Genomic DNA, 72,089 nt, shown 5'->3' on the forward strand with positions numbered 1-72,089 from the left:
CTGTGGGAGGGTTCAGCTTCACATCATGAAGCAAACAGAGGATGAGTAACTGATATAAAACGGAAAGGCACTTTACTTGTGTCTTTTGTCTTTAGGATGGCAGATGAGGGATAATATTCCTCCACTGACAGGGTAAGGCTGGAGTTGGGCAGACTATTGTAAAGCACTACAGATTTTTTTTGTTGTTGTTGTCAAAAAGGTCATCAACAACAGAAATGTAGATTTCCTTCCAGCAGGAAGTATTTATTTTTAAAGCCCAACTTTCTATCCATTTCAGCATTTCTTTAAATGGAACTGTTAGTCCTGTTGATGTGACCTAAATCAGCAATGTCCTGCATAAGAAAGAGAAATAACTCACAGTCCCCAGTGCCTCAGAAACACTTGACTGGATTGACAGAGTGAGAGTCTGTTTCCAGAGAGTCTCCTATAAAAATAGCTGGTAGTCGTTTTCACAAGTTTGAATTGTCTGGGTTTGGGGGGTTTTGTGGGGTCCTTGGGGGGTATGGGATTTTTGAATAATTTTATTTTTAAGGCAAATCTCCCCAAACATTAATTGTGCCAGCAGTGTTTTAGCACCTCCCTTAAAGTGATTCCCAGAGTAGTTTGGGGAGTAAAGCTTAATTTGTTTAAGTCTTTGCATGTGCTGAATAGGGTGAGAGCTGGAAGAACTCCTAAGACTTTTCCAGACCTTTGGAGCTTTTTTGAAAACAAGTAAGTTGCTTGTCTGCTCAAGCTTTATGACTAAATTCTCTCCCCAAGGTTACTGCAAGGAACAGAGACCTTAACACGTCTGCATTTACAGATGGGTTCTGAACAGCATAAGCTTTGAAGAATGGGACTTCGCTTGCTCTTGCTGTTGCTCCTTTTCTCCATAAATATATATATACACACGATTATATATAAAATCCCTCTCAGCCCCATTGTATGCAATCAGTGGCTATTGCATCAGCGAGTGTTACAGATCCCATTTTTCCCAGGGCAGGGAGGGCCCTTAGTGTGCACAAAGGCACAATGCAGGGAAGATTAATATCAGCTTCTGCTTTGCCATTCCAAGCCCCTGCTAACTGTAAATAATATTCTAGCAAAGATCTTGATGCATCATGATGTATTGTGTTGCAGTGATGATGCTGCTTGTTATGTCTTTAGCAGTGATTTATCATGCTCTGCAATGACACAAATCATGGATGGCTCATGACACTTCAGGATGTATGATCTCTTAGCGGTGGCAGTGATGAATCCTGTGCTTAGATCATAACATTTTGAAACCTGGGATGTGGAGCTGATCCTTTGCTTTTTACTTCTAGAAGCTACCTAAAGCAATGAAACCCTCTCTTTGTTAGCAATATGTCAAGTAACGCATCTCCCCTTTTCACAACATCTTGATGTGGTTAATTCTGGCTAAGGCTCCAAGGGTTATCAGACAACTCCGAATTACTCACTCCTTTTGCTTTTCCCCTACTACCTCCTAACCTTTAATGTCCTCCTCCTGCATTCTGGTCCCAGGGACATATTTTGAAATTCTGCTGCATGTATAATGAGTATAAAATGTTCCTCTAGGAGCTGGAGAAAGCTCAGATGTTTGGGTACAGTAGGCCCATTCCGACACAACAAGCCTACGCTCAAGCTGTGATCCCAACAGAGAAGAAAGCGTTTCAGGTCTGAGCTGCTCTCATCCAGTGAGCTACTGCCATATCAGCTCTGCTCCGAGGAAGTGGAAGTACTTGCTTTTATTTATTTTTATCCTGTGGCATCAAAACGCCCCTGGGTAACAGAGGACCAAATGGGGAGGGGGGATGATGAAGGTTCTTACTCTTCACTGCTGGGTTCCTGGTCTGAGACAATGTGCATTTCTTTTAGGCAACATGTAGATTATTGTGAGAATACAGGTTTGCTGGTTGGTAAAATAGACATGAATGTCAAAGGAACAAAAAACAAAAAACAAAAACAAAAAAACACCAAAAAAAAGAAAAGGAAGAGAAGAAGAAAAAAAAAAAAAAAAAGAAAATTCCAAACAGATGACGGGAGGCCAAATGCTGCCCTTAGTGATGAGCACCTTAAGCACCTGGCAAGCTGCTCTGGCTGTAGTAGAGGGGCCCTGCAGGCTGCTTTCACCTTGGACACAGCTGGAAACCTGGGGCCTGGGATCACTCCAGCAGCCAATGCTGCCCGCTGGGCTCAGACTGAACTGAAGGGGCCCCTCCTGCCCTCGGCTCCTGTTGCTCTTCTCACCCCAGAAGCGACAAAGAAATCGGCACGCCAGCCCAGGGAGAGCTTGGGCAGGCAGCTGGTCAGACAAAAAGCCGGGGCTGTAAGGCAGCGATGCTGTCCTGCAGTCAGAGAAGTGCTGGAGCCCTAAGCCCCCCGTTTCTCGTGGGGCTGACGGCTGCACAGTGGGGCTGTGTGCGCTCCCGGCACTCTGGTACCCGGGCAAGAGCTGGGGCATCTGCTGTGAAGGCTGCAGGAAACTCAAGCAGGGCACCCTGTGGCCCTCGGCTTCACTCTCAAAGCCTGGAGGCTCCAAGATGGCTCTTGGTCACCACTGGATGGAGCAAAAGAGGTGGGCGAAGACAGCCGAGGAAGCCTCCCGGGATGCTGGGCTGGCTGGCTGCCTGCCCTGGCCGCGGCCCCGGCTCGGCTTCCAGGGAAGCTGTTAATAACTCGGAGCCTGCTCTCCCCTCTGCTCGCGGGGCCGGGGCCCCCCGGGTGCCCCCCGCCGCTCGCTGCCCGGCCTGCTGGCTCGGCAGCCCCGCTCTGCCACAGCTGCTGCCGCCGGCCGCCAGCTCTCCAGGTGCTCCACCGGCTGGAGACACCCCCGCGGCCAAGAAGGCCTCGGCGGAGGGACCAGCGCCGGCACCCGGCACGCTCGCTGTGCCCGAGCAGCAGACTGGCTCAGGCAGGGCTGGGGCCGGCTCCACAGCCGGCACCACCGCCCCGCAACTTCCCCCGGCCGCGGGAGCCGGGCACGGTGTTGTTCCCTGAGCCCCGGGCACGGTGTTGTTCCCTGAGCCCCGGGCACGGTGTTGCTCCCTGAGCCGCGGTCCGGGCAGCTGGAGGAGCGCAGGGGAGCTCGTCCTGAAGGCCACGTTCGACGGTAGCACCCAGAGAAAGATGATTCCCTATGGTTTCAGTGTAGTGCTAAAGCCTGGGGGGTGACTCCCGCTCTCCAGATTGGGAAGGGCAGGTGTTGCAGGCAGCAGCAGCACCCCGGGGAACCAAAGGTGAGGGAGTGGGAGGTGGGGACACCAGCCCAGAGTGAGGTCTGTGCACTGGATTTCGGGGCTTCGCCACTCCATCTCTGCGGGACAAGAGCAACCTGATTGCTTCTTCAAAGCTGACACACCATGTTCGTATCAAATCTCAGAGAACTGATTTTTTTTCCTGTTTCTTCCATCAAAGAAGTTGTAAGCCAGTCAATTAATGTAAGAACTCATTTCACAGGAGAACAGGGAACAGGGCTCTACTTAAGAAAGGAGCTTTTTTTTTTTTTTTTTTTTTGGTAAAACTTAGCAAAACAAGAGCTGTAATTATCAGCCTGAGACAGCCAAGCATCATGGAAAATTTTACCTCAAATGGTGAATGTTCAGCCAAGTCAGAATATAACAAAGGAAGATTTTAGAACAGAAAATCTCGGGCAATGCTGCTTACAGTCCTCAATACTCATTAGTGCCTGTGTTTTCTGTAATGCTGTAATTCATTCTATAATATCATGCCATGATTATGATACTGCTTCAGTAGGCAGTGCTGTGCTCTAAGAAGAGAGTTATACTCAGCATGAAGCAAATGTGTCATAAGACTTTTTAGGCCACATACACAGGTATAAAAACACATAGCAGCTTTTCAAACCAAAGCCTTCCTTATTACTAGTCTTAAATATTTATTTGCTCTAGAGAAGGAAACATCTCCCAGTGGTGTGCAAAGGTGAGAGAAACCATTTGAGATGCACCTTGTCATGGTAGCACATTTCTTCAGTTCCCAGTGTATAAACATGGATGGCAGTGAAATTTGTAACAGCTGGGATTCTACACATAAAATAAATTTATCACATATAATGCTCTGTAAATATAAATATGTATTTGGAACTTAGATGCACCCAGAATAACCTTATATCGTTTAGTATGTAACACTTTACAATATATTTCTCACTATCTTAAATTCTTTGTTTACCATAATCATATTCCCATACCTCATTTTTCACCGTGTTTTTAACTTAACCTGTTGAAAATGTGTAAGAAGGTTTGTGCATCTGTTGAATGTTTTTATTGAATGTGTTTTTTGAAAGTATGAATAATTGGATTTGATAAAGAATTAAAATTAGTTAGACTGAACCAAAAGAGACAAGAATTAAAAAAAAATATAAAAGTGATATGAATGAGGTAAAGAAAATGACACATCTTCCTAAGCTAAAACAATTACAATAAAAGGATTTCAATTAAAAATATTAATTAATAGTAAGGGATGTAAAAGATGGGAAGACAGAATGGGAGAGAAGCGAGCCAGTATCACAGCAGCCAGAACAGTTTTGTTAACGTGGAGGACTCATGTTTAATATCCAATATTTTCCCATGCCCAGAAAAGATGTGAAGCCACATCACAGCCCTGCTCAGACAACACCCTGATGTGGGAAATGTGAAACCCTACAGGTTTCATTGAAACTGAATCTCCTTGTCCTCAGTGACAGCTCTAACCACTGTGCTATTGAATGAAAGGGGATCCCTTGTCCTTGATTTTGTAGGAAGCTTCCTCTTTTTTTAACAGGTGCCTGAATCTTTTGACTATGCTAAACCAGCTAACAATGAAAATTATGGGACTAGTTTGTCTAACATGTTCTGATGCATTTCTTTCAGCTGAAAGTCTCTGGCAAAAATGACTTGAATTTGTAAATATGTTTGAGATGCCCTGAAACATAATTTGTGGAAGCACCTGCTATTTCCCAAAATATGATTTGATGATGATGATAAGAGTAATGATAACAGCTATTATTGTTCAGGTAACTATGAGTATTTTGTTATTTCTTCTTTTACATCACTTTTGTACTGCTTCCTATTTCTTTGCCTGCCTGCAGCATAATTTTTTACATATATTTTCTTATTTATTGTGTTTCCTCCTCTCCACTGGAATTTTTGATGGTGCCCTCATGGGCTTATATATCCTCAGGTGCACAGCCACACAACTCATGACTTCTTTTTATATTGCCTGGGCCAAATCTCCTCCAGTTTTTCCTCAGGTGTGATGCCAATGAAATCAAGTTACATCAACAGACTTGTGCAACTAAAAAAAAAGCAGAGCCCTTATCACTTTAGTGCCTTGGTATATATTTTCTTTCATAATGTCTTTCTCAGCACATATCTTTATTTACAGTTTCCTTTATTATTTCTCTGCACCTCATTTTACAATCCCGGCTTCTTTACATTCAGTAGCCATCATTGTGGTCTATCTGATCTAGACAGCTGTGCTGAGACAGGGGATTTTGGAATATTACTGTAAAAAACTGGAAGCTTTCTGCCACACTTGTATTCATTTTAGTGGTTATCACTGTAACAGTTAACAAAAGACACAAAGACATCCATACCCAAAACAGCATATGAAGATTTATTTTTTTTTTTAAATGGCACATACATTTAAATAGCTCCTACTTCTCCCATTTGGCAAGGCCATTGTTGTGGCTAATGTATGTATTTCTGAAAACAATGATACATTTCCAGTAGTATCTTCCACAATTTTTTTTCAATGAGCAATAAAGGAGGTTGAGGTGGGATGTGTTTTATCCCACCACATTATATCATTCCTCTTTTTCCTCTTTGTTGGATGGCAATCAGGAACCCTCATGCCAAGCTTGGGAAGCAACAGCATCTGGTTCCTTGGCAGATTCTGCAGGCGGTCTTGTTGCCAGCCTTTAAGCTGTGTCTGGGTCTGCTGCATGGTTTGGCTGCAGATGGGCTCTCTGGGTTGCCTTGTGCTTATGGGTGCCAGTTTTGGCTTACCTTTGATTCTGAGGACTTTACTCATTTTTATTCATTTGTGAATAAGGACCCATCCAAATGCTTCATGAAACCAATATCAGAGTGTACCAATATTTAAAATGAAAAGGGAAGGAGGCCGTTTCCCTTCCCCCTCCCCTCCCCAGGATAAAACATTATAATAGCATCTGCAAATGGATCTGGATCTATCAGTATTTCCATTATAAATCAGAGGCTTAGAGCTTAGCCATGAATATTCCTCCCAGAATGAAATGCAATGCGGCCACTTGTATCAAAACAACACTGAACGTTTTTTCAGACCATCTAGCATTCCCACACTCACTTCCCCTTCCTTCCAGAGGGATAATTTTGAAGACACAACAGTCTTGCATCAAGCATATGTCCAAAAACCTCTGTATGGAAAAAAATCCCCACATCTTGTTGTTTCTGGGTGCTGAGGTTCAAGGCTGTTTTGGAGCCATGTACAAGAACAGTGCCTAGGCCTGAAAGAAAAGCCTTGAAATCAGAGATTTGGTGAATACTGAGGGAGTTTTGGCTGTGAACACAGCCCTCCTGCCTCGCTGACCCACAGATCCCCAAAGCCTGGGAGGGTGCAGTAGGAAAGTGATGTATCTGCCTCCTGTATTTGCTATCAGCTCCTGCCGTGACCCCGTCTGGCCACCCTTTGGACTGGATTTGCGCACCCAAACACCCTCTTGGCAAGAGCTGCCTGTCCTGGAGAGTATGGGGGATAGCAGGGTGTGGGGAGGCTGTGCTCCCTAATCAGAGGTGTAAGGCTGTTGTCGGGGGGGAGCCAAGTGCCTCTGCCCAGCCAGGGAGTGCAGATACTGCTCAGCACAGATGGCCAGGGGGGTATGCCCAATTACCAAATTAAGCCTTCAAAACATGATGTGACTCCTAGCATTTTGGAAGGAACCTTCCTGGACCCCGGGCTTCAGTGCCTGTACCTCCTCATGCAGAGCTGGATCCGCTGCTTTCAGTCATCTTGGGATGAGTGCATTTGGGGCAGCTTGATTCTCTCAGGAAGCAACAATTCCATGGAGTGAGGGGATATGCAGGGACCAGTATCCCAGAGAAGTGGGTGGGATGGGGTTGGAGGGAGCAGAGGAGCTTGTTGGCACCCTATCAGAGCGTGCATACGGTAATACAGGTGACAGTGCCTGGGGAACAGAGCATTTCTCCGCCTACAACGGGGCCCTTTCAGTGATGCCAGATCCTGGGCAATGCTGGGTCACAGCTGTCCGTGCTGATTCCCAACATGACCCTGTTTCCCTGCTGAGTGCTTCTAAGCAAGCTCTGAGCAGCCAGCCAGGCACTGGGGACAATGCACAGCAAAACCTCTCCTAATTACAACAGGATCCACAGGCAGAAGTTCCAGTACTGATAATGACAAAAGAACATTAAAGTAAAAAAAAACCAGCAACACTTTTCCAAAAGGGTATTCCTATTTTTCTCTTTGCTATTCTCAATGTAAAGTACCAGTGCACAAAATTTTATGCCTATGAATATATGCTGAAGGAGTCATGTCAGTGACACATAGTGTTACACGAAATCCAGCTAAACGTAACACAACATTCAAAGCAGCAGTGTTTCTGGTGTCCCTTGCTTCCATTTTTAAACCTGTCTTTTCTGTACTTAAGAAGATTCTTGCCTTTCCATGTTACTCTGCAGTCTACAGACAGTCTCTGCACATGATTTACAGCAGTCTTTCTTGTGAAGTCTCTTCCAAGATTCATCTTTTCACAATCCTTTGTAACAGTCTTATGTTCTTGCAGCCTTTCTTAAATGGATCAAGGCAGAATGTAAAAAAGTTAAATCACAACAAAATTGTTACAGATTCTCTTTTGCAGGTTATTTGAGGAAGGGAAGCAATTCACCTTTAAAATGAGTGATACTCCCAGTCTGGTGAAAGGCTTAAGCATCTGTGCAGTTCCAAATATGGGAGGAAGCTACCTGCATTTGATGAAATAACTTGCCTTTTAAATTAAAGTGCTTAATAAGTTTCAAATGTCAGGTCTCATTCTTACATGTAGGTCTTGCCCTTGTGTTAAGTTAATTTCTATTTTAGGCTGTTAAAAGCATAAATTACAGATCAAATAATAACCAAATAATCAGTTACTCTCCTTAATGGGAACCTCTCCCCTCTTCTGCATGAGTAATAATAGAATTCTTAAGGAAATCACCCACAAGCATTAAAAATACAAGCTAATATTATCTCCAAGAAAGACTCCAACATGACCAAAGACAGAGGGTCCAAATAACAGAGCAGGTTAAGTGCTGAAAAACAGGACTGGTGAATATTTGCTTAAATGCTATTTGAATTCTTATTTCTTGCTGTGTTTTCTGGTGGTTCCCTTAAGGAAGTTAGCGTTGACTATTGCCGGAGTGGTTGGTTGCTCTTTGTAATATTCTTATTGACATAAAACCCACAAATGTTTATGAGTTTGTGGTATTTCCTTGTTTACTGTTCTCTTTGACAAGTTTCACCTACCCAGAGAGAAACAGACAAGGTACTGTGTGTTTTAGGTGATCAGCTCAATGAGGGGTGAGTAGCAAATAGGAGACTGTCAACCCAAACAGCTCATAAATAAGGCACAGGATGAAGCTCATGAGTCTAAACCATTGACAGCCAAAAGTAAAAATGTACCAAAAACTTAATGAATATGCTCATTGCAGTTCCAGCTTGTCCATCAATCATCCACCAACAAAAGTGCTACAACCATGGCAAATAATATTTAAACAATAGTATTACTATTGCTAGCTCTGCTGGGCATGACCACTGTCTCACAGAGGAGGGTCAGGCAGGCACGTCCTGCCCTGAGTTTAGAGCATATTAGAGATGCTCCACAGAGATGTGTGTCCACAGCCACCTTTCCCATCACAGCTCTTTGCTATATAAGCAAAAAGTAGAGGATTCAGTTATTGCTGCTGGTGGCTTGCTGTGGATCCAGGCACAGCAGTTGAGCAAGGCATCTTTATTGCTGTCTCACTGTCCAGTTTCTAGTGGGCCAAAGAGCACAGTACAAAAGCTGTCATCCCACTTGGCTCTCATTGCTTTCATTTTTGGCACCAGTAGCTGAGGCCAAGGGCTGAATGAGCACAGGGGATGAATCCTGCTTTGAAAGCTTGCAGATCAGAACTGAGCCATGTTGGAAGAGCAATGTGAGATGCCTGCACACTTCTTTCTTGTATGTTCCTATTGTCTAGCTAACGAAGGAAATTGTGATCCTGTAGGGCTAAGAGGACTCCTCTAACATTCTGGCATTCTTGCTAATGGTGTGAGAAAGTGGCCAGGTATAAAAAATACACTCCAGGAAGAGGAACTTCTGGAGAAGATTGGTCTATCCCCTTGATTTCTTGTCCACAGACAGTTTTTTGTTTGGGAAGATTTGCAGAAAACCCATGTCAGGTATTTTATTATTTCTTTAGTTTGGCTTGCAAGCCATGCTTCGCCATGCTTTGAAGACATCTATAGAGCATTTAACCCCCTCCTTACATTTATAGCCTATCTTATTCATTTCCGTTCCGTGGCATTTCACTTGCAAACTTAAGGCTCCTGCCATTTGACAAGAAACATCCTCAGCTCCTCACTGGGCAACAAGGCATGCACCCATGAGCAGCAGCTGCTCCTTTATGTGCCTGGAACAAGCAAAGCTTGGAAAGTGGGGAGAGCCGTGTAGTGCAGCCCGATGTAGGCAGAACGGGGTATGTGCTGCACAGCAAGCCAGCCATGCACACGCTGGCCCTGCAAAATGGCAGAAGCCCTGTGTGCCTTCTACACCCTCCCCACTTTACCCTGCTCTCCAGCTAGGGCAAGGCAGCCCAGCATGTGTCAGGGCTCTGCTGTGCCCCTGGCCATCCTGCCTGAGGAAGGGAGGGAGGCAGGGCACAAATCCTCTGCTCTGGCCCCAGTTCCTGAAGCAGAGGAGCCACCAGCCAAGAGCACAAGTAAAACAATTGAAGTAAATCTTAAGGTTTCACTAGTTTGTTTGGGTTTTTTGTTGTTTTCTTTTCCCCTTTTCTACTGTGTAAGCTGTCTCTTGTTTTTGTTTTTCACAGGTTTGGCAAGCATTTTGCTTTTACAGCTCAAGCTTTGCCCAGTCACAGAACAGCATATAGGCTTTGCTTAGCTTTTGTCTTGCATATTAAACAAGAATTAGGAAATAAAAGAGATATTATTAGGGTTTGGACTTTCTGGTTTTGGAGTCAATAGGAGCTTTGTTCTGCACTTCTGGCAGAGGAGAAGGGAGGGCAGACTGCCTCCTGTTAACATTGTAACCCAGGGAGTTTGCTCTTGAACCCCAAACCAGGTATGTGCCGCCCATCTGACCTCTTCCACAACCCTGCTTTCAGCCCCTGGCAAGAAAAACCTTTCTGTTAGGTCCTCAGAAGCAGGATAAGGTCCAGGATGTTTAAATCCTCAATACTTTCTGTTATTTCCTGACAATACCCAATTCATTGGTCCAAGATTTGAATACACATCTTCCTCGCACCATTTCACAAAAGGCTTGGACCCCAAGAATAGAAGAAACCACTGCAATACAACAAGGACATATAAATATGAATGTCAAACTGCCCCATCAATGAAATGCTTTAAAATGCAGGGAGTGCATGGTGCAGTGGGCCACAGAAACACAATGAAATGATAATGAGGACAAACGGAGATGAAGACCACCCACCAGTAGTTTTATGACTGTGACTTGGAACGACAGTTCTCAGCGGGGCCATTGCCACTGGACGCCATTGTCATTTTTAGCACATGCTAAAGTAGCAATTGTGCACGGACATTTCAACTGTTGCCTCTGACAAACAGCAGCCAGACTATTTATGAACAACCCCCAGCCCCATTCTTGTGCCTTTGGCTGTGTCTGTAGGTAGGAGAGAGTGGAAGACTGCTACTTTGTTCTGACAGGTTTTCCCATAGTCACTGTCTGCTACTCCTTGCATATGCTTAATTTTCTGAGGATTTATGCTGGCCCCTTCCTAGACAGCTCTCCAGCATTAATCTTCCTTACCCAAGCTTCTACCCCACTTATGCTGTAGTCTCCTTCATGCTGTATTGTGTTTGCCCTCCTTTCCTAGAGAAAAAAACAACATTAAGAATTAGGGTATCAGAGCAAACTTTTCTAGGGCTTGGTTGTGCATGTAAGACAAAACTTGGGTTTTGGAGGAATGAAGAAGACGAGGGAAAGACAAGGCATGAGTCTGTTCCTGATATGTTTGTTCACCCTGCCAGGGAGGTGCATGTGCTGGATCAGAGCACCTCCCAGGTGTCCTGGCGTAGGTTTCTGCCTCTCTATCCCCAAATGCTGCCACTCATTTTCTTGGCAACTCTCACCAACACCTCATCTCCAGCGCAGGGCACAGGGGGTGCAAACAGGGTGCAGGAGAATTTTCTCCCACCCAACTTCCATGCCAGAAAGTGTTTGGCTCAAGATTTAGGTAAGCAACAAGTCTTCAAAACAATGATCCAAATGCAAATCTTTTCTGTTTTGTAACTCTGCTAGAAAAATACCAAATCACATTCAAGAAATGCAGCCTTTTAGGTTTGTTCACTGTTTCATAAATAGCTGTAGATTACACAGCACTCTACCAGCTTGCCTTCAAATTTTATTGTATTAAGAAACTCATCCGAAAAGCATTTGATACCTAATATATTCTTAATCCGTCACTCTTCAGATCCTGTCATAAAATGTGTAACTGAGAGAAGCTGTTCACATTACCACCATATCAGGTCATCACTCCCAAAGCGTTCATTATGGGATGTTGTTGAAAGGCGACATCTTCACAGCCAAGATATGCCCAATTTATCCATTAGGCATTCCTTCAGTAGTCATTTAAAGCGAGCATGATTGGGTTTTTTAACTGTCTGTGCTTTACCAAGAAGACAGCTATAGCATGGCTCAGAAAATAAGCACTCATGTTATTCTCGATGGGCTGTACAGAAAAAATTGTTTAATTTGCATGCGCATGATGGTAGAGGAAGCTGACTCAGAACAAGCTGTGGGTGCTTCTGGATGGTCAGAATCAAGGGACTATAGGAGCAGTGAGAGGTCTCCAGCATGGACCAGGGAACACTGTGTGTGTGGGTTTTGTTCTCTGCATTGTATAACCCCTAAAAATGGGGAGTTATGTATTCATCCCTCAAGGAAGGGATGAAAAGAAAAGGAGCTAGAGAGGAAGGAGGGGAAGAGTGATCCACAGCATACAGAAATACATAACTGGAGGTGCAAGAAGACAAGGCACAGCATCCCCAGCTTATTAACCATTGTGGGGACCATTGCATATTCAGGTCTGCTTTTATCTTACCAAAGCTTTGGGAGGAGGCCTGAGACACCTCACTGAGACACACCTTAGGTAACCCACGAAGGCAATGGACAGATAGACTGGAGGGCAGAAATTTCATAAGACAGTTCAAAAAGCCTCAGATAAGAGAGTTTCCTGGAGCTATCACTTTCTGTACAGCTTGAAAAGTGGGGTCCATCACTGTCACAAAAGCATAGATATGGAGCAGACAGCCAACATCCCTGGCTCAGAAAGCTTCCTATCAAAAATCTTCACAAGATGGAGTCACAAAATACATAGTAGGAGCTGAGTGGAGCAAGACCTCCTGGATCATATCAAGGCAGGTGGTGACCCTGGCTCTGCAGGAGGGGTGTGCTCTGACTCTGTGACTCCTCTGCGCAGGTCCTCTGCTGGGCCAACAGCTCAGGACTGGCAGTAGAGCTCTTGAGCCAGAGGACTGGCTGTGTAATCCAGACTTGTGCTTCTAGAAGTAAGAGAGCCAGGAAGGCCTGCACCATGGAGTTATAAAGACTGACTGCATGCCAATCCAATCCCATCCCCTTATGGAGCCGAGGGGTCCCTGGTCAGCAAATTTATCTTCTGTCTGGGCACCTCATTCTTATCTCAGCTTTCCAATGCACAAGGTAGGAAGGTAGTGCCCAGTGATTCTCTGCCATGAATGAAATTCTAGGTTATAGATACTGGGTAGGAAGCTCAGCCTTTCAGTGCAACATAACTATCCAGCTATAAAGCCACTGGATCTACAATGTCTGCTAGAGTGATTGAGAATAGTACAGGAAACTGGAATTTTCCCTTGAACTCACTCCTTGCATTATCCCACGGCTTCTCTAAAATTTTAGTTTGTGAGTACTTTGGTTTGCAGTGGAAGTCTGGTGCAGGTAAATAGCAGTCATCTTTCACACCTCATGGGATGTTTGCTGTTGTGTAGAAACAAGGGTCACCTTACAGAAAGTTCAGCAGGATAGGCTTGGCAATAGCACTGACACTCTTTGCCAGGCATGAATCCTCAGACTGATGTTTCCAGGCCTCAGAGCCTCTGCTTCCTTTTCAGCCTGGTTAGTTAAAAGCTTGTCTATGGTGCTAGCCTAAGTGGGATCTCAGAAACTCTCAAATATGCATCAAGACACTCATCAAGACCTGGTAGTGTGGGATGTCAGGTTTCATAATTTGACAGATTTCCCAACTGAGGCACATGTTGGTGAAGTGGCATATCCAACATTGAGCAGGAAAATTTCTGGTGGAACTGAGAAAGGAAGTCAGCTTGAAGTTCTCTGCCATAACCCTCACTCCTTCCCCTTCATCCCTTCTCCCTGAATCCCCATTCTTAATGCCTCAACATAGAGATTAAATAGGCCTTATGACAAAGAGGACACTTAGTTGGAAGACACTATATGTTTTAAATTCAGCATAGCTGTGAGAACAGCAATAAGAAATGGGATTACAAACAGTCAAGCAAGTTCACACATGTTAGTTATGTCCAAAGAGAGTTGCTCTCCTTTGTTGCAGTGTGCTTCACTCATCTGTGCAGCTGTGCATCTGGCCTTTTGTTTCTCTACCTATTCTCATAGGTGACTGTTGTAATGAGGAATGACAGAGATGGGGACCTGACAGGCAGAAACCTCCTGGATTGGGTGCAGCATGGGACTCACATGAATAAAGCACTTGAAGCAAAGGAATCTGGAAAAGATATTCAAATATATACAAAATCATAAATACTATGAGCAACACTACCATTATGTCAGTTTTGCTTTCCAGCAGACCTCTGTATGCACTCAGCCTCACACTGGACTCTCTAGCAAATCTCTCCTGTTTATTCTGTCTGTGTTCAGATAACGTGGTGGAGACTACACAATTGCTCTGTTGAAGCACCTGATCACAAGTGTGTAGCTGGTCCCTCCTCTGGACTGTGCTGAGCTTCCCCAAGTCCAGCACAGCTTATTCACTGTGCCAAACACAGATCAAATCACCTAGAGCAGCATTTTTCAAACTCTGCCTCTGATTTTTAAATGGTGGGTTTGGTACTTTGTAGGGGAGATTGATGCCTGGCTGCCAAGAAATGTTTATTCTTGTGTTCTTGCCTAATCATTGTCACAGATGATTCAGCAAGAGCAGAACTGCCACTCTGCCTGAAAAAAAAAATCTGCTGGGGCTTGTTCTTGTTCATTTTGGAGTAGAAATGAAAAAAAATACATAAAAAGCCATAATTGTGTTCCCAGAGGGTAATTTTTTGCATTTTGAGGAAGGAATATTGGGCTAAAATTAGAGAAACTACACAGGTAGAAACATTATTAACATAATTAATGGCTTATGTAAACAAGGAAGAATGTTTTCTGGGGGATGTTTTGCTGTCTGCAAAAACCCAGAGACCTAATATTGTTTAGCCAATTTTCCCCTGCCATGAGAAGGTCAACAGTCACGTACCCTCTGTGTTGGACACTGTCAAGCCTTGTTTACTGCCATTAGAAGGTCCCAGGAGAAAGCTGGTGAGTTTTTGGCAGTTTGTGGCAGAAGAGAGAGCTACAGCTGCAGAGCAGTTGTTGTCATAACACCTATTCATTCATTATCCCTCCCATCATGAATCACCTACTGATAACCAACCCTTCTTTGTTTACATTTATCACATCTAGAAAGCCTGTGCTTGCTACCAGGAACCACATCTCTACCTGGGAAAACTGGCTGCTTTTGTGCCAGTATTTCTCCCCCAAACCCAGAAAATTCTCGAAATCTCCCTGCTGAGAGAACAGGGACAGCTTTTCAAATGTTTTGTTCACTTCCACTTAAAATTCAACCGGAGTATCTAAATCAGGAATGCTGCTACATTCCAGCTCAGAGAGCTGCAGTGCTCTGTTACAAAGAGGGGCTCCATCTCCTCCTCGTCATCCAGAACCCTGTCTTTCTGGATCGGCTGCTCCATTTGCCTAGGTGGAAAGCTCGGTAGGGGGCCCATGTTGTACCCTTCCTTCTGTGTCTGGTACAGCATGGAGCACCATGTCAGCGATGCACTAATACACAAGAATAATCAGCTCATCAAATCAGCTTCATTAGTTGGAGCTCGAGAGCACAGCTCTGCTGCCCAGCCCTGCAGACACGCAGCCTGCCTCACCACTCCATCTGCTGCAGCCGAGCAGGAGGGGTCTGCCCATTCGGCTGTTCACGCACAAGTGCAAAAGCCCGGGACACTGGGGGGACTCCGAGCATGTGCCATGTTCCTGCCTGACACATGTCACCAGGGGACCACTGCTCCTCCCCTGTCTCTCATATGGAGACCAAATCCAGCTCCAGAGTGCCAGCAATGAAGCCGCTAGAGCGAGGTTTTAGGCCACTAATGATTTTCCTGGGTTTTGGGGGGAGGGGAGCGGAGTCTGGTCCAAGGGGTCTGCCTCACATCCTTATCACAACACGGGCTCCCAGAGGCCACCGCACACTGCTGGTGGGTGGCTGAGCACTGGGGACCCTCTCTGTGTGACAGGAGAGGAGAGAGGTGGCAGTGCAGAGGCTGCTGGAAGGTGGCTCATCTCCACAGCAGGCTCGGGGCTCTGCGGTCCCTGTATGTTGCTAGCAGAGGAGCAGAGCATCAGCAGGTCACGAGTTTCACAGATTTGTTCACTGCTTGGAATTTCTGAGTGAGAGTATTTATGGATAGCTCTGGAGTTATTTTTATGGGAATGGCTCTGTAACTAAGCACTTCAGAAAAAAAAAATCAGGCCACCATGTAATGAAAAGACAGGTGAAGGGGGCTTCACTTGAGTGTATCCAGCTTGGAAAGGGATGGGTGTCAGCTCCTTGCAGGCGCTTGCTATGAAAACCCCTAGGGCTGGTTGTCTTCACAAAAGCTCTTCCTCAAACAATGATGAATAATAAACACGTGTCAATTTCTCGGTCTTTGGAATTGCCAAGGGTCTGTGCAGAAGTATCTGTTGCTTACACTGAAGTTCTCTCTCTCTTTCTCTCTGTGTATTTTTAGCATGGATGGAGATACAGTCTCAGAAAATGTAATGACATGTGACATGCAGGATTCATATGTATCTAGGCAGTATGGGAATGTACCATGTAGGAGGAGATGTAACATACTGCTTGGCTTCTAATACCCATTACTTAAGCACAATAAGGCGCCTTATGGAAGCAGATAAGGGGGCTCCCCATGGAGCCTAAGCATTAGAAGACATATGTTTATCCCATACCTGTATTCTCCCTTTGCTTTATGTCATTCCATTTAAGTTACTTCATGCAATATTAGCTGACGATTTTTACTAGCTTGTCAGAAATGCTCTGGGTGTTCACCTTTAGAAGATGATCAGTTTTCACAAGAAAACAGCTATCAGCTCAATTCCACCTCTCCCATGTCACTAGCAAATATCTGCTAATGAGTCCAGCCTGATACCAATGCAATCCTTTGGCAAATCATCTAAAGTTCAAGAGAATTTCTCTACTGATTTTAGGAGAGTCAAAAGGCATTGTTCTGTCCTGGAGTTACCTCTGTAACCTTAACAAGATGAGACAGTGAAGTTTTGCCTTGTAAGTGGTTCTAAAAAAATGGGTTTTTAACCAAAAGATAGCATGTTTAAGGAAGCATTAAATGTCCACAGAATCTCTGCCACTGAGAGGAAGTGTCTCAAACAGAAGGGATCAGCCTCTTGCCTCCCTTGTTTTCACATTGCAACCTAGTTTTAACAGGAGCTGTATCCTGCAAATGGATACAGAAAAGGACTGCTAAAGGATCTTAATATCATAGTTCAAGCAGAACTGCTTATTTTCCTAACTAAGGTTTGAATTGCATTGTAAAGATAGACACTGGAACGGTTGACAGCTTTAACAAGAAAACTGTGACTGCAATCCTAGTGCAAACCATACATCTTGTGAGATCAAGTGGAATGCTCTGTACAGATGCCAAAAGGAGCTGAATGTTTAAAGCCTGGGGTTTTTTTATTAGTAGTTAATGGTGTACATTTAGCACTGAAAAGATCATTTGACAGCACATCAGTCTTGCCAGATACATGAGTAAAAGGAAACTCAAAAACCCCATATTTGTGTGGGGTCTTTTTGGTCTGAAATTTTAGGAGGAAACAACCTACCGACTGCGAACTCTGCTGAACTAGATGGAGAGACTGCCATTGATTTCCATGGACTTTGGATCAACCAGAAGGAGGGAAAGCAAAATGCATGCTAGGATGTTTCCTTGGTTATTTGCCTGTCCTTTTAAATGCTATATGTGACATTTTAAAGTTCAGGTGTTAAAAAAGGAATGATAGCTTCATGAAGGGTTTGTCAGTGAACTGCAGAGTTTAGAAGGCTGTTAAAAATATGAATATAAATGTCTCTGTGCATATACACTACAGGGACAGAATTTAATTTAGCTGGAGCTGGTGGTACCTGACACTTTCTGCTATGAGAGCCTGTTTTCAGTTTTCTATAACTTTGCCAAGTTTTAACCATTCAGTGTCTACCTCACACTGAATATTTTGCATCTCTTGATTCCACCAGCAAGGTGATGAAAAGCTACCCAGTACTGCAGAATGGAGAAGGCAATCAGAGGATCTGGCCACAAGGGAGAGAGAGTAAGTGACAGCAGGAGAAGCATGCACATGGACAAAGAAGGGGACAAAGTGAAGTGGAAGGTAAATCAGATGGGGGCAGCCAGACATAAGAGAGAGTGATGGGATGGGGTTAAGGGCTAAGCCAGCAGGAGAGGCAGCCTGGGAGAGAAACACAGGAAAGGTTGAGGAATAAAAGACCCCCAAAGCAATCTGAGCAGTAAATCCTTGAATCATGCATTCATCTTCTTTAGGTTTTTGGGTTTTTTTTCTTTTTCCCCCAGGCTAAAGAAAATGATTTATGCAGCACCAAGCATAAGGGGGCCCCATTCTCCACTGGCTGGTAAGCATTGCTGTGAGGAACACAACGGCAGCAACAGCAAAGGCAGGAGATGCCTGTTGTCATTTCAAAAGCCCAGAGAATGACTCACTGGTCAGACTGCTCCCAAGAAGAAGAGTTGCTTATTGCAACTGTTTGCTTTCTTTTCCTGTCGAGATTGCAGTTTTTATATTCATTTTCCAAGCACTAGGAAGAGGCTACAGGACTACAGAAGTAGGCAGAAAAGCTGAGAAAAAGAGAGAAAGGGCAGGGAGTTATGAACAAAGGCACACAGTGAGGAGAGAGACAAAGCACAGATGAGGAATGAGAGCAAGTGAGGAGATGCAGAGAGGGGAAGAACCACCAGATGGGGGACAAAAAGCCACATAAAACCTCTCAGCATTTCTAACTCTTCCCTAATGTATGTGTATGATCCTTGTGCAAACACTTCCTCCCAGAGGTGCTGCATCTTCTGGGCACAGGGATGGATGCAGAGTCAGTAGGAAGGACAGCTGGAGAAGTAGATTACTAGACACTGGTATGTCAAAAGATGTTCTCTGGTACACCACATCAGTAGATATGCTTGAAGAAAGTCCTAGCTCCTGTGTTCTCTCTCACTGCTAGGTTTAAAGCTTGATGTCCAGAAAGGCAGCACAGATTTCCTTGTCCTCTGACCCTGGGACCAGAAGCCAGCCCCACCTGAGACACAATTAAAGCTTCCCATGTTCCCATGTTCCACTGGCACATTGCACATAATTTCTGTGGAGTTGTTTACATGAGGTCCTGCTAACATGCACTCTCGATCTTGAGCAGTCTGTGCCTGTGTGTGTCCCTGATCCAGGGATTAATGGTAAGATTATTCTTGTGGTAGCTGCCAGGTTGCACTGCTGCTGGGAGACAGCGTGTAGGCAAGGAGATGTCCCTCTTGCTCCAACTGCATGTACCCATTACAGGCATTTCTGTAAGGGAGGTTATTTTGGAAGTGCAAGCAATCACATGATTCCAGAACAAATGTCTCCAGGAGATGTTGCTCTTCCCACATCTCTTCCAAAGGGGGAAAAAAAAAGGAAAAGGTAGAGAGAGACTTCCAACCAGCCCCACTAGCTTTTGCAGATGAATTCTCTTAACAAATGAAGTCTTCTCACAGCATCAATTTTGCACACAGGTTACACCAGGTTTTTGGGCATGCTCCTGTTCATAGCTGCCTGGCAAGGAATTTGGGAAAAAAAGAAAAACATGTGAAAATGCTACCCTGGACCTGCAACTAAATGGGTTATTTGGAGTTTTGACTAATCAGTTTCCGTGATGGATGTCACCCAGTCTTAATGGCATTGCCTCTGTACATGCCACAGTATAGAAAAAAAATTGTTTTGTTCTATTTTTTTCCTGTTTCACACATATTCCCTAAACATTTGATGGGTCTTGGAGTGTGAGGGTTTTTCAAAGGGCTGCAGAAGCCCTTCTGAGGCTAATTTATCCATGTGAATATTTACTTCCTATAAATGTCCCCATCCCCCTGATGGATGCAATCATCTGTGGCAGTCAGGCTGCTTTGCAGGACAGGACCCTAAGTGATGACTGAGAGGAGAACACAAGGATGCAGGAGTGGAGTGGGACAAGGGAGCCAAGCCAAGCCAAGCAGGGTGACTGCTGTGGTTTAAACACCCCCCAGGAGTGAATAGGTTATGGCTTCTCCTGTTGTCTCACTCTTCCTTTCACAGACAGTCTGGTGACTATCACCACCAGCACCACCTTGGGAAGTAAATAAGGTCCAAAACACCAGCAGAGGGAATCAGTAGTTTTTATTCACTAAAATATGTGTTGCTTAAAAGAAGAAAAAAGAAAAAAAAAAAAAGGCAAAAAAAAAAAAAAAAGCTGTAATCACACAGCTGTAGTCTGGTCTCCCACGTTTCAGCTGTTCCCTCTGTCCACAGGCAGAAGTAATGCGTCACTTTCTGAATTGTTTCTTTAAAGAAAAAACAACAACCCAAATCAGTTAATCAACAGCAGCAGTGCTGCCGACTGGGAACGGTGGGCTCTGCTCCAGCCAGGAGGCACAGCATGGCCCCTAGGAATGGCTGCAGGTAGGAGCTGCGAAGCTCGGGGCTGTTTGGAGCCCCGGAGGGAGGGTTTGTCCTGCCCAGCCGGCTCCCGGCGCTGGGATGCCCTGCTGGATGCGGGAGAGGCTCGGAGCCCGGCAGGTTGGAGCAGGGTGCGCAGCCCCGGCGCCACAGCCCGGCCGCGGACAGGGCAGGAAAATGCTGCGTTCCCCGGCAAGACGCACAGGATTTCCTGCAGCGGGTCAAGAAAACATACCTTCCCATTGTCCCCGCCATGTCACGGGGAGTCCTTGTGCTCCGCTGGGGACAATGTCAACTCCTACCCTGGCAACCAAGGAAAACAAGGACGGTTGTTTGGCATTTTACGCGAAGCTGCCGCCCGCCTCCCTCAGCAGCCAGGCCTGGCACGGGCAGGGACGGCCGCCCTCATGGCCACTAATGAGCCTCCCTCCCTGGCCGTTGGTTGGCCCCGGAGGTGGAAAATCTGTGGCAGCCCCAGGGAAAAAAAAAAAAAATCTCAAGTTAAGACAAACAACTGTTTGTGGGGGAGGCGGCGAGGAGCGGACGCCACCCAGCCCTTCGAGCGCGGTGCTGGTTCCTGCCCTCGGCCAGAGCTGGGCTGGCCAGCCAGCGACAGCCTGGCAGTGTTTGGGCCGGGGCCGTGCCCAGCTGTGCCCGGAGCGGTATCCAGTCGGGAAGGGCTGTCCCAGAGGCACAGGGCTGGTGCAGGAGGCCGTGTCGCACCCTGCAGCGTGCCCGGGGCGGCCTCAGCGCTCACTCCTCTGCCGGCCCCGGTAAACTGCAGGGTGAGCTTCCTACTGCTCTGCCCTGGTGCTCAGTGTATTCACTGTTACTCCTTTTGCCTCCTCTGAAAATCACTTTATCGTTCAAATATCAGCCACGGGGAGAAAACGGCGGTCTTACGTTCATGCAAAGCCCAGGACTCAGTCTTTCCATGGGCGCTGGATGCACAGAAACACGACATGCCATGCTGGTGCCCGGGAGGTGGCACGGCCCCAGGCAGCACCCATGCCCCGGGCACTCCCGAGTCCAGGCCCATCACTGCAGCCTGGCTCCTGACCGCCTCACAGCCCCGGGAACAGAGGTCCGGGAAGGCTCAACTTTGATTCTGCTGGGCTGGCACAGCTCCAGGATTAAAGGCACTATTTGCTTCTTAAAATGCTTTTGTGAACCTGCGTTTGCTTTTTGTTGTAACACCGAGCCAGCAAGTGCAGGATGAGACAGAGCGCCCTGGAAGGCAGTGGCAAGGATTGTAAGAAACTGAGCATTTTACAGGAACCTAAAGGAAAGAAATTACCACTCTGACACTTCAAAATAAGGTAATCTTAAAGTACACATGGAAAATGTGTAAATCAGCTTAGTGTTAACAACAACATGAATACACACAACCCAGTATGTAGGACTTTACCTCTGGGCTCAAGATGGTATTTCAGTTTCTAGCAAAATACAGATTTTCCCTCTCTTTTCAAAAAGTCAGTCTGTCCTATGTTTCAGTGCCCCCTAGAATTAGTTGACTAATACTACTTATTGGCTTGGGTAAGGATTATTAATAAACTCCAGCATAACGGAAAGGTGCAAATACTTAAAATAAAGCCCTAGAGATAGAAGCACATATAAACCAGGCTCCTAGGCTTCAGAAGTGCCCCTGCCACTAAGCCAGGTGCACACCCAAAGTGCCATGGAATAAGAGCTGTGTCCAGAGCCAGTGTTACTGTGTGGCAAGATCCACAGGGGGTATCACATCGAAGGCTGCCCGTTTCAAAGAAGCTGAAAAAGACATATGTAAAGAGATTTTACTGTTAGAGTAAAAAACCCCCCAACAGCTGAAAAGTGTTTGTCCAGGAAGGGGGAACATGTGTCTTTAAATTTATCATAGATAAATGGGCAGAGGGAATAGGAGCCAAGATTTCCTTGTCTGAGAGGCTGAAGCTAATACTGTCATCTGTGGTTAAGACCCATTTGTCAAACAGAGTATGCTGAGAATAAGGAAAATCAAGTCTGCCTTCCCTTTTTAATTTGACTTAATTAGCCATAATTCCCCTTACTGAAATAAAGGCATTTTCAATTGCAGGACACATTTCTGTGTCTTTACTTTTACTAACACAAATACATAGCTCTGCATGCAGGGAAAGCAAAAGCCAGACAAATGTGCTGCAAAAACAAGATGCTCCACTACACTCACCTCCTTCCTTGGGAGAGGAGGACAGAACAAACAACACGTGGCAGATGTTAGCCACACAGTTCAGTGCCCTACTGGGAGGCATGCAAAGACTATCATGATACACAGGCTAGGAGAAGCTACATAGGAGAAAACAGGGCACTTGTTGTATGTATGTCAGATTTGCCCCTCCATAGCTTGGAGGAGGCATGCACTCATAGCACGGCACAGAGTACATAATGCAATTATAATTGGGTGCAATATGTTCACAGCGCTTAAAAAAACGCTGTCTTAAAAAACTGAGTGCCACGTTCAGATGGCTTAAATTCCCCAAGAGCCCCTGTGCCTACTGCTTCCTACTGGCTGCTTCTGGTCCTTCAGCGGTGCCCAGCCAAGAGGAAACTTCAGGGCACAGATGGAGTTCAGGCTAGACAGTCCATAACCTTCACTGGATCCCGCTGGCATCCTGTGGTGCGAAACCTGCATCCCAGAATTACTTGGAGCACTTGTCCTCCCGAACCCGATGAGCACACTTGCTTAAAATAGGCACTTGCAAAGGTGTGGCGGGGCCAGCCTTAGGGCTCGCAGAATTGCTGAGGGGGACTGTGAGCCTCAGAATATCCTTGCAATTCATCTGTAATGTTAAACTTTAAATAACTGTCTTCCTCTTTCATTCCTTTCTACCTCGGCTAAGAAATGCGACACGCACTGTGTAAAGGGACTGTCACCAGCTGTTAATAAGAAAGCAGCTTTAGCTTCTCTCCGCTTCTCTTGTTCACACGTAGACAGTGTTGGAAATCAGTGAAAACGGGTGTAGCCCCTCTGCTACCGCCACCACCACCTCCCACAAAGAGAGCAAGTGAGAAAGGGAAGAGGAAAGGTTGAAGAAACGGGCTGACCTACTTAGGTACTGCGAAGGACGAGCATGCAGGCTCTGAGTGCTGGGATGGCTGCGCGCGTTTGTTCTGGGCACCTACTGTTACCCTGGCATTCCTCCAAACAAATGGCTTTACACCCAATTCCAAAACAGCTCCTTCCTCCTCCTCTTCAAAATATGCCCTCCCCACCGTGCATGCTCTCCCTGTGATCCTTGCCGCCTTGGTTTTAAAACGGCCGCTTCCCTGAGCAGGCAGCCAGCCCCTGTCTTCTCACCCACCTGTTAATACCTGGCCTCCTGTTTGTCACATGGCAGCTCTGGGCTCTGGACCAGGAACCCCCCCTTGCTCCTGTGCCGCAGCCACTGCTTCCGGCATGGGCCACCTGTCCCTCCTGTCTCAGCTGAGAAAGGACAGGACCTAACTGCAGGGTAGGTGGCTGTCAGTGAGCGGACCCGGCTTGCGAGGAGTGGTTTCCAGAAGCAGGAAGGAGAGAGGAGGCAGGTCTCCTTGCTCTCAGGAGCCCTGACTCAGACCCCTTCCCGTGTGTTGCATGCCGCCCCCTCTGCTCCGCTGGCTCTGAGCCCCTGAGTGGCATCACTCGAACCCTGTGAGTTAGCCAGCCTGAAAATTATACCCGCTGGGATCTGGCCAGTTTGCAAAGCCTAATATCAGTGATTGCGAGGTGGGATCAACACATTCGGGCAACACAAAGATTACATTATAAACCCTTTTGGATTTAGATAGCAAATGATCCTTTTGCTCTTCAGACAGTATTTCTGGCAATTCAGAGCAGTCACAATTGCTCGTCAGAACAACCAAAAGTGCTTCCCTGGCAGCACGGCATATCTTACTGAGAGACTGGAAGAACCTTCTTTGGTTTCTATATAAAACACACTTATGACTCATATAGGACTCAGAGATTGTCTTAGTTAGAGATAAATGGGAAGATACACTGCAGATCTGGAGAATGATGCTTGAGTCACAAAGCTAGAACCGTGATCAGAAGGCAAAATTCCCCAAAGTTTGGGGTCTTAGGAAGACAAAAAGGGGTTTGTTTGCATTTACATGCAAGCATTGCATTTGGCATTTCTTCTTTCTTTTTTTTCCTTCCCACTTCTCACTGAATGTGTTCTGGAGTATTAGAGGTCTCACAATTCCTTTTGTCTACTCTTGCTAGCACCCTGTCTTTCTTCATTCCACTGATGTCTCAGAAGCAATTAAAAGCAGTTCCACTGAGTTCCACAATGCCACACCAGCTTCAGTCCTTTACCAAAGAGTACATAATGACATTATAAAAACCACAGTGCAAGATCATTACTAGGGTGACAAAATCAACACCAAGGAACTAGAAAAAGCCACTACCAAGCTGGCTTGTGGAGGTGCAGTTTGGCCCCTCTGTGCTTACACATGTTGCAGCAGTTTGTCCCACAGAACCCCTGCCTCATCCAGCTCATGGAGCAGGCGGTGCTCAATTAACAAGCAGCTATTTATATTGGGTCTGTGCTCAGTACAAGACCCCATGCCTTGTTCACTGAACACTGCTCAGACCCCAGTGAGATGGAGCAATTCACTTTCCTGAAGGCTCTGCTGTCCTATGAAGACAGGCTGAGAGAGCTGTGTCTGCTCAGCCTGGAGAAGAGAAGGTGTGGCAGACCTAATAACATCCTTCCAGTACCTACAAGAAATTTGGAGAGAAACTTTTTTACAAGGGCATGTAGTGATAGGACAAAGGGGAATGGCTTTGAACTGAAGGAGAGTAAGCTTAAATCAGATATTAGGAAGAAAATCTTTACTCTGAGGGTGATGAGGCACTGAAACAAATTGCCCAAAGAGGTTGTGGATGCCCCACCCTGGAAGGGTTCATGGCCAGGTTGGACAGGGCTTTGAGCAACATGTTCCAGTGGAAGGTGTCCCTGGACACTTGGAACTAAGGGATCTTTAAGGTCCTTTCCAACCCAGACCATTCTGTGATTCTAGTGTACTTACCAATGTTGTGTCAGTGGGCTTCATTTCAATAACCTTTGAATAACATTTCAATAACCTTTTGGAGATGAGAAGGTGGAATTAGTCCCATTTATAGATGGTGGATTATACAGGGGGATTAGAAGGTTCCAGTTCTTCAGGGTGACCCCTGTGGGGTTCCTGGGCTTTCTGTGCTTCACACACAGGCTCCCACCTGCATGTGAAAGCTTGGTACTTCTACACAAAAGGCTGTGGTAGGCACTTTTATCATCTATTCACTGTGGAAAATTTGCTTTCAATCATTTGCCTTATATAATGTAGGATGTTCTGGAGCTTTCTGGGATTTCCTTTGTATACAAATATTTGCCAAAAATAGTAGTGACAAAGAGATTCTCTCAGCAATTTTTTTACAACTCTTGCATGCTAGTTTCCAGAACAGCTGATTTTAAAATATTAATCTCTTTAGGAGTCATTTAGTATACCCTTCAGTTATTTGTACATTGAAAAGACCTTTCATATCTTCTATTGGTACTGATATGTTGCTGTACTCTTTCCCAAGTAGAATGAAAATATTCATTGTTTCTGCATTATTAACAAGGTTGGCATCTCCCCCTCTTCCCCAATAATAGGCTAATGCAAATTTCTTTTGCTCCCACTATATTAAATAAAATGCTCTTGACCTCAGTCTGCTGTTTCCCCTGCTCTTTGAATCTACTTTTTTTTTTTAAGTTTGTTAGGTTATAATACTGCTTGTTTGGTCCCTCTTGCCCTTCCATTTCCCCTCTAAGTTATGACTCCTCTCTGCCTTGCAAACAGAGTGAGTTGTCAGGCAAATCTGCCTTCTTTTTCTTAATTGTGAAAGCTTGACCACTTGACCATATAATGACCTCTGTATTCTTACACACCCTTCTTGGTGTCTTTGCAAATTTTTACTCCTAGCTTTCCTCACGTTTCTTATCACCCTGAGGTATTAGCCCTTCTCAAATGTCAAGTACATGTACTACTGGAGATACTGTCTCTGGTGTAGTGAGTGCATTCAGGTCATGAAAAATGTCCCTAAGGAACCGCCAACTTCCAGTCCATCAATCTGCACACACCATAAGGAAATCCAAACTGGAATTCCCTCATGCTGGCTACCATGTCTCTCATATCAAGAAAGCCTCATTGACAGTGTTCTCCTGAGAACAGTCCTCCAAAATGGAATCCATTGGGATCCCCCATAACAATACAATTCTTTTCAGATGTTGTGAGAAAGTCACTAAGAAGTGCCCTTTGCTGCTTGTTGGTTGGTCTGCACATTCCTCTTCATGCTTTGTCCTGTTCGGGCTCCTGCCCTCAAAATGATTTATGCCCCAGCACCTCTGCTCCCTATTCATGCCTTCTAGGCTTTAAGTTTATTTAGCTCCTTACCTCACTAGATCCAGTGTCTCCCTGACAGCTTGTTCTGTGTTTTATGGTCTATACCTTTTTTCTCATACTGGCCAACAGGCCTAGTTAAGCATTCCTGAGCTTTCTGTCCAGTTCTGGTGCTCCTATCCAGCTCCACTTTGGCACTTCTAGTTCTTGTTCCCAGACCTTCCTCTGTAATCACTTTACCAAATTTATCTTCCTTCCCTGGCTGTGTTCTCCACTTCCACTAGTCTCATCATTTCCTAAGACCCAGCCTTCCCTGTGCCTCAGCAACACAGGTGATCCCATTGTCTGTCCACAGTTTGTCTCCAGTGCTCGCTCACTTCCTGCCCCTGGCTCCTGTTCCCAGCCTACTTGTGCAGCTAATCCCAACCCTAGTTGTTCTTGCTCTCCTGGCTCTCTAGGTCAACAGATCCCTTGTTTCAGTTTTTCCATCCCTTTTGCCATCTTCATTCCAGTTGCTGTCTCATCTGCATTTGAAGCCTCCTACTTAAACAAAACCTACCAGGAGTGTCACTGAGGCAATAAGTTAACTAAGCAGAAAGTGCTCAAGGTTTTGTCATTTGCAGTCCCAGTTCCCCAGTTAACTGCATCAGAGACCTTGGCAGAGCCTCTGCCCACCTCTCTGGAAGCCAGTCAAGTGGTAACCTGCTAAATACCCATCCACCTACAAGAAGTTGGACATATTTGCCAGTCCACCAGCTTAAGCTGTTATATGGATAAAGTTCTGTACACTACAGATATGGCCCCTCTTCTCAGTGCTGGCTCTAACTCAGCCTAGAAGAGTTATTACAGGAGAAAACTGGCTTCTGCTCCTGTACTACTGGCCTCAGACATGCTCTGCTATTTCATGGAGAAGTACATGTTCAGCCTCTATTGTCTCTTGGAGATAATGATGGGATGGAACATGTACCATGACAGTGGCATTCTTGGGGTCTTTATCTGTTTGACATTTAGAGAGTATCTGCTGAGCAGCTATGAAGTGAGATTTTTGGTTTTCTCTCAAAAGCATGTGTTGGCCAAATTAGGTGGATTTTTCAGAAATGTGATACAAGGCATATCCTGAAGTCAAGGCCAAACCCCTGCCAGATTTCAAGCCCTGCTTCAAAGCATGGGAATGATGCAATGGTTCCAAGAAAAAGTTGCCAGAACATTTAAATTTGGGCAAAACAACATATTTTCCCAAACCTTGTTCTTGGAAAAGCCAAAGCTGACGGATCAGAAATTTTCCCAAAAAAATAAATCAATCAACCTGAACAGTATGGCAAATTTAACTTCAAATCATTAATGTTTGGCACAGCTGTAAGATGCCAAACCCATGAATTTGTAATGCAAAGATGTGAGCAGTTTTTATAATAAAAAGCAGGCCAAAATCACTTGCAATCATTGTTATCCCCTCTTTAATTTTTAGTATGCTTCTGTCTTCCCCTGTTGTTTACAAGTTAAAGCAGATTTTCATGCATCCTAAAAGATCTTTTCAGGTCAACACTTCACATTAAAATATGCAAAAAAAAATTTAGAAACTGTGCTTTTGCTTTCAAAAACAAAAATCAAAATTACAAAATAAAAATAGGACTGGGAGTTTGCTGGTCTTTTATTCCCCAAACACACCTCACAAATGTCAGATTTCTTAGCTGTGCAATCAATAAGTGAGGTGTAGAAAATCACTAAATATTTTTCATCCTGTTCTGAGTAAACATACAAAAAGTGACTTATTTTCATGGAAATGCATGGGTATGTCTCTTTGGCTCCAAAATTATTTGCCACATCCAGACCAGCTAAAATTGTAAACATTTGAATATGAAAAAGTGCTATGGGAACCAGTTTTGTGCAGACAACTGAGGGCCCGTTATCACTCAGTGAAGGTGTCCAGTTGCTAAAATTTGAAGTATCACCAATGACAGCATTACAACTGTGTGGCAGTATCTTTCCTTTCATGATACACTGTGTTATTGCTTGGTGCCTTGCTGCAGTTATTGTTTAGCCAAAACTTCATTTACTTGAAAGTGCCTTTTTCTGTGCAGAGAACTGAATTTTAATTTCTGGTTTACCAGCTGCAGTTTTTTTGCTCTTGTGTCAGTGACCTTGTTTCCTCAGTACAAAGTGTGGATTCAGATGTCTTTTAGGAGGTGTCTCCTCTGATTTCCCCAAGACAGCAGAACCTCTTATTTCCCTTCACAAGACCTTTGAGTTCCGTTTATTAATGGAGCTTACTAAATCCATTATTAAATGGTTTTATAATCAACATGAAATAATGTAGAAGTCATCTGTGGAAAATTGCAAAGTGTGGAAACGATGTCATCATATATTAGCAATGCTCAAAAATAAAATAAATAGCTCCAGAGGGCTTTTCCAATATTTGTGGAGTGGCACACCTCCAAAGCACACTCAGAGAGGACAGGGTGCTTTTGGAAAGCTTATTTGCATGCACCCAGGCATGCAAGTGCACACAAACACACACACACATGGACTGCAGGCACAAAGCTATTCTATTTTGCTGGCTGGGAAGAAGTCAAGTGTTGGAGAACACTAGTCACTGCTGCCTGCTGCCAGGCTGAATAGGGTTTCTCTGTTTTTCTGTTCTGGGGGTGCACCACAACTGGGAAGAGCAGTCCTGCCCTGCCACTTCCCAGCAGGGCAAGAATGGGCAGGACTGGCATCCCCCATGGAGGACAATGCACAGGAAGGTGCCAGCAGTGCACTGGGGGTTGTGCTGGCCTCCAGGAGGGGAGAGTGGCAGCTGAACTCATGCCCCAGGCCAAAACTGGTTGGGGAGAACTTTAATCAAAGGATAATATTCACAAAAATTCAGAAAGCTGGGTATAGTACCTAGCAGAGGCATCCCTCCATTTTGAGGCACAGTGCTTACTGATGACAATCTCCATACATAAATCTGTGTGCCCTGCTTGCCTCTCATTAAGCATATTACACCTTCATGAGGAAGGTTGCTGTTGTAGCCAGCTTAGTTTCTGGCTTAGTTTCTCATTTTCTCTCTGTCCCCCTTAGCACAAGTAATGAGCATGCTGAGGCTCTGAAACGGATAGACAAAAGAAGATAGCACTTCCTGAGATTCATATGGCACATAAATATTTAGCATTTGATTTATGCTGTGTTGATGCTATTCATCAATTGCCTTATTAAGACCTGGAAACTTTGAGAGAACTTTGTAGATGGGAGAAAGGAAAGTCATCCCTCTGATGCTAGAAATATGGAAGAGTCAGAGGTCTACATGTTGTGGGAAGAGAGAACTGCTCTGTTGTGTCTGATCACTGTGGAAACTGCTGCTCTGCTTTGGGTTCACAGCCTGAGGGAGCAGCAAGGATCTGCTCCTTTCAATAGGCAGATAGAGCTGTATTAAACCCCTCCACATAAAACTGGGTAGAACAGGAGCTGTGCTTCGTTTTCCTCCCCCGTCCCCAATTTAGAGACAACAGAGCTGTGAGGACATTGATGTGCCAGTGAAGGCAAGGGTGAGCTCAGTTGTGCATCATTTGCCAAATGCGTGAGAGTGTGTGTGTGCATGGGGCTGAGTCAGGGCCAGGGCATCTTCTGCCAGGTCCTGGGGGAGCAGAGGAGAGAGACCAGCAAGACTGCAGCCCCAGAAACTTTGTGCTGCTTTTGTAGTCAGTAGCCACTGCACCAGTCATCTCTGCATATTTTAAAAATGACAGGCAGTTTGGGCATCTGCTTACATCAATATTCTGTAAATACAAGGATAAATTGGTAGCCCAAAACAGTGAGAAAGCTTTGCATAGGTTCTGTTTTGAATGCTATTTATTACACAGCATGATATACACAGCACTCTTATTCATGTCAGTGGGAGTTTTATGCAAACATGGAAAGCAGAATGTGGCTCAAAATTGTAACTTGATTTGCTGTAGACAGGCCTTTCTGCATGCAAAGCTGTGAAGGCAAGTTCTCCTCTTCACACAAAAAAGGTGCAAACCCAGTGCAATACAGAGTCTGTGGTAAAGTGCAGAAAGGTCCTGCTGCCTGGTGTGGTTTTACACCAAGTCTTCCATCACCAGGAATAAAGAGAAAAAGAGAAGGGAGCAATCCTGGGAAATATGCATAGATAAAATGTTTCCCTACAGCATTTGGCTATATTCAAATTTACAACTGATTGTTTTTAAGGAATAAGTGTACTTCTAGAGATGGGACATTATTATGGGGAGCTGGTAAAGTCTCTGAAGATAACAATGTACTTATATTGCTGGAAAAAAAGCAATTTCTGTCATCCTAGCATCATCTAACCTTAAATGACTGACAGGTTATGAATAATCACAGGTTTATGAATGTATAGACTTATTCTTTTGATAGATATTTTGCTTTATTTTTAGAAAATGTGTTGAAAAGACCTGCCTTCCTGACAACAGGCAGGTTTAAAAAGTAAAGAATTTTTTTTTCTGATACTTATCTAAGTTTTCCTTGCCCTAAGAATTAGAAGTGTTCTTATTTATAGTGGCCTTAGCACTCTGACTTTTGGGTGGTACTGTAGTGACATTGAAATTTTAAATTTCAGGGAGGTGTATACCTTAAGTATGCCTTAAAGTCACCAAATTTTATTGTATATTGAAACAAGTGGCCACAGGGTTTGTGTAATTTGGAGTTCACAGATGAAGAAACACCGCCCATGGGAAAATCCAGATGCTTTGACAATAGAGCATTATTACTGTGTAGCATTACAGCACTGATAAAGATCTGCCACTGAAGGCTTGGACATATTTATCACCCAGAACTCCTTCTGTGATTGTTACTGCCACAAATAAACTCCTGCAGAGCACATAAGCTTTTCACAGAACAGACTTTTTCCCCCTTATTTTTTTGCTTAGAATAAAGATGATCTCCCTTCACAAGCAAGATTTACCCAAGACCATTTTGAAGAAAATGTAGCGAAAGGAATCCCTAAAAAATTGTATTTCAAAAGCTTAATTAACACACTTAGGCTGTAAATGCAGATATGTACTACAAGGAAAAAAATAGTCTCCTATGTTGAGTCTATTTCATATTCAGTTTGGAAATTCTAAACTAAGACAAAGTTTTCAAGATATTTCAAAATATACTTGAAAGATTTGGTCTTAGAGCTCTGGGAACTTTAATTCTGACCACTACTGCTGGCAGAGTCCCTATGTATCACTACAGAGAACAGCATACCCTGCATATCTCCTGCTGAGGACATTGCCTAGTCAAGGTGTCACAGCACATTATGACTGAGAAAACCCTTCTAAACACAGCAAACTGACTCCTAGAGCTGATAAAATTCTATGTGTTTCAAACACGGGCTACTGGCTGGACAGCAGCTTTGCAGGAAAGGACCTGGGGCACCTGATGGATTCCCAGTTCAATAGTAGCAGGTCCCTGTGGCAGAGATGGATGGCAATATCCTGGGCTGCACTGGGAGGAACGTTGCCCTGAGGCTGGGGGAAATGATCCTTCCTCTCTTCAGCGCTGGTGAGACCACAGCTGGAGTTGCGTGTCCAGGTCCGGGCTCCCCAGTGTAATAGAAAGATGGAGTTACCAAAGATGATGTAACCAAGGGCCATGAGGATGATTAAGGGTCTGGAGAAAAGGCTGAAAAGCTGTGACAGTTCAGTCCAGAGAAGAGAAGGCTCAGAGGAAGTTCTCATCAATATATATACAAATATGTCATGGGAGGGTGTAAAGAAGATGGAGCCAGGCTATTTTCAGTGGTGTCTAGTTACAAGACCATGAGCAATGGGCACAAACTGGAACACAGGAGGTTTTGTCTGAACATCAGGAAACACTTTACTGTGTAGTTGACTGAGCGCTGGCACAGGTTCCCCAGAGAGGTGGTAGAATCTCCATCCTTGGAGATACTCAAAAACCAACTGGACAAGGGAAACCAGCTCTAGATGATCCTGCTGGAAAAAGGGGATTGGACAAGGTGATCTCCAGAGGTCCTTTCAACCTCACCCATATGGTGATTCTGTGATACTACTAAGCATGTTAAGCAGGAAATCTAGCCTACTGACTAGAGGTGTCTTTTCCACATATTCCTTCCTCAAGTCTGCCCAGAAACATCTGGGCAACCAAAAGCAACTTGTCTGTCAAGTATGCTACCTTGCAACCAAAGCATTGCCCTGGTTTTAACCTTTAAATAAGTACTGACCAAGCAGTCTAGCATCTGTAAACTTCAAAGCAATTTAAAAGATTTTGGCCTTTCATACTGGGAAGAGCATATGTGCAGGCTACAAGGACACCTATCGTAACACCCTTGATGGAATCAGCTTTGATCACAGAGATGTCTTTTATTATAGTAGAATATAGGGGAAAAGTTAGTATGTGTAGGCTCATCCATTTTTAAAAATGTCTACCGCTTGCTTTTTTAAAACCTTTACTTTCCATTTCAGAATCTCGACTTGAAAAAAAGTCCTAATTTAAAATGTCAGGATGGTTTTTTTTCTGTATTTGATTTGGTTTTGCTAATTCGTCTTCATTTTCTGACCAGAAATAACTAATTTAACTAGTACTGCTATTTATTTTAGTAACTGATTTAGAACTGGTACAACCTGGTGGGGCTGCTTGTGCCAACGGCATGACGGCTACGTCTGCAGCAGAAAACCTGGCATCATTGCTTGTCCTGAGGAGTAAGGAATCCAGTTTGGAAATCATAGCTTTTTTAACCCCCACCCACAAATCCAGCCTCGTGCATATTAAATCCTGTCTGTTTGAGATATGACCTGGATGTGTGCCAGTCCTGTCCCTGCAGCACCACGTGTACCAGCAGTTCCGACCTGCAGAACAATTTGCTGGGGAAGCATTGAGTGGCTGCTGAGAAGAGAGAAATGGAGAAACCAGGATGGGACGAGCATCCCAAGGATGGGGAAGAGGGGTCATGAGTGGAGCACTGTGAAGAGGGGAAGCTCCCTCTGTGCACCAGTCAAGATTTCACCTTTGTGTGCACGTGTCCTGTAAGTGATATTTGGTGCACGTAGCATTCCTCATTCAAATCCCTCACTGAGGCAAGTCATTGCCAAAAAGACCGCCCCCCCCACCCCCCAGGAGACTTCAGTCCTTCCTCACATCATATATTAGCACCTCAGATCTCCTGCATTACTGCTCAGACTAAATGTGCATTTAAAAAGAAAGGGAAAAAAACCCCCACACATTGCAATCTTCCTGTGAAAAAGAATTACAAACATGAGGATAACACCCCAGTCCTGGCTGTTGGGAAACAGTCTCTGTTTGGGGGGGTTTGCTAACTCGTCCTCTCCGTGGTGGCCGAGCCACCTCAGTGCACAGGCAGTGTAGCGTGTGGAGCCCACGGAGGAGCACGTCCCTTCTCCTGGGGTCGTCACTACCATAAACATCTCATTAAATAACTGCAGCAGTGGAGATACATGGAGTGCTTGGTGACCCTCATAATTTCTCATTTCCTCCCTCAGATGAAGTGGTCGGCAAGTTGTGCTTATGGTGGTAGTCTGAAAAATGTAGGAGCTCTTGGATGATCTCTGCAAGATGTGCTTTCACTTATCCATGTGCATCTCTTTGTTTCTGAATTTAAAATGTGGTACATCTGAGTGAAGAAAACTAGGTTTCTATGCAGGCTGCCTCTTTTCCAGCTCAGAAGTAAAAGATGTCAAAATATGCTTTTTGAACAAACCTGCTTAGAGGCAGAAGGCTTTCTGTATTGATCAGAAAAGCTCAGAGTGACCAAACTGAAGTGAAAATCTCAGAATGGTGTGGAGGAGGGTATCATTATTTTTTGCAGATGGCATGTCTGAGCAGCATTTGGCTTTGGTTCCTGCACTAATGCAGCATGTTCTTGCTGCTGGTAAATCCAGTCTACTAGAGATGTGGGTGCTGCAAGACATTCCTAAAGGCTCTCCAAGATCATTCCACCCCTGTCTCACTTGTCGCCTTCAGTCCCTTTCTCCATCTTCAAATCTGCAAGTGTCAAAGTTAATAGAAAATGCCAAAGGGGGAATTGAAGAAAATCTGAAAGCTTTTCTGAGGGAATGCTGAGCAGGAATCCCAGAAGTGTACAAAAGAGTTTTTAGTCTGAGCACCCTGAGCACCTGTGTCACTTAGGCATTACTGAAAGTTTTATCTGCACCTTTCCTGATCAAGGGATGGTCCCTGGCAATGCAGTTGTGAGTTGAATTTTCTTTCTTTTTTTTTTTTTTTTTTTTGAGGTATTTGTATGCCTTCCCTTCTTGAGGATTCCCCACTGCAAATATCTAGCAGAGTGTGTAGCCCAGGACATGTGAGCAGAAAGAACTCTGCATATTTTGTGGTTTTGTTGAGTGGCAGTGCAACCCGGGTGATGTAAGAGCGCCTCTGATTTCCAACTCTGGTACTTCTTTCTTGGAGAAACCACTAACCTTCACAGATCCATGGGGTTTTTGTCTCCACACTGACAATGGTGATAGGTACTTGCCGTCCTCTGTAAAGGGACCCCAGCGGAGTTGGGGAAAGTTCCAAAATCAGCAAACTTTTTCATCATCTTGGAGCTGCACAAAGAGGAGCAGAGAGTTTGTGGGTGCTGAAAAGGCTCAGTATGTCTGTCACGCTTGCTTTTCTCCCCAGATAGCAGCTATAGAGTACTGGAAGCTCAAATGACTCAGAAGGGGAAGGGGAACCTGTGAAGTCAATGCTACCAAACCCAGCAACTAAGTAGTGAGGGAGAGACTTCCTCACTTTTGTGTCTGTGAGTAGGACAAAACATTCCTGGTGCCAGCCTGGAGCCAAGTAACCCACAGCAAGCTGTTCTGTGGGCAGTGCCAGCAACGAGTGAGCTGAAGTACTGCAGCCAGGTAAACAGCCACGCACACTTCTCCACAGACCCAGACTGCTCATTTGGTTGCTGTCTAGACGGCACTGCCCCGGCACCTCCTACCCTCTGCCTCCCTGCCCTTCTTGCACACATTTGCTTGTGGGCTTCCCCATTGCACGGGACTGCAGTGCTGCTCACTCCTTGCCTGCTGCCCATGTAAGCAGCCAGGCTTCGTTTGCCCCTGAGGACACCAGCTCAAACATCAGCTGGAGGGAGGAACTCGACATGAGGAGAGAAAATGAGCACTTTCTCCAGACACCCCTTAAAGACAGTTTCAGCAATTTTTATGTGCCGCCTGGTGAAATGCAAGTTAGCTGTTAGGTTGGCAAGGGAAACTTTTATGGACTGTTCACGCCCTTTGGGCACGACCCTGGCCCCGTGTCTAAGCTCTCTCACACATGTGGGAAGCAGAAGTGCTATAGCAGGCAGCACAGTCACACACGCTGAAGTGAGATGAGAACCAGACTCGCCTGTTTAGTAGCCTCTAAATGCTGCTGTATCCAAATGAACCCTTTCATTGGATGGGTGTGCAGAACAAATCTGGGGGGCAAACACACGAGATTGACTCATAAAGCAGAGGTCAAGCCATCACAGGAAAGATATTATGTATTGGTGTAGGCATCAGGCACCCCAAATATCCACTGGCAATGCTCTCTGGAAAATGTGATCCCTAAAATTCCAGGTCAGCATCTTCTGGAAGGGACTGCCCCCCCTGCCCCCGCCCCCCAGCTCAGCAGTTTCCATTTAATTTTTTGAATTATTAAAAGATCAAATGTTGGAATGCTGGATAGCCTGAATTCATTTGTCAGATCACGAAGTACTCATAACATTTCTCAGCCTTAATAACACATCTGCTCTTAAAATGTGGTCTCTTGATAATAGCTGGCTGAAAGTGTCTGAATTTAGGGATTATTTGAGACAACAGATTTCCTTCTATTTGGAATTGAATGAGGCATCTGCTCCCTCACCGTCAGCTTTGTGGGATATTCTCAAGGCAATCATAAAAGGGCAGATCATTTTGTACATTATGAGAAGGAAAAAAGACCTCTGTTGGCAATTAAGAGACTTGGAAGGGTGAATTAGAGACCCGCAAAGGTACTGCTTCATGTCTAAAAATTCTAGCTACACCATCCATTCTCCCCTCTGTCTAGGGTGGGACACAGATTTATCTGATGAGTGGAGAGGGAGGGGGCAATTCTCCCATCAAAGGCAATGTTTGCAAAAAGGAAAGAGAAAGAAAATTAATCAGGAAAGGATATGCACACTCCATCTTGGATAACTGACCCAACAACATATTAGAGAGATTAGGACTCAGGATGGAGAGCAAGGCATGGATCCCTTGGAGGATTAAAGGAAATTTTGCCAATATTTATGCCAGTTTGGTACATCGGAAAACCAGGACAAAAAAATGAATGCTTGCAAATTATTTAACACATATTCATCATCAGAATCTTCTCCCACATATAAGCGGAAGATGATTAATAAAGAAGTAAAAACAAAAGCAACTGGAGCTGAGAGAAGGCACTGCTTTGCACTTTGCAGGTATATAATTCATTCCTGGATGTGACACATGACAGGCAGGGCCCAGATGATGCCATTTGCTAGGGTAGGACAGGATGCGTGCTCTGGACCACCTGTCCTGGCCAGCACACAGGTGAAGGCAGACAAATAAACAAGGCAGACAAATAAATATATGCACAAATACACACAATTGCATACATGTAGATCTGCATGTATCCATATATAGCACATGTATATACTCACATGCCTGCACACATCTATACATATAGATGTATAGATAAGTATATTTAGCTTTTTAGTCAAGTGACGCAAGCTGCTGCAGCTGGAAATAACACTGTCTGCTCATGAAAAGACAGGCGTGTACTTAGACTTATTTATGTGGTAGAAAATGTGTTTGAGGGATGTGAGTTGCCTCAAAGCCTTTGCCAGAGCAGAGGGGAGCAACCTGTGAGACACCTTGGATGCATTTGCATCTGGGAATAATTATTTACTGTAAGACTGATCCCACCATGAAATACCTGGAGGAGGATCTCCTGCTGCAGGACGGGATTCCGGCAGGTGGGAATGTGTGCCCTATGGCCTCACTGTGATGCACAGGTGTCCCCAGTGTGTGGTGGGGAAGACTTTTCTGGTTGGTAGGAGGTGAGCTGGTGAGCTGCTCTGTTTGACCTGAGATGGGCAGAGGAAGGCACCTGACACTGAATCCTGGCATGCAGGCATATTTATGAAAATATGTAGCCTGAGTTTGGAAAGGCCACTGAACCTTAAGGGCGTTGTTAATTATTCTGTGTTTTCTAATACCTGTCTAGAGCCCAATAACTGACTTTTGTGAAGGTCCTTTTCTGAAAATGGTGGCCCTTCATTTTGAATGACTGAAACCATAGGAAAAAAGTCTAGGACTTCACAGCTCTTCAACTCTGCACCAGTGCCTTAGGCATTGCAACTGCCTCTGTAAAATGGGATGAGGCAGAGGATGGATGGATTGTGCTTTGCCACCTCAGAGAGTGTTTGGTACCTCGGCACAATGCAATATACACAGGACCCTCCCAGAGAGGGAGCAGTAGTGGCTGAGCTTTCTGCCCTGGGCAAGTGGCATTGCTGTTGGATCAGGGCAGGTATTTGGCTCACAGCTGACTCGGGGAGAAGGAGCAAATGCAAATGCTCAGCATAACACATAATATACCCACAGGTCAGTGAGCATCGCACACCGTGCTCTACGGCTGCGCTGCAAAGTGGGAGTCTGCTCCTGTTCTCAGCCCAAGAGACTTGCTCTTTAGCGAAAGCTGTGGGGGCTTACGCTGAGAAGGTCTGTGGTGCAATCCCCGGCCTTGGCGGGGATGCTTGGCAGCACCGCCACCGCCCTGAGCGGCTCCGAGCGCTCCGCAGCTGCAGGCGGGAGCCCGGCCAGGGGGCCGGCGTGGATCCCTGCGCGGGGCTCCCACCGGGGCTGGGCTTTCACGCGGCTAATCCTCGGGGTGAGGGCAGGGGCTCTAGCTACCGGCTTTTCATTCGGGGATGGCTTGGTTTCAAAGGCAGCTTTTTAGCACTTTGATCGAGGCTCACATCAATTCTTCATGTTCTATATTAGATATTGCAATTTATATTACGAGAGGTGTTTGAAGTTTCTGATTTTCCCCTCGGCCACCTTTAAATCTAATTTCTAATACCTTAGCCACTCTAATGAAGTTCTCAGTAGTTTACATTGTTATTAAACCTCTGTTTGGGGAATATAGCTTTAATCCTCATTATATACCAAATATGGGTATCGAATATTCATTGTGTAATTGCAATTAAAAAATACAACCCCCAAAGGATCTTTTATATTAATTTAAATTATCCTGCACTTATATTATCGTTTGAAATAACCTATACTGCTGCAATGTCTTTATTGAAGACATTTCAATGTCTGTAGTTATATTGAGAACTCCTCCTTTTTTCAGTTAAATCTTGTTCTATGACACTGTAGTCATGTAGATATAGACTTACAGCAGTATTATATTTGAACCTTTTTTTTTCACCCTCTTTGTATTTTAAAGAAACAGTTGAAATCACTAATTTTGCATTCAGTGTTAGCAAAAGTAGAGTAATTAATCCAGGCAGCTTTTTCATGCATTTGACAAAGCTTCATGTCACATGAGCTGTTTTCTCTTTATAAGCAGAGACAGATTCTTTACTCCTTGCAAGTATCAAGAAAGTTATCAAGATAAATCCCCAAATAACACATTGAAGGACTTTAAAATGCAAAATTTACCGTTTACAGCTTAAATATGAAAAAAACCCAATTTATAATCTGCATATAGATAGCATGGTTTGGGATACATTTGCAGTGGATTTCAATAAAGTAAACTGCTAGCAATTTACAAGATTATTCTTTTAAGCTAATGTTTGTAGATAATAATAGCATCTTATCTTTAATGTATCTCTCTTGATTCCTACACTGAACATCCTTTACAAGAAAAAAGAAGGGATTTTGATGTCATTAGATGACAAATGTTATATTTACAGATGATGATCTCTGTGTTTGAAAGCTGCGTTAGCTGGCATCATCTCCAAGGGGTAAGATTCAGGTAGAGCAAAGCTTACTGCTGTGTAGCAGCTCAGTTACAAAGAAAGGATTCCAGCTGTGGCCTCTGGGAGTCACTACTTGGAGCAGACACAGCAAGACCCATCACTGGCTTGCAGTCTGCATAGATATGATTGAATATTTTTATTTAAACATTATGGGAGAAAGCCTAAGAGGTCACATTTCTGCCTGCCACACAGCCCTTTTTGTTTTTACAGCCATTGTAAGTATTAAATGGAGAAGCTCTCGGACTAAAATAGAATTAGCATTAAAACAAATTCTGAAATCTGAGAAATTTGGTGGAAATCTGTATATTTCTGATGCCCACCCTCACTTTTTTTTGAACTGACAAACCCAAATGGGAGAGCCAGGGGCAAGTTTCATACTTGCTTCCCTGTTTTAAGCACAATCCCCAAATGTGAGGGATGGGAAAGAGGACGGGAACGGGAAGATTTGGCACAGCGGAGGAACCGGTACGTTCCTCACTCTTTCTGTGCAATAGCCTGCTGCCTGCAGTCACTCAAGAGAGAAAGGTGTCCCAGCAGTGTCTCCAGAGAGCACAAGCACTCAGGATGCTTAGATGGTGTGAGCTAATGGCTTTTGGAGGCTGAGTACTCCTCTCAAGAAGATATAACAGGGGGCTCTTTGGAATGGCAGCTGCTACCAAAACCATGGTGGGATTATTTGAACAACACTGGGAGAGACTTTCTTCTGTTGCAGTTGAAGGAAGCAGGAGAATAAAGGAAAGTTAAAAGGAGTTCTGACATGAAAGCCATGTCCATGGCTCCTTGTTCCCTATAAAGACTGATCTGGCAGCAGTCCAGCTAAAAAGGCATTTCAAGCGTCTTGTGATCCTCTGGACTTTCTGGACATCATCTGTGTTAGAACTGGGCCCTCCCAGTCTTGTGGTTGAACCTGTCACAGCACATGGATAGCAGGGACTCCACTCCAATGCTTCATGTCCAGGAAGTCTTATTGCCCTTCCTGTTTTATCTCCTGTCTTTCTACTGTGTGCAGCCTGCGCATCACCTGTCCTAAACACACAGCTTGATTCCCCGGCCACCCACACGGCAGCTGGAGCCAGGAGGCTCCTCCTTTTCCTAGAGCCTTGGTAAGCAAAGCCAGGTGGTGCAGGGGAGTGAAACCCAGCTGTTGCAGGTAGGGTGAGGGCTATCAAGCTCCCCACCTATGAGGTGATTCTCATCAAGATTACCAGGTAGGAAAGACATCAGTGCTGGATGCTCTTGGCCCATTCCATTGCTGCCAGATGATTGGAGGCAGCTTGCAGGTAAAAGTAGCCCCTCTAATTGAGGAAGGGGAGCAGGCTGTTGGCCTCTCTACTCTTCATGTGGATCAAGACTGTAAGTGCAATGGGATGAGTCAAAGCTCTTGATAAGAGAAGACTTCACCTTGCCCGTGCCTCCCTGTCCTTCCACAGCCCTGACTGAAGATGGATCCACAGTGGTTCTGGTGCCAATGACCCCACATGACTAGCAATTTAATGTTCAGGTTGTCCTTGGGTGTCCTCTTGGGAAGACTCTTTCCAGGCTGGTTTCCGTGGGCTCCCTGTCTGCAGGAGTTACTTCATGGAGGTTAGGCAGAGCTAGGTTTATGGCATCAGTCCTGGGGAGCATTTTTCCAGGGAGCTCGGGGGTATGGGAATGTTTTTTAATTGCCAAATTTGGCATCACTTCCTTAGGCGCTGGGTCTCAGCCTTTAAATAATGAGCACTACAGGTTCACTGTCCAAAATTGTACCCACATTTCTTTTACCTGCAGTTATCTCCATCCCCATCACTGATTCCATGCATAGGCAAGCATTGTTAGTACTGTAAGAATTAATCACATACTGTTTGAAAAAAAAAATTGACATTTGCATTTCAAAACTCTTACCAATTCTAAACATTTATTCTACAAAACTTGGAAAGATTGTAGTTCTGTTTCAAATTATTCCAGCACCGTGGGCATTGCCACAGAATGTAAAATTACAGAACATATGAGACTGAAACCTGACACCCGTTCTTCCCTGTTGTGAAGTGTCGTTGATGAAAAATACACAAGTTTGAAGAAAAAAAATTATGTAGGAGCATGACCTATTCCCAAAGCAGCTAGCCAAATTCACTCATGTTTCAGAGAAAGCTGCATATGTAAATAGAGTAGGAACACTTCTTCAAATACAATCAAATTGGTTTAAAATAGTAAGAAAACATGAAATATCTACTACAGAATAATCTCCTGATGCTACTGCAAGGAAGTTCACAGTGTTAGCAGAGAAAAGAAAGGACATGATACTGTTTGAAAGTGTATCTTTTCTGTAATCAAAACAACACAGAATTTAGTGAAATCAGTCTTCATTGCTATTAAAATTCTTCTTCCTTTAAACATTTTTCAACTAGACATTTTTAAGTTTTGTACTCAAAGAGATGACTTTTGCATGAAATGAATAATCTACTCAGACATTTTAGTCCTTTAAAATGATCTAGAAAAAATGGTGAGACATAGGTTGAAAGGAGCATTTATACGGAGGTGACATGAGTGAAACTGGAATTGAATATAAATACAATTGTATTAAATATAAGTATAAATATTATAAATATTCAATACATGTAATTAAAAAATCCCCCTCATCTGTGTATTTGCACATACATGTGTGTGTGTGTATATTTTGCTGCACACACACACACACAGACACACACGCTGATGTATCTATGCAACGCTTTCATTTGAAGACTCCAAAACACTTCAGCAAGTTGAGTATTGTGCTTAGCTGCTCTCCTGTTACAGATGGGGATGTTAAAGTGCAGAGAGGTTACATGTGCAAAGCACATTGCTTTCTTGGATGTAATAACCAGTAAATGAGTTCCCAGCTAGCAGAGGAACTGCCTCTGTCACCTTCAGCAAGCCACCTGTTGCTTTTGAATGGAGAATTAGCCATTTTGGTTCAACATTTCATCTTCCCATTCCAGCTGCTAGTTTTCACTCTACCTGAAGCAAGCAAAAACCACAAAGAAGTTCTGACATGTTTCAGAGTAGTCCGTTCTTTAAAAAACAAGCCTCACCTCCCATAGTACACACCATTAATTTCCCAGATCTGGGCCTGCTTCTCACCCATGCAGCATTTAATTCCTTTCTTAATCTCTTCTTTATCCATAAGTAAGTAGGAGTGTTATTTGAGTAAGGAATGAGCAAGAGCTGTAGGCTTTAGCCTTTGAGTTACAGAGATGAAATAGTTTACACTCACAATATGTTGTATTATTTGAAACAGGCAGATAATATTTTTCAGTGAAAATTAAATTTAAAACATATGTCGACGATCATCCACATCTTTCACAAAACATTGCATGTTCCTGAAGGTCCCTATTTCACAAAGGTTGGACAATTTTAACTTGATTCCCTGAACTGTTCATTTACTCTTCTTTTTCTGATTTGTTTTGCCTCTTGCTCACTTTTATCAAATCACCTGGTGAGGTAAAAATGAACTGTCCCACATTGATGGCCAGTTCTGGAGCGCACATGTATCAAGAAGCCCTCCAAAATCCCAGGGCTGCAGAGGTGGCATCCCCTCCCACCCCAGCTTTTATACTGATCTGCTCAGTGGTCCACCAAGGAGTCCAATTTTAAGACATAAGTTTGCACATTCTTTGCCAGCAGTGTCTGGGAAACAGCAATAAAGGAAAATCTCTCCACTACCCATATGGGCTGCCTTTGCTGTAGAACATGAAACCCTGGCAGACCCCCCCATCTCCTTACTCCTTCCTCTTTCACACCAAAAATGCTCCTGGAGAAATTTTAACTGTTTCTTCATCACATTGTAAAGCAAGCATTGCTACAGGTTTCTGTGCTGGATAATCTACTGCTCACAGCAGCCCAGCTTCACTTCCCTCCCGTTTGGGGAGGCTGGGGCAGAGCAGAGGTGCACACTAAGGTCTGTGGTGGACCTCAAGGTCTGCTGAGGACCAAACTAAAGTCTCAGTTCCCCTGAGCCTGACCCCTATAGCCCTTGACCCTGTTCCACTCTCAGGTGTTTTCTTCTAGGGGCTTCAACCTGTGCTGCTAACCCCATTGCATCCTGTTAACCCCAGTTCTCCACCATTTTTTATTCACTGCTGCCCATTCTTGCTTTTCAGGCTCCTTCTCCCAGTCAACCCTGCTTCCTTCTGGCTCCCAGCCCACCTGTCTTGAGGCATGTCCACATCTGGGATGAACATGGCTGGGGCCTTGGAAATAAAGAACAGCTAGAGGGGCCTGCCTTATGGGTAAGTGGGAAAAAATCTTCCAAGGGCTGGGTGGTAGTAGGGTCAGGGGGAACAGAAAAGAGGAATGAACTTCACCTCAAATCTGGTGGCAATCAGAAGGACCTTGATACTAGAGGTACTAGATTCAAACTGTGGCAAGATAAAGGTTTTAATAATGCTCACTCTCAGTATTTAAGGTGGTGGATCTGCAACAAATGCTGTATTAACTCCAAATATATTTGTAAAACACTTTGGTTTCATCCCCTTTATAATAGTTAGACTGGGATTTTGCTGAATCGTATGCTCCTCAGTAGTGCCTGATTCAGAGCCAGATTTATAAAGACATTTAGGTGCTCCTTCCCACTGATTAAGAAAGTAAAAAGCCTAAATTGGTTTAAAAATCTGCCCTTGAGAGCTGCCATGTGTGTCTGGGCACCCGGAGCACTTTAACATTTATGGCATATAAAGACCCAGTGAAGATCAGAGAAATTCTTTGCCAAACACAAATGGCAATGAGATGTACTTTGAACCATCAGTACTGCCTTTAATTTTCTTCTCTAAAGATCAGTGTCAGAGAAGAATATAGTGAGTCTGGGTTTGGGGGCCAGTTCTGCAAACTGGGTCTGATGCTGCTGCCATGAGACTAACTGTTGTCCTCAGCAGAAGCCAGACCAGATCTAAACAACTTACTCAGTGACACATGGCAGTGACTTACCTGACACAGATCTCCTCTGGTTTCCGTGGGCTCAGGGCAGAAGTGAAACCTCATGCCCACAGAGCAGCAGAGGGCTGGATTGCAGCTGGGCTGCAGGCACTGTGTGCCAGTCAGTGTGCTCACCAGCACTTGTTCAGCTCTCGGCTCTAACTGGAAACTTGGGCTTCTCATGCCTGGATGGTAATGCCAGGCTCTCTGAGGTACACCCATTTATCTATATCAAATGGGAAGGTGGAAACAAAAGATGCTTCAAGATACCTGAGTGATTTTTTCTGTTTGATCTGATTAAACATATTAGAATATGTTACAAGCAAAAAATGGCTTTTTCAAACACATTCAATTTCTTTGAGTCCATTGGGCTTACAAGAATAAATAAACCCTCTCTTATTGCTTCATAATATCAATAATACCCCTGAAATCATTCTGCACTTAATGAGCAATTTAAGAGCATTAAATGTTGTGAACAATCAATTTGCTGGGTATTATTGTGCTTCTGTTTATAAATGTCTAATTATATAGGTCAGACTTGCTTGTAGCCCATTACCTTTGGTAGCCAATTGCAGACCTCTGACTCAGCACAGTGAAAAACAATTCCTTTATAAACCGCTCCCAGAAACAACAGCAAGACCAGAGTACCCACACAACTCTCTAGTTTTTGCTTTGCCACCAGCATGTGGCCCCCATTCGTGTCCCCACCGCCCCGTCCCTGTGCACGGCAGCCCCTCCACAGGCAGGTAATGAGGAAGGCAGTGCTGTGCTGGAGAGGGGAGCACCACACGCCTTGGCAAAGGTTTCCCATAAAGATCTGTCCTCTAGCTGTGGATGCAAACTCAAGCTGGTCGTGCACACAACTCCAGCATGCCGAGCCCACTACCCCTCGGCACAGCCAAATGTTTCAGCAGCTGCCCTTTTGTCCTGTTTCTTAAATAAACAAAGAACAGATACAAATTAATGACCTAAATTTATGGCAAAACACACTGCCTTCCCAGAGCAAATAGCCTTAAAAGAACAGATGTTAAAATAGCATTTTGTACTCAGAGAGAGAAAACGGCTACCGTGCAAATGGAAAAGCTCAGGATGTGTAGAAAAGAGAAGCTAAAGCATCTAATTGTGCCACGCCGCCTCCCGCTACACCACAAACCCTGTAACCTTCTGATGGTGCCTTGCACAGAATAATTATCCTCCCTGGGGCATTCCCCATCCCTCCTTGCCTTTTCTTACAATCCCAGTAAACTTTCTCCTTTTATTCCTTTATATTCCTTTTGTTGATGAAAAGAGCAAAATGATCATTTTGCCAGCACATTAAACAGCGACTGGCAATCCAGTGCTGTAATCCTCAATGTAATTTAGCCCGGAAGAATTGTGCTCCCGCAACGCACCATCTCAACAAACCATTCCTTTGAATTACCTCTTTGTTTTACCCCAAAGGGTGCATTCATCATGCAGGAGAGATTATTTCTCACTAATTTTTTTGCTGAGACTTATCTTGCCAACGCCTATATTTAAGCATTGTTAATGATATCCATGCACCAGAAAAAAAAAAGTAATTAAGATGGATAGAGAGCTTTGCAGAGCGAGTTGTTATTTTGTTATTTATTTATTATTTTTGCACAAAAGCAGGGGGAGACACAATCATGCACAGGAGGTGAACGTGCCTTTCGGGCAGCAAGCAGTCTCTGCCATCCAGTGCCGGCAAAGCCAGGAACAAGCGGCACCGGGTCATGGCGAGAGGAATTAGAAGGCATCTCTGTTTTCCTGCCCAGTAAGTGCATTCTGTTTATACTACACCACATTGTATTTCTAGTCTTACTCAACATTTTAATATACATTTTCTTGTCAGGCGTCTTGGCAATCGGGTACACGACTTGCAAGATGGACTGAGAATTCCACAGGTGGACTGATTAGTGGGTGGCATTTCTGAGCTCCAGCAAGCTGTTAGCATTATGTCTGTTTGCTTTAGGTACAGATGTGAAATGATTTGACAGTCAATCTCAAAGTGTGTGTGAGTACTTGGGCTTTTTTATGCCTTTTTTTTTTTTTTTCCTTCTTGGTATGTCAAACTCTTCTTATAATACAATCCTCATCCGTCTGGTTGTCCATTGAAAAAGCATCCCCCCCGTACCCCCCTCCTGTAGCCAATCTGGATGAGTCATGCATTATTCAGGAGATATAATTTGTAAGTGTCAGAAGTGGCTTTGGTTTTTTTTCCTGTTCGCTCATTTGAGGACCACAGCTGTCGCGACCAGGAGTCCTTGCCGGGCACGAGGGTTATCCCACCGCAAAGGCGAATTGTTTCCTTCGGGTAACTTGTCCGAATGCAAGTTCCCTTAACAAAGCCGTAGTCGTAAGCAAATGGTGTTTGACAAGTGGAATTTTCTGTTGACTTGCTCATTTCATTTCCTTCTTTTGGCAGAAGCATTTGGAACTTGATTTTCTTGCAGTTACTATGAGCCCAGAATAATAACTCCTAAATCAACACTGAGGAGGTGGAAAGGTACAACAACACAAACACTCAGTAACAGTCAGGACAGCGACATGGAAATATGAGTTGACATGCAGAATAACCACAAGTGGTGCATAATTTATTGATTGCACCTTGTCATGGGAATGATGAGCTCTCAGCTAGAGGAATTATATTTTATATATTTCACAACTTTGGGGAAAAATATAAATATTATATATACAAACTGCATATACACTAACTAATGGATAGAGCAAGATTCCTATTTCCAGTTAGTGAAAAAATTATGTGCATCACAAGGCAATGTTTTCTGGAGCTGGGTAAGCCCAGGAGAGGAGATGCAGGAGGGCGGTGAAGGAGGATACAGTTCTGTAGCATTACTACTTGGGTGTTCAGGAGGACGTGGTAAGGTTAGAGCCACTCCACTTCAGTCTTAAAATTCCCCTAATGCTGGAAACCAGCTGTATTGTATTGGAAACATTAAGTATAAAATTGCTTTAGATTTCAATACAGTATTTCAGTTGTGAAGTATTATATACATGAACTTGTAAGAAAAGTGCAGCACGAACTTGTGTGTGGAGACCAGCAAACTACCCTGGAAAAGCAGGGTAAAAGGTCTGAGTAGTGTCTATTTCTTATCAACTTTCAAGCTTTCAGCCAGGCAGGTACTTGAGCCTCCCTGGCTAGGTACAACCCAGCAGCTCCTTTCTCCTCTCCACATTCTATTTGTTTTCAGCACCAGGAGAGCTGCTTTGCTCCCAGGCTGGGGCTGCCTCCCTTTCAAAGCTGTTGCTGTTTCCTCCTTGTTTTACTCACTGGGTAAGCAGGGCACCAACTGAAGCAGACTGTTCCCTGTCTCTGGCAATCACACAGCCAGAAGAGGAGGCACAGACACAGCACTGTTTGCTGAAGGACGGTGGCTCAGGCTCAGGGTGGGCAGTCCACAGGCACACACATGAGGACCAGCGGCTGCTCCACCAGCAGGACCGACTCGACTGAATGGTTGAAACCCACAAATAAATGAGAAATCCAAGTGTTCACCCCACATAGTTTTCTTCCAACAGGTTAACCAACTGAAAAATCAGCTTCCGCTACTTAAAATAAATTGATTTTTCCTCTTTTTACATTGGAAAAAACTGTAAGTGCTTTGATTTCTGCTGATTACCTACTACAGCACTTGAGTTACAACCCTGGAGTCAAAGCTTTCTCCAAGTAGAAAAGCTGTTTCTCCAAGTGCTTCTTTTTCAGTGCTATGAAGAAACATGTCAGAGGAGGCATGGCAATGCACTCCAAATGAGAAGCAGGGGCTCAGCTCAGTACTTGCTGGTATCAGCAACAGATTTGTCTATATCACCTTCTGCAGCTAGGAAAGTTGCTGCCGTGCATTTGCCATTTAAGTTGTGAGCTGGTTTCGTGCTGCTTAAGGAACAGCTTAAGTTGGAATAAAAGCAGCTTCATGGGAAGAAAGCAGTAACAAAGCCTTGAGTACCACAAAATCACAGCAGAAAGGTATTCCTCAGTGTAGCTAAAATGAAAGAGCCTTCAGCAGAAAGCTGGTGGTCCTGCTCTAGAGAACAGCAGCTGCTGCCTGGGTGACATTCACCTTGGTTTCAATGTGCTCAGGGTCCACACCGACTGTGACACATATTTTGCTTTATTTTCTCCCTTCAGACCCAGAAATATGTTTATCACCCTGCTCCAGACAATATATATCTCACAATTTCCCAAGATTTACAATTAAATCTTGTCTCACAAGTGGAAATAATTTCTGAACTGTTTATAATGCGAATGTGATGGAGAGCTATGACTAAATATCTCGTTTATTATTTTGTATTAGTCCTCTGACTTTTTATGAGGTCTCTCTATGTTAAAAATAGAGAGCACTTCTGTTAAACACATATTTCGGGTGACCTTCTCAGAATAAGAAATTACCAGGCTGAATGCACCCAGATGTGAATCACAATGAGTATGTGGAGGGCTGCAAGAATAAGCAAAGGCCAGTGTGCAGATGCCGCTGAGGGCTGCAGGGAGGGAAGCAGGGTGGGAGGACACAGCTCCCCCCGCTGCGCTCCGCGGACGCTTCAGAGGCACCCGACGAGCAGCCAGCAGCAGCTGACTCACCTCGGCGGCTGCCAGGGGTCTCTCTGGCAGAGATAAATTCCCTGTGAATTTAACCGGGTCTGCCTTCCTTAAAGCAGAATTATTGAGTTGCTGGGTAGGGAGGTGCATCGAGTGGGTCCCCAGGAAGGCGGGTCGAAGGCAGCAGGGCTTTGTTAAATGCCCAGGCTTTACCCCGCTGAGCCCGTGGCGTCCCTGGCGTGTGGCTGGAGCCCAGCTCCCTCTGCTCAGCGCAGTTGTCTCTTGCTGTGCTGCTTATTCACACATCCCAGCTCGCTCCGTCTAGCTGCCTGGGTACCGATGCCAGGGAAGCTGAAACACCACAGGCTCTGCAAGCCCACCCAGACCATAGGCTCCAAAGTGCATACTGCTGCCTCTTCCTCTGAAATTAATATCTCAGCTCGCTAAATTAAAGCAAGCAGGGTTTCACCCAGGCATGTTGTGATCACACCTCCAACTTGCAATATAGATTCACCATGTAAACTGCTAAGCAAGGTACAGTGCTCTCCCAGCAGGAGAAGACAATGTCTGCCTGCAAGGAAGAGGGTGGGAGAGCCAGGGTGCAGAGCACTTCTCCAAACAGCTCCAGGGCACCTGTCTGCACCAGCACAGGAGACCTGGTACATAGACAGGAGGCTACATGAGGAAAGAGATTTCTCACTTGGAGAGCACCAAAGTCAGAGGCACAGAACATGTTTTATAAAGAAGGCAGAAACCACCACAACTGAAGAAGGTGAGGCACACAGAGGCTGACCACAGAGCAGGCCACTGCCAGGGCTGAGTCCTGACTTGCAAGCCCACTGCTGCAGAGGAGAGTGTCCCAGTATATTGCAGCAAGTGAAGTATTTTAGGAATTTTGCACATCTGTGCAGACCTCATTTCTTCTGCCCAGCCCCTTGCTGCGCCTCTGCTGAGTGCTCTTCAACGCAGCTTTGTCTGCACCCAACGCACTGCTGAGGCTGTTAGGTTTTTATTCTTTGCTTTTAAATCAGTAGACTTGTTACCATCTTTTAAAAGTGTGAATAGCTGCAACAGAAGCCATCAATTAGCACAAGCAAACAGGGCCAAAGTCCTTCCTTCCTCCTCCCCCACAGCATATTGTGAGGAGAGCTGTGCTCTTCTACTTGGGAGGCTGCTGGAGAGGCTCTGAAGTTGAGCGGTCCCAGTGCCGCCTTTGCATCTGCTCTAGGACGGACAGTACGCTCCGTGCGAGGGAGGCAGGATGGGCTTTCGGCACTGGCACCACAACAACGGGAGCGAGACCAGCTCAACAGCAGCAGCAAAGGAAGGCAATTTTTTTCCTCTTTCTGTTCCAGAGAGCCTTCCAGGGCTGAGGGAGGTTGCCAGAGGTTGCCTGGGTTTTTTCAGTGCCATTCCCCCTTCCCAGTGTTCAAGAAGCTACGGGGGGAAGCCCCTCCAGCAGCTTTGCTTAATTACTCTGATCTATGGAGAGGCTAGAAAAGCCTCTCTGCTGAATAGTTTGCGAACTGGACCGTGTGTGCCAGAAGATTTCTGTTGATTAGATGATGCAGAGTATTAATTAGAATATAGATTATATGCAGGGGCTTTACCATAAGTTTGCTGCCATTTGGTCTGGGCATGTACATTTCTTGCCACATTGCTTTTTCTCCCAGAAAAGCAGTCTCATGGAGCGAGCCTGGCTCCTAACACGGCTCCCATCCAGAAAGGAGGAGGCTGATTGCTTTCTCGGTTGTGAGTGAGAGTGCTATTCCCTACCAGCCTGGTGAAGGATGCAAAGAATTACTGTAACATTGACCAAACCCTGCAGAAATGCATGGCTTGTGGGTGAGCCGCACCCCTCCTGCCCGGCCCCTCAGCCGGTGCCACCATGCCGCAGTCAGATGGGTCCCCAGCCAAACCAGACATGGGAAGCGCAGTCAAGTGGCCACTGATCTGAGTGCCAGCATACACTTGGCACAGGCTGCCCCTAGTCCCTTTTCAAGCCACACCAAATGCGACCTCCAGGGCAGGAGGGTTATTCCAGCCACTGATTACTTAGTGTTTGCTGGGGCCTGGGATTCACTTATCCAGCTCTCTTGGGCCACATTTAGAGTGGCTCTTTCCAAGTGCAGAAGGACATCTGGGATGCAGTTACTACTGAAAAACAAAAGTAGTAATTTTTCAGATAACAGGGCAGATCAATGACCTGTCTCACCTGCTGCTTGTGCTGACAGCCACAGGTCCTTCAGAGCAAGGTACAAGAATTCCATTTGGCTCACAGGGGACATTTTTTTCCCAAGCTTTAGTTGGCTTGCTTACTAAAGCATGATTTATAGCTTATTATCTATATAAATACATATTTTTTCTAGATTCTGTAACCTTTATATGCTCTTCCAAGAACAGGGACCTTGTGGCATGGTGGTATATTACCTGTGCTTGGTAAAAATTTTCTAACGCTTATGTGTCAGTAAGTAGAAATTACAGTCTCACAGAGAATGGACAGAAGCACTGGCTTATCTCTGCTGTGCTATTCACTGTCTTATATACCTCTAATGTGCCCTCTTCCTTATCCTATTTCTAAATTAAACAGTCATTCTGTTTTTTACATCTCTCATTATATATAGAGGTCTTTCCATATGTCTAACATTTGTTTGAGTCTCAATACATCAGACCATGTAACATGCTGATTCACAGAAATCTCACATTCTGTAATGACCCAGCCTTTGAAATCTGCCTGCATTTTAAAAAATCTGGATCAGCTTTTGACTTATCAAATTTTATCTGACCACCTCTTAATCAGAGATTGCTAGGATTGCTTTCAAGTAAGATTTGACCTCGAGCTTTCTCATTTGATTCAAACTCAAGTTTATTAAAATCAGCAACTTTGTGCAGTTCTTTAAAAGGAAGATAAACACTGATGTGTTTGGAAATGTCTTGCCATTTCCCTTGATCACAGCCCGCTTAAAAGCAGGCAAACTGGCCACTGCCCCTTGCAAAATACCACCTTCATATCCAAGAGCTGCTTTGCCTTCAAATGTTTCCAAAGATGCTTCAGCCTCAGACATCACAGATCTGCAGTGCAAAGTAGCTGCTTTGTGGTTTTAGAAGAGCTCTTGGTAGCCCCTTGGTGGGTGGTGTGGGAGATGCTGAGGTAGGCAGCTGTGGTGTCCCTGCTGCTACTGGGTCCACTAACTCCAGTGTAGCTGCAGGTAAGGCATTTCTGGTCCCAGGCACAAGCACGGCTCTCTGGAAAACTGGCCATACAAAATGGCATCTGGCTGGCTTGGTGCTTGCAACTGGGCATACTCAAAAGCCATCTGGATCTGGTTCTGCACAGACTGCTCTGGGGAGCCCTGCTTGAGCAGGGGGTTGGACCAGCTGAATTCCAGAGGCCTCTTCCAACCTCAACCCTCCTGTGATCTCTAACACTGTGGTAGCACATCAGGCTCCCCTCCTTGGCTGGTCACAGCAACTTAATCATCAACCAGCACTGTAGAGCGATGGGTGCTGCAGAGCCAGTGTATTCTGCAGTACAGGTTCCTGCAGGGAGGAGAGCTGAGGCCTGGGTCCTGCTGTGGGCTCAGGCTCTGCCCCAGCTGGGGCACCTCTGGCCGCTCAGGATTTCCTGCAGGTCAGCACATCTGGGCCAGAAACAACACATCTGTCACATCCTCAGCTGAAAATCAGGTCTTGCTGAACCTGACGCATTTCAGATTTACAGGTGAACAAGTTGAACTGCTCTAAGTGTAGCTTTGCCTGTGTGCACACATAACAGTGCCATGGTCAGACACTGATCGTACTGGGGCCACAGAGGCATTTCAGTGACACATTCTTGCTCATGGTACTGAGTTTCCCCATCTCATTCAGGGTGTTGGAGTTGTAGAGGGCACTGACTCACAGGCCACTCCCATCTTTTTCATCCTGCAATTCATTGCAAAATGCTACATCTCACTACCTTTGCTTGTAACATCAACTGTGAGGGGTTGTTCCTTCTCTGCACTGAGGTCCCTGCACATTCATCACCCTCTGTTTTTTCCCTGTGACCCCAGTGTTCAGATCTGCATATGACCAAAACTCTCCAAACCTAGGAGGTTTTCTATGTGCTAGTCTTCCAGCTACTGTACAGTGCAACCCACCTTGACTTCCATGCTGCTTTGATGTAAAATGTGCCTTGGATCATTCCATCCTTGATATCCTCTACCTGCTGGCTTTTTTTACATTTCGCACATGTGTGGATTTATTTGCTTGCCTTGGCCCAGCATCCTACTCATATCAATTATTTCAGTCTTCCCCACACAGCAGTTCTCCAGCCCCATCACAGAAACATAGTTGCTCTTTTAGAAAAAAGAATTCTCTATTAACTGAAATAAGTTGCTTTCACTTTTACTGGCGGCAGCTTGCCACAGTCACTGGCATAGGTTCATCTTCATGTTCAGACCACAGATTTGTATGGTATTGAAAGGTTTTGATCTCTTTCCTGGGGGGCTGATCATTGAGCTCTAACACAAAGCTCTGCTTCAGCACCATCCCTTTACTGTTTTTAAACAGAGCTAGGACTAGAGACAGGACGGTTCAGTGCTTGGGACACCGAGAGGCAACGCAAGGGACTGTGCTGCAATCTCTGTTCTGGCACCAGCTTCCCACAAGGCTTGGAATGATCACTTGATCTCTTTGGCTCTGAGTGCCCCAGCGAGGGCTCGCCAGCGCAGTTCCACCCCCCCAAACACAGTTACAGCCCACTGCAGCAGGCAGTGGCTTTTTCTCGGACATCCTTAAAAAGCACCCTGCTTCCGGGGTGTAATGATCTAACCCAAGGCAGGAGTGTTATATCCCTCTAAATGCAGCCCCCATTAGGCTGCAATCAGCAGAGGTACCTGTGGCAAGGGACACAAACTATTTCAAACCGTTCCTACTGCTGTGGCTTGCCAGGTTTGCACAGAGAAGTTTTGCTGGCGTAGCCTGGGCCAATGCATCTCCGAACCTTATGTACGGGGGACAATAGGCAATCCAGGCCTCACAGACTATTTAAGAATAAACTCCAGACTGTGAGCTGCTCAGACATCTTGGTTGTCGACTGCATATAGGTGCCATCCTAAAACTGTGAAACTGAATACCCTTAATTTAAAAATTCATGCCCAGATCTGTGCTTTGCCCTTCATCCTTGCATTTACAGAAGGCTAAATTGAGATCCCAGATTTTACATCCAAACGCCGAAATGTTCACAATTCAGGCTCCTGCGAAGGCTTACAGACAAGCACATTTTAGAACTGCCTCATGTAAACTGTTTATGTGCTGAAAGAAAGCCAGGGATTTTGCTAATGACAAAGAAATTGTTCTCTCCTCTGATAGCTGAAAGAATTCCTCTAATGACAATAAACCCCCTCTTTTGCAAATTTGCTTTGGGTAGATGGCAAGATTAAAGAACAAGCAGCCCAGCTATGATTTTTCAGATTGCATAAAGTACCTTAAAAAGATGTTCATTATCTAAAGTGACGCCTCTTCCCTAATTGCAATGCCACTATTATGTGAGATTAATTTTTTTTTTTCCCAAACCCTCATAGACAGTAAAACCACGTTTTAGCCTCAGGAGTGAGCCTTGCTTGGAGAGGTAGTGCTTGCTAACAGAGATGGGGGCAGGTGTGGGTCCCCCCCGACGGCTGCCTGTGCTGTGCTGCGAGGACCGCTCTGCTCCTGTCCTCACCTCACCCCGTCACATCCAATCTGCTGCCCCAAATCACAAATGGGAATAAAAAGAAGTGCAAAACCCTCGACTGGGAGGCGGTTGCAGAAAAAGCTGAGGCTGACACTGAAAACCAACATCTCCGACAACTTGCACACACCAAGAAATATTTGTTTGTTTGCTTCGACTCCCACTCCTCCTGCTCATTCAGCCCCTGGTACCTTGCCAGGGCCTGGCCACATGTCCCATCCCGGTGGGATAGGGCACCCCGCCGGAGGGGAGCAGCCGTGGCTCCTGCTCGCCGGCAGCCAGGCGCTGCGATGGGTCACGGGCTGGGAAAAACGGGGAGCTTTGCCGTCACCGTGAGGAGTTCGGCGCAAGGGAGGCTGACAGCATCCCTGCCCAGCCACCGCGGTAGGCAGGGCAGCAGCCTGCCTGCGCCGAGGCTTTTCTTCCTGTACGGATAAAGGTGGAGACAAAGCGTCTTTCATGCCCGGCTGCATCAGGCGGAATTATTCCCGGGGCCGAAAGGGCACCCATCAAATCGCGGCGAGCAGGGTGCCCGCAGCACCCCAGGGCTGCTCCCGTCTCCGCGGGGCAATACAAGGCACAGGCGAAGTTTGCACCGAGCCCCCGATAGCGTTTGTGCCTGCCCTTACCCAGGCTCCCAGCTGCCACCACCATCAGCAAATCGGCTCTTTGGTGCCCCACAACTCACCCGCATTTGCAAGTGTCCCTCAGCGTACAAAAGGGGCTCTGGAAAGAGACGGTAACCCCCTCCAATCAGCTTTCAGAGAATCGGTGTTATTGGGGCAGGAATTTATTAAGGTTTCTGTTTCTCTTTGAAATACCAAAGTACAACATATGCATACATACGTACACTTGAAATTGCAGGGAACTCTGTAAACCTTGTCATTTTAATCCTGTTAGATGGTTTATATTTAATTGGTAGCTAGTGAGAGATGAAAATTTCACAGATCTCCTAAAGGAATGAATATTGTTAATCAGCTCATTTAGCAAGGGAGAAGGATACACGTCCTCTCTCTAAACCAGCATTTCACAGCGCCGCACAGGTTCCAGTTACTGCAGGAGTCAGCTACCCCTCAAAAAAAAAGTTGAAAATTAATCCAAAGCTAAATCAGTGACATGATTGTATTCCCATTACATTCCACTTAAATGCATATGTTGACAATATCCTTTAATAATAATAATTATTAAACATAGTAAAATACTTCCAAACTTGGCTCATGGCATCGTTGTACTTCTAGTGGAAAAAAAATTATCTGAAGCCCTGTCAATATGCCACTTCCTCCTCCCCCATCTTTTAACAGAAGCAGCCTCCAGTGAAATAATCCAAGCTGTGTTCAAGAAGTTGGCAAGTGGGTCCAATTAAATGTGGTTTTAGTGTATTCTGGCATTTGCATATCTAGTTTGCCAAGAAGTAATGTTTTAGAAAAAAAAAAAAAAAACACACCACAAAAAAACCACACAAAAAACCCCTGCGTTGGTCCAGACAGAGAGTGGATGATGTGATGCATCAATGAACTTTGTCCCATGAATCACAGTGGTTTAAATGAATAAATAAATAAATAACTTTGGTCTCATCTATTGCCCCTTTTTGGCTAACAGGCTTTTTACAATAATCTGAATGTCCTGTAAAAGAAAACACACAAAGGGAATATTAGAAAATTAACGCAGCAGAAGAAAAACCAGCTTTAATATTTAGTGAGTCATTAAAAAACTTAAATCACAATGACCTTTATTTAAGGGAAATATTTAATGCCTTAGCGGAGCCGTTCTGCAGATAAACAGTGATTAAATAAAGCAGTCCATCAAAACAGCGCCTGTTCTCCAGGACGCAGAGCTGAGAAGTCAATCGTCGTTCGCGAGCAATCGCTCACCGCTGCTGCGAGCGGCGCCTCGGTTTTTGTGGCTCCTTGTCCTCCCCTTAGGAGAACAACTGCAGTCACCTCCTGGTACCCCAGCCCCTCTGTTCCCTCTGCTGGTGGGTTGTGTGCAGACCCCTAGGCGTGGGAGCTTGGATGTCCCAGTGCCCCCAGGCCACACCTTTGCCATCATTGTGGGGTGCCATCGGGAGGCCACAGGTGCAATCCCTCACCTTATTAATTGCTACAACCCAGAGAAAAACCTCAGCAGAGGAAGGATATTTGGAAAACAAAAAAACCCACCCCAAACCCCTCGCAAACCCTAGTTCTCCACAAGGCTAAGCGTAAAATGATGTTTAATGTATACTGGCCATTCCTTTCACTCATTTATTCCATAGCCAGGACAACCTCGCTACAAAGCAAGGAGAGTTAATTAATAAAACGAGGCAGCGTGGGGTTATATGGAATCTTTAAAGCCTTTATCAGTTTGCCAGTCCATTAGCGGGGCTGCATTCTCCGCAAACTCCCTGCTCCAATATGTGCAGCAGAGCAGTTAATTTCTTTTGGACTCAGTCTATGGCACCAAGCTGCTTTTTTTTTTTTCCATCTTTATCCAAACAAACTATTAAATAATCAACAAATAAGAATATTTAACCCAAAATAATGAGAGGAATGATCGCTCGCCTAAAAACTATAAATTAAAGCTATCCAGTCACAAAAGAAAGTTGAGTCATCCATTAAGCAACAAAGGAGAAGGAAAAAATAGATCTCACTCGGATGTTTTTGTGGCATTGGTTGGCTTGCAAATGTGCCCAAGCCGAGCCCCAGGAGGATGGACGGCTGGAGACTGAAATTGCTCCGAGACCATCGTCAGGCAAGAGTTTCCAAAATATTAGAATATGCCCCAAAAACCAAGCAAACAAAAAGATGAAGGCCGCTGTGTCCCTCACTCTGACCAAAGTGTAGGGTAGGACATGTAATTTGGAGCTGCCTATGGACGGGGAGCCTTCATCCAGGAGCAGCACAGGGCCTGGAGAAATGCACTGCGCGGCTGTGATATGGCAAAGCCCAGCTGCACTGAGGGTCAGGCCACCCTTCACCAAAAGGCTGGGGAGGGGGGGTGATGAAGGGACCTCCCTGCGTTGCTGCCACCCCATGGGGCCAGGAGTGCTTCCCTCTCCTTCCCCATGAGGAGAGCAACAGAGCCATGAACCTGCCAGCTGCCTGTCATTGCTGACCTCGCTGCCCTGTGTGGCTGCTGCAAGCTCAGGCAGCAGCACTTTCCAAGGGACTGCGATGGAAAGTAAACCCCAATTTTAGGAGCAAACTCCCCTCCCTGTTCCCTCCTTCTCACCACCCCCCACCAGTCGTGCACAAGAGCTGTGGTTAAAAATGGGGGGGGGCATTTTGCAGTGATTTCCAACCCCCCAGCTGTATTTCTCAGAGTAGTTTTCTTGTGGATGCTGTGCTAACAAGATGCTTGACAGGCACCAGGCTGCGCGCTCACAGCCACGCTGCCGACTGCCGAAATTCACAGCCCGCTTCCACACGGCACAACGGGAGAAAGCCTCCTTCGCGGCATGTGCCCGGGATGGCAAAACGGTCTCCCAGGGAAAATGAGGCTGGGGAGGTGGAAAGGAAATGGGGCAGTCACAGGAGTATTGCACATAACCTGGAAAAATGCTACAGCTGAAGTCATTAGCCCTTCCTTATTTTTCTAAATAAATAGCGTAGACAGAAACCAGGGGTTGCAGCAAGTGACCACTGAAGACCAGCAAGTACCTCAGAAGGATCTGTGATGGAACAAACACTTCCATAATTAGCTTAATTTCTGCCCAGAACCCAGGGATGAACTTCTATTTAACCATACTCCTCCGATGTTCTCCAGAGGACTTGAAAATTATTTTCTCTTAGCAACAAATAACTCTGGGAGAACGCGTTCAAATCGGATCCGCCGACAGCAGAAAGGCGCCGAGCCAAGCCTAACATCAGGCATCAAACATGGTGCACAAAGGGGCTGGAGAGGTAGCACAGAAGATGTGATGAAAACACTCTGAAATATCAAACCTTGCATCCAGCCTCAGGAAAAACATGAGTTTCACTGATGACTTTCATTCTCTTTTTTTTTCTTTTTAATCCTTCTTCAATACGTTCTATGGCTTTGAATTAGCCACATAATTTTACCAAGCAACACTGGCCACAGACTTACCACTCCCAATGCCTCATTCAGTAGGAGAGCAGGAGAAAGCCAGGGATCTCTGCTCCAGGGATGGGGTCTTGCACTGCCCCAACAATGAGACTTCAAGTGTGGGCTTCAAAACCATGATTCTGACATCTGTAAAGTTATGAGGAGGAGATTTGCCTTTCTTTGTTCAAAGTTAAAAAAAAAAAAATAGGAAGAAGCCTTTGAGATGAATTAAAAATGTTTCATCCTCCAGGACTGCATCAGGAGTGAGGCTCCCAACCTTGCCATGGTATATTGCTTCCTTCCTAAGAGCCAGAATAAAAAAAAAAAGTAAAAAAACCTCATAATGCTTTTGTCCTTAATAAGAATCAAAGTGGTGTAGAAAACAGTCTTTATACCTCCCATTCCCATAGCCTGATTAATGTGCTCTGTCTTTCAACATGTGCTTTCCCTTAAACCTCATTTTTCTGTAATTTCCTTCATTCTTTTAACAATGTGCTTATCCCTCTTCTAAAAAAAATAAAAAGCCATTCTTTACAGATGTTGCCTCTCTTCTCACCATAGTCCAAAGCACAGGCTCATCCTCCTTCTAAATAAAAGGAGATGAGGTTGTTTCAAAAGGTGAGCATCAATATTAAATTTTAGCAATACATGGTAAATGGATGTTTTTGTAAATAATTTTTTTCCTGCCCCAGACATATTCCTACTCTGTTCTGGAAGTAACAATAGCTACCCAAAGTAGCTGGGTATTTGCAAAAGTGAAATTTTCCTGCCATTAATGCAGGCAGTTTGGGGCTGAAAGGATCTGGCTCAGCTATGAACAACTGTAGGACCTATCAAAGGCTCTTGATAAAAAAAATCCTAAAACACTAAATGGTCGTGCTTTCATGTGGGGGAGCCCTGAATCTGAAGAGCATCAACCTAAAATAGAAGGCTAACATTAGGACGAGTGCTAGTCATCTACTCACTGTCTTGAAAGTGACTCATATGTAGCTCACAGTCAGGTAGGTCCCAAATCTTAACACCTCCACTCGCCCTCAGGCTCACATTCCACGAAGAAGGGTTGGGAGACCAGACCCTCACATTTGTCACACTTCTCTTTAAATAGCATTGCAGTACTGCACCCAGGTATCCAGCTCCAGACCATCCAGCAGCATTCCTAGATCAGAGTACAATCCTTTAAAATCAGATTATATCATCAAGTACTTCTGAGAATTGCACATCCACAGGCCCAGGGCAGGCAGGGAGCGCTCCCATCTCCATTCTCTGCTGAGAAAGCGTGAGCACAGTTGCTTTAATGCCTTGTTTGAATCCACATTATCCAGCGTCTTCCCAGAAGCAACGCTTCAGGCATTTTCAATCCCTCTGGCAGCAGCGTGCCCACAAACCTGCTGGTGTTGGGGGATGAAGGTGCCGTTTGCCACAAGCTGCTGACCCCTGGCCATCTTGCTGGTGGGAGCAGGGAACCGTCTGGCTGGGCCCCACAAACGGCCCCAGTGTCTGCCTCATGCCTTCACCCCAGCACAGCAGCCTGAGGCTGCAAGGTGAACACGGCTCTGCTGTACTTCCTCTGCTCAGCAGGAATCCCACCTTTGCTTTCACACTGCAAACTTCATGTTATAGATTAGAGAGAATAATGGAGCACATTAAAATTAGCAGTCTTAAGGAAAAAAAAGAAAAAGAAAAAAGCTTGATCTAGTCTCATTTTTAACTACTGGCTACGGGCATAAAAGGTTTCTTCACTGAGATTTTAAAATGCATGGGTTTCTTGATCCAAATTTAGCCCAAGAATAACAAATTTCCTGAGTGAAATACTGCTATATACCATTTGTTTCCTCACTTTTTTTTTAAAGTTTTGTTTTTGCAAGACTTTTCCAATCATTAACGAAAAGTAAAATAATTTATGTTTATCACAATAAATTGGGCAAAACACAACTTTGGGTTCATCTTGTGCTTCAGGAGCCTTTCCTTTTAAGTATTTAGTAGCAGTCTTGAGAAAACCTTGGAAGTATGTTGCAATGAGTTATCCAACACTTAGAGAGATATGTTGGTCTATCTGTCAAGAGGGAGCCCAGTGTTCCTGTGTTCATTAAATTATATCCTCATAATTAATACAGAGATGAACAACTCTTCATTTCTCCAAAAATTAAGAATTGTCTAGTTAGTCTCAGCTTGTTAAACCACAGATTTTTCTTAAAAGTCACTCAATCATTTGAAAATAACGAAATACTGGTATTTATAGTGTTTTCAAGCTGTCATGTGTTTAATCCTGAAAATCATCTATGAACAGAAATCATATTTTGGATATATGGTGCCAGTCAAGCTACTTTAAAAAAGAGAGAATAAGCTACAGAAAATGAAGACCTGGTAGCTATAGCCTATGAAGACAGAATATGTTTCATTAAGACTTTAACTATATTTTTTATCTTGGTATGAATTTCCAAAATTATCTCAACATGAATCCTCACTAAGTGTGAATACATGGCAAATGTAGTTGAAAATAAATTATATCTTGTATGATAAACCTCTATCAGTTTCAAGGAGTTTTATTTATAGATAAAGTACATTTTTAAAATGGCAAAAAAAAATTGTAAAATGTATATTGGGAACACATCCAAAAGTTTAAAAAAAGTAGCTTTAATGCTAAAATTGAAGACTATTTGACAAAAGCACATAAAAGCATCGAGACTAGCTTTTATTTCCTTAATAGATATAAATAAGACTTAACAAAACTGTATTTTGGGAAGGTTGTGAAAGAAATATTTAAATCCCTATCTAGATTTACATCCAGATACAGTGTATACCATGCCGTGGAGCTGTTTTGAGACAGTTAAGCCTTTTAATATACCTCCTGTAGTACTGAGGCAGTAACATATTGCTTTACCAGTTAAATCCTTTCGGAAGTCATGATGTACATGTAACTTGCTCTTTAAATATTTTACTAATTTAAAGCTGGGTTTCATACACTGGGTTGTTATGGCTGGGGATGTGCTGTGTAAATCCCTATCTGGCATGTTCTGGACGTGGCATAAAAAAATCCTTCTTGGTGCTCAGATTAGCACTGATAACTGCAGGAATCACAAGCAAGGTTGCACAAGACCCCGTTGTGTTGGCTGCTACGTATGAACACTAAACACGTCTTCTAAAGATCTTAAAGGAATTACTCAGGCTATGATTTTGATGCACACCTAGATAAAAATTAGCAAGATATTTTTAACTACTTCCTCACATGCACACACATATGTTCATATCCAGTATGCATTTTAAAGCACAACAGTGAGTTTAAGAACAGTGCACATTAAAATGTCCTAAAAAATATTCACCAGCTGTATTTTGCATTCAAACATTTACTTGTTTCCTGCAATCCCTAAAGTACCCAATCACACATTACTTTCAGTTCCGAGGCTAGACTGCATACCTTCCTTCTCCTTTGCAGCCCCAAGCAAAACCTTGCTAAAGCCAGGCTGTAGTGTCTCAAAAAGAAAGGAAAATTTGGCCCCCCGCTAACAGCTGCGGTACAGGAGAGGCATGAAGTCTGTCCCAGTGAGGGACAGTTTTACACAGGATTGAGGACTTGTGTCCCCCTGCCACAATTGGTTGATGTTAAGGAGTTATCAAGAATGAAAACTGTGCCCATTCTGCATGAAGAGGACGGTGTATTAGTCGAACAACTGTCTTCTAAGGAAAACAAGCCTGAAAGCAAGAAACTGAATTAAAGCAAAATGAACCTGAGGATAATAAGCAGACAACTTAAACGAGTTCAGGTGGCGAGAAAAATTGACTAACCCAAGAAGGTCAATGAAAGAGAAATATTCCAGCTCAAACATTGATTATTTTTGAAAACAAGAAATATATTTGGTTTTGTTTTTTTTTTTTTTCCCAAACATCTCTGTTACTGGAAACCTCTGCAGCATTTGCCATCCCTGCCAGAGTTCAGCCTGTAGCACCTTTGGCTTTCCTGCTGCCTGGCTGTGCAGAAGGCTCACCCCTCTCCTGCTCCGGCAGCGCCGCGTAAGCTGCCGATTATTTGCAGCAAGAACATTTCACTTTGACAATTGATTGAAAGTAATTCTTCCTTTTTAGCCTATGAGAACAAAATGGATAACCTTTCCAAAAAGGACCATTTCTCTTTGGTAAGACCCATTCACAGGTTTAGCTGGATTTTATCATGCTAGCAGGAGCTGCTGACTGTAGATTTCAAGAAGCAGGACTCTTCTGTTTGTCCACATTTGCCAGCAAAAGGGAACCTTTCTATCTTCAGTTCAAAAACACTCATACAAATAAAGGATTGGCTCCTCTCTTACCATCTAGAAAATATTTTTTACTACCAAAATCACTACATTTAATGACACAATTAATATCTGAACGAAGAGTTACAAAATTTTCACAGGACTCCTGAAGTAGAATATTTTTGAAGAGCCCAAAAGATTTATGCGTTGTTTTTTCCTCCCTTTAAAAATATAAGACAATTCTGTTAAAATTCACATTTACTGTGCCAGTAAGAAAACGTTAATGCTTTGGTTAGATTTCTTCAATAAAAGCCCCTACTCTGGATATATTTCAGTTTGGAAATCACATGGACAAAGAGTGTTAATGTATAAATCTGAGAATCTGGCCACAGAGAATTATAGGACAATATTTTATCACCAATTTTTGAAATTTAGGGTACTTTTTGCCGGATTTAAATGTATTTTACCTTCATTCTGAAGGAATTTGGATTGCTTCAAAGTGAGGGGAGGGAGCAGGTAGAAATTTTCTCCCCTTCCAAGTTTGCCTCAGCTACAAATTGCTGCAGCTTCGCTGATCATAAAACAGTGGGCTCAGAGTTTCATTTTTGAGTAGCCTAGAAAAATGTATTTTTGAAGTTTTTTATGTTTATTAGGAATCAATAAAAAAGTTAGAGCAATTGATTATTGCAGATTCAGCTGGGGGAGGCGGAAGGCATTCAGTCCACTGCCAAATCACTCGCTCTATTATCTGTAGAAGGAAAGCAGAGTTACGCTGTCGCAGGGAGAGAGAACAGCAGTGCCCTGCCCGAGCAGGTGAGCTAGCACGGGGCAAAAGGGAATCTGGAGCTTTGCAAATTAATTTTAAAATTTTACTGAGGCTTCCAACAAGGCAATGCAAGTTTTGAGGGAGTATACTGGCTTCATTTAGGGTCAACAGAAGTACATGCGATTGTTTGGCGCTCATTTTTACCCTAAGGCAGGAGAGCTGGAAAAACAATGAGGAGCCCTTCCCTTCCTTGGCCAGAAAGTTGTTCTAAACTCCTACCAAGTTTTTCAAATTGCACCTAATACACACAGATCTCAGTAAGTAGATGGTCTGCTCTGCTGTGCCTGGTTCAAAAGTCTCTGTCCCACCAAACCCCTAAGCTTCAGTTTAGAGCAAACACTCATAACTAAAAGAATATTAAGCTGTTATTGGCAGTGATTTTTAAAAAATAGCCAAATTATATATTTAGCATTTTCCCTGTGAGTCAGTCTAGAACTACTCACAGTTAAAAAGTGATGACTATCACTGGTCAGAGAAAGTTGTCTGAACCCGTGAAGTTTAGAGCGTAGCTCCCGTTCCCGCGCCTTGCCTTCAACCATCATGGCAACACGAGCGGTGAGGATTTTGTTACCACAATATCCTCAAGCCAAATAAAATACTTGTTCATGCTTCATGATCTGGGGACTGTATTAAAAAAAAAGAAGAGGAAAGAAGAAAAATGCTACAGCTATTTAGGTAAGTCAGTACATTAAACGCTGCGGTGAGAAGCAACACACGGGAGTACGTTTCATCTTTTCATTGAAGAAACACTTGGACGGCCACAAGTGTGTGCTACACACGTACAAACCATCTCTAGATAAGCCAAAGTATAAAGAATATTTTAAATTATTTTGTCACTAACAGCTAAGTTATGTTTTCCATTCCCTTCTGAAGAAAGACTCCTTCGAAGTCTAGTTTTATTTGGGAGTCTATAATCCTTGAAAATCTTAATGTTGGAGAACAAATGGTGAATCTGCCTGGAGCCACAGCCAAAGCTCATCAGCTGCACAGATTTCAGCACTGCAATATTAGCAGTCTTTCAGTCTTGACGATACTTAAACCCATATTAACTACACATACTATTCTACCTTCTGAAAGCCTACAGAAAAGGTCTGCTGCTAGAAAACAGAGATGCTGCTATGAGCTAATTGACAGAAGAAAATATTTTCAAAATAGTTCTTCATAACACAAAAAACCCACACCGCAAACACAGCAAAGGGTGATTGAAAATTGTTATAAAGAATAAAACAGTGAAAAAGATAATTTTGGCTACATGCAAATTACCGCTGATGTAGGAAGATAAGCAGAATGGCTTAGGCACCGAGATTCACTTGGTCACTGCACAACTTGACCTAGGCAGATGAGAAGTGTAATGAAATGTTTAAATTAAGGCATTTTCCCCCATCAAATTGGCCCTGCTGTCTCTGTTCCAGCCTTCTAATTTAGCTCCACTTTTGTATTCCCATTGGGCTCCACAGCGCTGGTCTCGTTCCTAGGATAGAGCAGCTTAAAACAAGAATTCTGGGTATATCCTGCAACAAGCATCTAAACCAGGTCTTTTTGAAAGGTTTAGCTAAGCTTATACTTTTTTATTTTAAGAGAAACATTTAGTCTGTAAGAGAAATACCTGAAAGATTTAGGATTATTTCAATTTTCCTCTGTAGTCCACACAGCTTTGATGCTTCACCAGTTGTTTGGACATTTTGACTGCCTACTGTAACACTGACAGCCAGTCAGCACCCGGCCAATGCTTCAGATTAAGTTGTTGCCTTCTGCTCTACTGTTCTCATAGAGACTGATATATCAAGAGAGTGAGCCCAAGAGAGCTCCTTGGAGTGAAATTAAGCCTACAAAGGGAATTGTGTGCCTGCACAGATATTCGCATGGCAGCAAAATTTCTGGAATTCTATAGATTGCTTCTGCAAAAGTCTTTGGGGAAGTAAAAAATAATAATTATTAAAAAATACCTTTACCGAATGATCAAGAGCTGCACACAGAGAAATGCTTTCAAAACACAAGCATTTAATTTTTTTAAATGTTAAGTGAGATGTAAATATGCATGGTAGCAACAAAGTGCCCAAAAGCATACTGAAAACATATTCCATACACAGTTAGCAATAGAAGTCTGTACAAAAGTAATAAAGTTACACAATATAAAAAATACTCCATAACTATAATTTAAAAGAGGGAAAAAAGACAAGGGAATTGATTTCTCAGTTCATATAATTTATTGCAGTTAGCACACAGTTTAAAAATTCACCAACACACCAATAGTACAAAACTAAACAGCATTATAAGTTATTCCCTCCTCAGGAAAATAAAACATACTATGATTGTCAAAGCTAGATGTCAGTCTAAGTTTTAGAACAAAAGAAGAATGTGAAACTAAGGAAAGGAAAAAAGCAATCACTCACGAGGACCACAAAAAAATCCAAGAGAAAGTCCATTTTCCTCAGACACTGATTGTCTTTTCTAACTTAAGAAAAGAATGTAGTTTTAAACCTAGAAACTATTCAAGTAACTAAAGATAACGCTCCAAGGCCATTTTCACAGCTTTTTTTTTGTTTTAAATGCCATTACAGCCAAATTAACACACATTTGACCAAATATTTCCAAAACAGTCCAGCAATACACAATGGAGTTTTCCATTCAGTATCTTAAGCACAAAAATAGGCTATGTTTACAGTAGTTAAGGCGATCAAATTTTAAACAAAAGCAGAGAAAAAAAAAAAAAGGAAAAAAAAAGGAAAAAACAGCAAACGTTTTCCATGCTACTCCCATAGACCTTATTTGTAAGTGCAAGACAGGAAAACAAACACTGTGCAAAATGCTTTTGACCTGCGTGTTGGTCATTAAAACCACACGTCAGGCTGCAGTCTCTGCTGCTTGGATACGCATAGTCCTTCCCCGGCCCCCCCGGCCCCCCCTGTCACTCAGGCCTGCCCAGGCCTTTCAGCCCGGGGCTTTTTTTGCTTTTTTTTTTCAGTCCACAGCCTCTTTTCAACGGGGGGGAAAAAAAAAAAGAACGACCTATTGTGGTGGAGTGGTGCAGCAGGAATCCTACAAATGCTCATCTGGGGAAATGGACGCACCTCAGTTGGAGCTGGCGTGGGGTCTGTGCAATTAGAAGGGGTCTGGGGTTAGTAAATGCACACCGCACATGCAAATCTCGAAGCCTGGTTGTAAACATTCAATTTTTTTCTCCTTGTTAACGTAGCTAAATCGGCAACTCGTAGCTTAAGTTCTTCTCAACTTAAAGACAGTGGGAAAGTAAATTTAAATTAGATAAAATAAAAACAGTGCATTTCTCATCTTTATAACACTGGCATTTTCAACGGTGTCAGGTTTTTTTCCTAAGGAAATTAAATAATTTTCAACTCACTCGTTAAAGTTATACAATGCAAACAAAGACAAAAATATACTGAAAATCATGCATTTCTGTAGCGTTAATATTTACTTTTCAAGACTCAACTAAGAGCATCAACACAACCTGCCAAGTTCTTTGATACCTCCCCCCGGCCCATGTAATCAATTACAGTATACAATAACAGTAATTCACATTTTTTAAACACACAGTTCATCACTGCTGAAGCTGCAATATCCTTTTTCATCCCAAGCAAACCTTCACGTAAGACAGAGTCCCAGTGATCCCAGTGTACTCTCAGGGTTTTTGTTTTATGTTTTTGTGTTGGTTTTTTTTGTGGTTTTTTTTTTTCCAGTGGGAACTGTCAGAAATCCAGAAGTTGCCATAATAAGTTTTAAGTCAACCGCTTGTTTAAAAATAGATAATCCAGCATTTCAGAAATTTTCCATTTGGGTCTAAAAGCATTCAGGTTTCCAACAGCTAGAAAGGACTCATGCAATTATAGAAATGTAAAGGAACTGACAAAATTGGGAGAGGATTTCTACATTCAGATTTTAAGAGAGGAAAAAGATCAAGAGTTTAAAAGAATGCAGTGTTTTGGAGAGAATAAAGCCATGTCCAAATTTTTTGAATTGGAGATTCCTTAGAAGTAAAGTATCCGCTGGCTTCTATTCCGAAAAGGGGGGAAAATACGCTCCGCAATTAGTTACTTTGTCGGATTACCTCTACAATTCATTTTTACTGGAGTGCTAAATTAGTGAAATATTCATGCTGCCTTAAAGTGCAAAAACAAGCTAATAGCCAAACTTTCAGTTCAAGGAAACAAGATTGCTTTTAGACTGTACCACAACTATATAGATTTATATATATATTATTTATATATATAAAAATTTTATTTCCAAAGTTCTTGTGAGCTATCTTCTAAGGTCCAGTCTCTGACAGTAGGTAAGCTCAGTGCTTCGCTTTTGACAGACAATGAGTTCACCAACTCACAGTGAAACTTCCGAATGTGTCTGTAAAGGTCTCCGGACTGTGTGAACCTGCGTTCACACCACTTACAAGCATGAGGCTTCTCCCGCGTGTGAACCACTGCGTGGCGGCTCAGGTTGTGGGAGTACTGGAAGCTCTTCCCACACTGGGTGCAAGTGTAGGGCTTTTCACCTGAATGAGTCCTCTCATGACGTTTCAAGGTGTACATGCAAGAAAAAGTCTTACCACACAACGAGCAGGTCGGGACATTGACATCGGTAGCAGGCTTGCTGCGGATCCCGTCCTGCTCTCGAAAGTGCGTGCTTAAATGGATTTGCAGGATGTGGGGGCTAGGAAAGACCTTGTTGCAGAGAGGACACATGAAAATTTGGCCAGCAGGGCTAAGTATGTTTGACACGTAAGGGAGCAAGCTGCTGTCCATGTTTCCTTCCACCTGGACTCTCTCATTCTCTGGAGTTATCATTTCGTCATCGCTTGCCTTGTCCTCTCTATCTAGCTCCCTCAAGACCGAATCTTCCCTCATCGGAGCCAGGTGGGCCGGCTCGTACTGTACCCTGTTATTAGTGCTCACACTTTCTTTCACAGTGCTATGTTCCATATCATAGTCATTAGTGCCAACATCACTCTCATCACAGGAAGCCTCTTTTTCCACCTTCACCTGAACAAGGCTGTTTCTAAGCATGTCCTGCGAAGAGAAATAAGAACTGTTCAAATTTTCAACTCCTGAAAGGCTGGACTTGACAGACAGGTCCAGCACGCAGTCAACATCTGCTGAATCCCTCACGGAGGTGACAGACCTCTGGGACAAAGACTCTGTTGAGCTGCAGGGGCTGGCTACTGTTTTTCCAGCTGCTGCTGTGTGCGTCTCTGCCTCTCCGCCAGTCTGGGGAATGCCTGCTGAGTCTGAGGGCAATCTCATCCACATGTTCCCAGGCTCAGCCGCCAAGTCCCTTTTGCTAGGCAGGATGTTCAATTTTTCATCTTCTCCGTCATCTTCATCGCTGGGCAAGTCTCCTGGCATGTGGCTGCTGCCGTCGGAGAGGCTCTCCACTTTGTCTGAACAACTTGAGGCGTCTTCCTCCTTTTTTGTACTGTCTGCCTCCGTGGTTGCTTTCTCTTTCAGCTTCTTTTTGCAGACTTTGACAATGTCATACATGTGGAGATAACTGGCAGCTGCTAGCACGTCTTCAATGGGCAAGTCTTTGAACTGGAGCTTTCCTTCGTACATGAATTCAAGCAGGAGAGCGAAAGCTGGGGCTGTAACAATGTCGCTGTTCAGATGAACAATGTCCCTTTTGTCCAGCTGGTCCTTGTAAAAGAGGTGGAAATACATGCTGCATGAAGCCAGTACAGCCCTGTGCGCTCGGAACTGGGCATCTCCTACCAGAACAGTGCAATCACAAAGAAAACCCTGATGTCTCTGCTCACTCAGACACTGTAGCAAATGTCTACTGTGGTCAGGAAACTCCATACTGTCTTCATAACCTATAAACAACAAAATTTTTAAAAATTAAATGTAGGTCAGAATCACAGAACTTATAAATCCAAGTAATTCCGCTCTAAAAACTCGGTATTTGTATTGCCGAAATTCTGGTACTGACACCACGCAAAGATTATTTAACACAAATGTACGATGGCAACTCTGTCCCCGACTGACCACTACAGTTATGATTTCCTTTCTGTGATAAATAAGCCGGTCTAGTGAGCGCATAGGTACATCTGCAATTTTTTTTTTGAAGTACCACTGCTGTTCATAAAATCTGTTCAACAGTTTGGTTTTTTTTTTAGAGAACTTCCTCCAGATTGAGTCCCTAGGAGGGCAAACCCCCTTCCCTCCCAAGAAAAAAAAAAAAAAATTTTTTTAAACACTAAGTTTGAGAGATCACGGAAGCAGCAGAAAAAATGTACCAGATCATCTATCTTCTTTTTAAAGTCAAATGGTAGTAAGAGGAGAGGTTCTCACATGAAGAAATATTAAATACCCTAATCTGTATACCCAAGTCTAACATTCATAAAAGACAAAAAATATTTATGTGTATCAATTTATATCAACAGCAAAAATGGACATTTTTACAAATTTAGTTCATGTGGCTTTCTTCTTGTAGTAAGTACAGGTTTTTTTAAGGTTTTAAACCTTTTCCACACTGTACAATAGAACATGAACATTTTTTGCCAACATGCAGAATATACAAAAGAAAGCTAACAACCAAAACGCCAACGAGCACCACTTCCCCAGTGCAGAAGGACAGAAATTTCCCTCCCCTCCCACACCAGGCAGAGTTTGCAGTACTAAGCTTAAAAAAAAAAAAAAAAGTCATTCAACCATTCAACGTGAGCATGTGTCCACGTTTAGAAAGAGTATCCCAAGTACTGTTCTTACCCAAGTGATTTTTATTTGCCTTCCTTGATGATAAAGACAAAATAAACTTAAAAAAGAAGCAAAGAAGCCAAAAATCAAATTGAAAGTAAAATCTTTTAAAAACCTATGTTAATCTATTCTTCTGTGATTGATAGCAATGGTCTCCCAAACCATCTGAGCAGATCGTGACTCTCCAGGCTGGCAGATATTAGTGAAAAACCCTCATCCCTTGCAAAGCAAGATGTACTAAAACTTACAACACAACCCCTACTATATTCTGTAAAATACCATTGCTAGAGTAAAGCATGAAGATTTACAATACAATCACTTTAAGTGCCCCACAGCCAACATCAATCCTAATCCTTAAGAGGGCTAAAAATAAAGATTGGAGGGCAGCTCACAAGGTAGCTGTGATCAAATTAGGAGGCTGAAAGGACAGAGAGGGACGAAGAAGGAAGCTTATAAACATCTGATCCAGCTGACTGTGGCCATATGGCAGCTGCTGCCCAGATAAAGAGATTAAGAATAGAGGAGTGCGATTACAGCTGTCTGGCCAATTCAGGCAGCTCAAATCTACAAGTTCTAAATTAGTCGCAAATACAAAAACTCCTTCAAATAATTATTGTTACACTAAATAAAAGATTTCAAATGCTACATGCAAGGAAGAAAAGAGGAAACCAGTCAAGCCATTCTCCCGGGTACAAAAGTTTTTAAACACATAACTGATTTCTATCTTTCAGAAGCACTACAGCTGTATGCTACTACATTTCTGAGCTACTGGATATTTAACCATGTAACGAAAGACTTCCCTACAAACACATTTTAGCCAGGAAGGTCCTTTTGTAAAAACACACACTCTTGTATATTTCATTAAAACCCCTGTAAAGTAATTTAAAAGATGCAAGACAAGAACATAAAGCAAAACTCTCTTTAGGCTTGCCACTAAATCCATTGCAGTTTTGGTCTCAGAAATTCAGGACGAACTTGCTCTCTCCTTCTTCCAAACCAAGACATTCCCACAATATGCATTAAAGTTAATGCTAACAATGTGCCCAAGAACTGATACTCTCCAACTGTAGTCCAAGCCTTTTGACTAAGTCCACTTATCTATTTAATACTCAATTTCATATATTACCTCTAAACTTGGTTAGAAAAGTAATGTGATTTTTTTTTCTAAAATTCAATAAACAACACACCAAAACAGAAATATGCTGTATCTAATCTATTGCTACTCCTACCTTTAGTACACATAAACCTGATTAAGTCCTTTCCTCTGAGTCTTGCTGGCTCCAGGTCTGTTAGATCGGTGGAAAAAAAGCAGACTAGGAGAGACAGATGCAAAGTGGAGATGATGTTAGAGAGGAATGAGATACCTTCTCCACACACAGATCTGCACACACTAACTCCCTGTCTGTGTGTTAGAATAAAAGGCTGAGGGATGGCAGGCTGTCAGCTGCTCTGACATCATGTTCAGATGGAAATGCTACCTCCAGCTGTGCTCCTTTTAATGCCATATGCTACTCCTCTACACTCCTGCCACCAGCTTTTTCTTAGGAGAACTTTTCTCTTCTGTTAGTATAAACAAAATACTTCAAAGT

At 44.0% G+C, this 72,089-nt stretch overlaps 1 protein-coding gene and 1 long non-coding RNA gene across 6 annotated transcripts in view; one reads left to right on the forward strand and one right to left on the reverse strand.

The window, feature by feature from the left end:
* Window positions 1-20,071: 20,071 nt before the first annotated feature.
* On the forward strand, window positions 20,072-49,212 carry LOC143693589 (uncharacterized). The gene is made up of 4 exons (XR_013181433.1): window positions 20,072-20,218; window positions 43,631-43,759; window positions 46,071-46,215; window positions 46,294-49,212. It is a non-coding gene; the product is annotated as an uncharacterized LOC143693589 (long non-coding RNA).
* Window positions 49,213-65,983: 16,771 nt separating this feature from the next.
* ZBTB18 (zinc finger and BTB domain containing 18) overlaps window positions 65,984-72,089 on the reverse strand; it is a 7,436-nt gene continuing 1,330 nt past the window's right edge. The window contains exons 2-3 of one of the 5 annotated variants that reach the window (XM_054629351.2): window positions 71,730-71,813; window positions 65,984-69,617 (exon numbers count right to left, since the gene is read on the reverse strand). In XM_054629351.2, coding sequence (XP_054485326.1) covers window positions 68,035-69,617; window positions 71,730-71,742 — 1,596 coding nt within the window. In that variant the 5' untranslated portion in view covers window positions 71,743-71,813 and the 3' untranslated portion in view covers window positions 65,984-68,034. Of the gene's footprint in view, window positions 69,618-70,040; window positions 70,059-70,512; window positions 71,704-71,729; window positions 71,814-71,864 lie in introns of those variants that run through there. The other 4 variants (XM_077175756.1, XM_077175755.1, XM_077175757.1 and 1 more) reach the window with 4 other exon arrangements.

This window comes from Agelaius phoeniceus, chromosome 3 (genome assembly GCF_051311805.1).
Source record: "Agelaius phoeniceus isolate bAgePho1 chromosome 3, bAgePho1.hap1, whole genome shotgun sequence".
Taxonomy (NCBI): Eukaryota; Metazoa; Chordata; class Aves; order Passeriformes; family Icteridae; genus Agelaius; species Agelaius phoeniceus.